The sequence below is a fragment of the Adiantum capillus-veneris genome, chromosome 30 (genome assembly GCF_014529385.1).
Source record: "Adiantum capillus-veneris isolate H3 chromosome 30, ASM1452938v2, whole genome shotgun sequence".
Taxonomy (NCBI): domain Eukaryota; kingdom Viridiplantae; phylum Streptophyta; class Polypodiopsida; order Polypodiales; family Pteridaceae; genus Adiantum; species Adiantum capillus-veneris.
In genome coordinates, this window is record NC_140960.1 from 55,467,049 (window position 1) to 55,539,137 (window position 72,089).

The 72,089-nt window shown below is 41.4% G+C and overlaps 2 protein-coding genes across 3 annotated transcripts; one reads left to right on the top strand and one right to left on the bottom strand.

Moving 5' to 3' along the window:
• Nucleotides 1–37,196: 37,196 nt before the first annotated feature.
• LOC147417988 (uncharacterized) lies at nucleotides 37,197–42,539 on the top strand. Its single transcript, XM_086506764.1, has 7 exons — nucleotides 37,197–37,351; nucleotides 39,701–39,763; nucleotides 39,856–40,085; nucleotides 40,161–40,418; nucleotides 40,956–41,141; nucleotides 41,222–41,281; nucleotides 42,188–42,539. Exons 1-7 carry the CDS (start codon nucleotides 37,255–37,257, stop codon nucleotides 42,359–42,361), a joined length of 1,068 nt encoding a protein of 355 aa, XP_086362890.1. The 5' UTR covers nucleotides 37,197–37,254; the 3' UTR covers nucleotides 42,362–42,539.
• A 3,207-nt stretch (nucleotides 42,540–45,746) lies between these two features.
• On the bottom strand, nucleotides 45,747–48,565 carry LOC147417989 (uncharacterized). 2 transcript variants are annotated; one of them, XM_086507324.1, is made up of 2 exons: nucleotides 48,388–48,565; nucleotides 45,747–47,560 (listed from the first exon to the last, which is right to left on the bottom strand). In XM_086507324.1, exon 2 carries the CDS (start codon nucleotides 47,346–47,348, stop codon nucleotides 46,143–46,145), a length of 1,206 nt encoding a protein of 401 aa, XP_086363450.1. In that variant the 5' UTR covers nucleotides 47,349–47,560; nucleotides 48,388–48,565; the 3' UTR covers nucleotides 45,747–46,142. The 2 variants fall into 2 exon arrangements, with proteins under 2 accessions (XP_086363450.1, XP_086363449.1); XM_086507323.1 differs by having other exon boundaries at nucleotides 45,747–48,080.
• Between the last annotated feature and the right edge of the window lie 23,524 nt (nucleotides 48,566–72,089).

Sequence of the window (72,089 nt, forward strand, 5' to 3'; positions counted from 1 at the left end):
TCTACGTACGTTTTTTGACCATATTATGGGCTGATTTATACTCTATGCGTTTGCTCTTTGATTGAGCAGCAGGTGTTGTCAGATTTGCAACACTACTTTGTTGTGGCAGTTTGTTGGTTGGTTACAGGTTTCTCATTGTTGCATTCTTGTTGTAATGGGCACTAAAGAGGACACAGTTTTCAATATTGAGAAGTTGGATGGTGCTAACTTCTCATATTGGAAAGATCAGATTTGGGATGTCTTGGTGCAGAAGAAACAGATTTGACCTCTAAAGTTGCAGGGAGTTAAGCCAGAGAACATGGAGAGGGATGATTGGGAGGAGTTGGATGAGATGTGCAGGTCTACCATTAGGCTTTCCCTTTCAAAGTCTGTTTATTACAATGTGAAAGATGCACAGGGTGGAGCTTATGAGCTATGGCAACGGATTTGCGATATGTATGATAAGCATTCGGCTGCTTCTATGGTTTATTGGATTAAAAAGCTTATTGATTTGCGAATGGAGGAAGGTGCTTCCATGAATGCGCATTTGAATGAGTTCAATACAATTTTCAGCCAACTTGCTACGCAGAAAATTACGTTTGAGGACAATGTAAAAGCTATGTTTTTACTTGTCACGTTGCCTGAGTCATGGGACACATTTAGGACAGCCATAAGTAACTCGGTTCCTGCGGATGAGTTGACAAGTACTAATGTGGAGTCTAGTCTTCTCACGGAAGAGATTAATCGAAAGAATAATGCAGGTAGTAAGTTTTCTAGTGCAATGGTTGTCAGAGGCAGGACTATGGACAAGTATAAGTCCAACAGGGGTAAATCTAGAAGCAAGTCCCGTGCAAGCACAAGTAAAAAGGATGTGGAATGTTTTCATTGTGGTAGAAAAGGCCATTTCAAAAAGGATTGCTACAAGTGGAAAAGGGAAAATGGAGATGGTAAGGAGAAAGACCATGATGCTAAGGACAAGCCTAAATCCAATGTCAAGATTGAGGAGTTAAATGCAACACAGGGAGAGTGTAGCTCTCAAGATGACCATGTATGTGCTCCGACTAGTGCTACTAGTGAAGAGCTTGGTGATGTGTTGATTGCATCCTATTTTGATGACGCTTTTCTTCTCACTCATGAGCGTAGTATGCCTATGGATTGGGTCATTGACAGTGGTGCTTCTTTTCACGTTACGCCTCATAGGTCGTGGTTTCATGACTATGATGCTTCGAGCACAGGTACTGTCAGGATTGCTGATGGGCATTCTATGCAGATTCATGGCATTGGGGATATTCATTTGGCTATGCCAAACTCTACTACGTTTGTCTTGCAGTGTGTGCGTCATGTGCCGGCTCTTGCAAAAAGCTTGATTAGTGTGGGTCAGTTGGATTCACTTGGTTTCAATGTATCTTTTGGTGATGGAGGTTGGAAGATCACTAAGGGCAGCCTTGTTTTGGTTAAAGGTGCTAAGAGGAATACGTTGTATTCCATTTGTGTAGCTAGTGTGGCTGATCACATTGTGGGGATCACTGAGCAACCTCCTGCTTCTTTATGGCATCAGCGTTTGGAGCATATGTCACTGAAAGGTTTGAAGTTGTTGGCACGTACGGATTACATTCACATTTCAGATTTTGGTGGTTTTGAGTTTTGTGAGCACTGCCTTTATGGTCGACATGCTCGGTCTTCTCATAAGAAAAGTGTTCCACACAGATCTTTGGAAAAGCTAGCTTTGGTGCATAGTGATGTATGTGGGCCGATGCCCAATGCTTCTCTTGGAGGTGCTATGTACTTTGTTACGTTCATTGATGATGCTAGCAGGAAGGTATGGGCATACCCCATTCGTAAGAAGGATATGGTGTTTGATATATTTAAGCAATGGTTGGCTCTTGTCGAGAACCAATCAGGTTGTAAGTTGAAGTGCTTACGTACGGACAATGGGGGTGAATTTATGTCTCATGCTTTCACAACATTATGTGTTGAGAAGGGTATACGGCGCGAGCTTAGTGCTCCCTATACACTTCCTCAAAATGGTGTGGCAGAGCGCATGAACAGGACTATACAGGAAAAAGTCCGTAGTATGCTTTCTATGGTGGTTTGTCAAATGGATTTTGGGCTGAAGCTGTTGCCACTTCTGTGCATTTGATAAATCGTTCACCTAGTGTTCCTTTGGGCTTCAAAGTGCCTGAAGAGGTATGGACAGGTTTGCCACCTTCGTATGGTCACCTTCGTGTTTTTGGCTGTGAAGCTTATGTACATGTACCTAAGGCAAAACGCAGCAAATTGGATCCAAAGAGCAAGAGATGTATCTTCTTGGGTTATGGTAGCTCTGGTGAGATGGGTTATCGATTGTGGGATCCTATTGACAGGAAGATTGTGCGCAGCCATGATGTTGTTTTTCATGAGGACTCTATGTATAGAGAATCACCGCGAACGGTTGAGGTTCGGCGTGTGATATTTGAGGAGGATGGTCATCGGTATGATGGTCCCATGGCTGCTCGTGGGCAACCCATTGACCCTCAAGTGGGAGATCAGCCCTTGTTGGGAGATCATGTAGATGTGGGACAGCCCTTGTTGGGAGATCATGTAGATGTGGGACAGCCAGATGCACCTCCTGCACAGTCTTTGAGGCGTTCAGAGCGGCGTGCAAGACAGCCTCAGCGTTTTGTGCCTTCTATGGATTATGTATTGTTGACTGATTGCGGGGAGCCATCATGTTATGATGAGGCCATGTCTAGTGTTGACAAGCTCAAGTGGGAGCAGGCTATGCAGTCAGAGATGGATTCGTTGATCCAAAATGAAACGTGGGAGCTTACTCCTTTGCCAAAGGGTAAGAAGGCACTACCATGCAAGTGGGTTTACAAGATAAAATTGTGTTCAATGGATGCAAATCCTAGGTACAAAGCAAGGCTTGTGGCTAAAGGATTCAAGCAACAGAAGGGCATTGATTTTGACGAGATCTTCTCCCCAGAGGTGAAGATGTCTACTTTGCGTATGTTGTTTGCTTTGGTAGCTACAGAAGACATGGAATTGAAGCAAATGGATGTAAAGACAGCTTTCTTACATCCGGACTTGCACGAGGATTTGTACATGGAGCAACCAAGTGGGTTTGTTATTCATGGCTCAAAGAAGATGGTATGCCGGCTTCTTAAGACCTTGTATGGGCTGAAGCAATCATCTCGTGAATGGTATCGTAAGTTTGATGCATTCATGAGTTCATTGGGCTATGTACGCAGTTATGAGGACCCATGCCTCTATACTCGCAAGGCTGCAGATGGTAGTCTTATTGTTTTGGTTTTGTATGTGGATGACATGCTGATCGCAGGGAAGTGTATTTCTGATGTGGATACCTTGAAACATAGGCTACATGAGACCTTTTCCATGAAGGATCTTGGGGATGCCAGTCATATTTTGGGTATGCGGATCACCCGTGATCGTTCTCGCAAGATGCTCTTTCTTAGTCAGAAAGAGTACATTGACAGGGTGCTTGAGCGTTTTCATATGGAAGGGGGGAAGGCCATTAGTACCCCGTTGCCTCCATATGTAAAACTCAGCCATGATGACTACCCTCAGACAGATTTGGAGACTACAGAGATGTCTCAGATTCCCTATGCGTCAGCTGTTGGTTCCTTGATGTATGCCATGGTGGCTACGCGTCCAGATCTTGCTCATGCAGTTGGTGTGGTTAGCAGGTACATGTCTAACCCGGGCAAGCGTCATTGGGATGCAGTGAGAGGTATTCTCAGAGACTTGAGAGGGACTTCAAAGTTGTCCCTATGTTATGGTGAGAAGGATATGTATGTTTGCGGATATACAGATTCAGACTATGCAGGGTCAGTGGACTCGAGGAAGTCTACTAGCGGCTATGTGTTCACAGTTGCAGGTGGACCTGTTTCGTGGGCATCACGTTTACAGCCATGCGTTGCTTTGAGCACTACAGAGGCTGAATATATGGCTTCCACTGAGGCTGCCAAGGAGGCCGTATGGCTCTCACGACTAGTGGGAGATCTTGGTATAGCTGGTGATGCTCCGATTCTACATTGTGATAGCCAGAGTGCCATAGCGTTGGCACGGAATCCTGTCTTCCATGCGAAGACAAAGCACATTGAGGTGAGGTATCACTTCATACGAGAGGTGCTAGAGGACAAGCGCATAGAGCTTGTCAAGGTACACACTGACGATAACCCTGCTGATCTACTCACGAAGTCATTACCCTCACAGCGGTTTGCACACTGTAGATCGATGATGGGTATGGCTTGACTTCTTTTGCTGTACTTTGGCCACTTTAAAGGCACACTGCCTTTAAGTGGGAGATTGTTGGGTTAAAGGCCCGTGTGCCCGGATGCCCGTTGTTCAGCCGCCCATGTACAGCCATTCATTTACTCATTCATAATAACTATACTCATAACTACACATTGTAGTGTGAGTACCGCCTCGCCACACACTGTGTCTATCTCCTTCTTCGTGTTGGCTCTCTGTGTGTGTGCTCTCCGATCCCAACAAAATCTGGTCCTCAATTGTTGTCAAGTTCTCTAATTCTCTCTCTTGCAAAGTATTGTTCATGCCAAGTTGATTAAGTATAATGGTTATGTTGCTACCGCTAATTAAGCTCACCCTCTATGTTCTCAAAGTAGTCTCATAAAAATGCTCACTATAGTTCTCTTAATTCCGCTATTCTCAAAGTTCATAGGCCATTTCCATTACATTGTTAGTTGTTTCTTAAGATGTCAAACTTGAGAAATATGTTACTAAAATAAGGAAATTTGGATCTTAAACATGGCATGCCATGGTCACCCAATCTTCCACTCAATGAGATTGATCAAATTGCACCCAAACGTATCAAAGATCTCCAGTTCCACTTCATTGCATTCGATTAACCAAATCCAATCCAGATGTAGGCCAACCGTAGACATCTTGAACAGAAAGCAATGCTCAACTTTCACTCCTTGCCCAAGAAACCTGCTTCTATGAAAAAAATCATATGTGGAATCCCTTTTTAGCCGCAGCAAAGAGTCCACACCAAAGCTCTCCTTTGTTGGCCCTTTTCTTATTGCTACCATGGACCTACAAAACCTGTACCACATAATTTAGTTACTATGAAATAATATGCACAAGCAAGAGAAACAAGTAATCATCTTACCAATCCTCAACTAAGGGGCCCATTGCTTCAACAATATTTAGAAGTTCTTGCTCGCCAAGTACATGGCTAGAGCCCCCCTCTTGCATCAAAGTTGTTGTCACAATTTCCTTTGCCACACACATTTGTACCTTTTGTGCACCGGCGTGTCTATCTACAATGAGGACTCGTGCAACCATTTCTTTAGTTTTATTGGTAAGTCCTTTGGACGTACCATCCCTCGTGTCATGTTGGTGAGTTCCTTGATGTAATATCAATTTGCTCATGCTTTCATCCCTTGGCATGACATAATATATGAAGCAATCACATGTACGTAAACAAATGGGTGGCTATCCATAATAGTGGCAAGTAAGCTTGCCTCCAAGTCCATCACAAAACTCACCCATATAAGGTAATTTCAACATACTACCATTGAAATGTGTCGTGTTTGACTTCCCAAAATTAACCAATTTGGGATAACTTTCATTGACACTTTAGGGCACCTACACAATGACTCTTGTGACACACTTTAGGAAATGCGATGTTTGAGGTTTGCGGTTTGGTCCAGTGGTGTGGATCATGCTTATGTCCATAACATCCATTGGATGAACCTTTCCTAAGGTCGATGGAAACTCAAACACCATGCTACCATTGTTTCCACCATCTTTGAAAGAAGCTTCATCAAGGTGTTGGGCTTTGTCATTATGTTAAAAAAAGGACAATATACTATTTTTTCTCCTTACCTCATTAGAGTTTTGCAATGCTTGCTCCCCACAAAGTTGTTTCTTGCTTGGGCTAGTAAGGTTTATGTAGGGAATGTCCACCAGAGGAGCAACCACACCACTCAAATTTGAAACTATTGTCATCTTTGACTAGCACCACAAACTTGTAGAGAGAGATTAGTCCATAACATAAAACTCCTCTCCTAAGTAATTGCTTGTTTCTTTTTGTGGCACTTTCAACTCTTCACTCACAACCATGACAATGGCATGTAGAGCACTAAATGTTTGCAGTGCAACATGCTCTTGCAAATATCTAACCCCAAAAAAATATTCCCATTGGTAAAGGAAAAATCTCATTCGAAAGAAGGGAAGACTATAGTGCACTACATGGTAGAAGAGTTGAAAAATGAGAGTGGAAGTGTCTAATTGTGTTTTGAAGAGTTAAAAGTAGTTTATATTAATCTTAATAGTTATTGGTATCATTTAATATTTTTTTGGAATCGAGATTAAACTAATTTTTTTAAAATTGTATTCCCTCTTTTCCTCCCAATACCCACCTCCTCCCTCCTCTCTCTCTGCCTCCCTCGACTGCCCTCTCTCTCTCTCTCTCTCTCTCTCTCTCTCTCTCCCCCCCCCCCCCCCCCCCCCCCCCCCCACACACACACACACACACACACACACCCCATCCTCCCGCTCTCATTTATCTCTCTCTCTTCATAATAGGGGGCACCCCTTCTAGATACTTTTTTGAGTTCTCCCACTCTCACTTTTCCCCTCAAAACCATAAACTTTCTCCTTCTATAATTTTCTCCCTCACCCAGTCAAATTCTCGCTCTTTTTTTTTGACACCCCTATTATAAAGAAAATGCCAATTCTAACGAGACGAATCGGTCTAAAGGAGTGAAATGCAAAGAAAAAATTCTAGTCCATGCCACTCAAGAGAGCTATTCCTCTCTTGCAATGACATTCGCGGTTGGTGCGTCCGTATGAATGGCTACACACGTATCGCTGTCGAAGGCTGCACTTACGTCAACGTCCATAAAAGCACAAAACATAGGTAATGGCCCTCTTACTGATCTCTTTGGATCTGTGGTTTGATAGCCACATTTATTCAGGCTGGATCGATGTGCATGTTGTGCCATACAATCACTTGTTGCCACGAATCCCTCTTTGTCATCATTTGGCCAATCCGACCATTAGAACGAATGATGATTGTGTGGCCAAAATCACAACCTCTATAACCAAAAGAGGTTACCAATCCAATGTGTGTGTGTGTGTGAGAGAGTGAGAGAGAGAGAGAGAGAGAGAGAGAGAGAGAGAAGAAGAAGAAGAAGAAGAAGAAGAAGAAGTAGAAGAATATAGAGGAGAATTTTAACATCGTAGGAACTATCACAAGAGACAATAAATATCTATCTGACAAGGAGAGTTGACACTAGACCGGTTATTCGAGAGGATAATGGCATAACCAACCTACCACACTTGGGTGATAGAAAGGTTATACCGTTTTCCTCTTTTTTTAAAAAGCACACATACACCCACCAAAATAGCACACACACACGAGAGAGAGAGAGAGAGAGAGAGAGAGAGAGAGAGAGAGAGAGAGAGAGAGAGAGAGAGTCATCCAATCTCCTACTTGCGTATGCTATGGCATGTCCTTCTTGAAGCAAAACTGCCCCAAGGCATTGTCCACAAGCATCACAATGGAATTCAAAAGGCTTTGAAAGGTCTAGTAATATTAGAACGGTTTGAGAGGTAAGCTTTGCCTTTAAATTTTCAAAATCTTAATTCTCTTTTACAATCCATAAAAAATTAACATTCTTCTTTGTCGGATCATACAATGGACATGCTATGAATAATAATTTTTCTATGAAACATCTATATTTTTCACACATTCCTATAAAGCTTCTTAATTCATTTAGATTTGTTGGTATAGTTCATTTTTTTATTAACACCAACTTTTCAAGGTTTATTTGGATCCTTGCTTGAGAGATAATATGACCTGAATAGTGAATCTCTTTTAAGAAAAACTCACTTTTGTTTTGATTAACGTAAAGCTTATTGTCTCTCAAAACTTGAAATATTACTTGAAGATGCTGCTTATGTTCCTCAATAGACTTCAAGTAGATGATAATGTCATCAAAGAACACTCTCCTAAAGCTTTGATGAGGTCTAAAGAGCCTCGCCATCATTAGTAGCCAGTGCATTGGTAAGTCCAAAAGGGAGTACCAAGAATTCATATAGGCCAAAAGTTGTTTGAAAGGTTGTCTTATGAATATCTTTAGGCACTATCCCTATCTGGTGCTAGCTACTTTTGAGCTCTATTCTACTACAATAGGTAGACCCTTGTAGCTTATCAAATAGACCTTCTATCTAGGGAACAAGAAATCTGTTCTTTATGGTTATCCAATTAAGCATCCAATAGTCCACACACATTCTATAAGTACCATCTTTCTTTTGTACTAGTAGAACATGCGAACAAAATGGAGATGAACCAGGCCGACCATCCCTTTTTTCACAAGCTTGTTCACTTGCCTCATAATTTCCTCTTGTTGAGCCAATGAGACTTGATAAAGTACTTATTAGGAGGTTAGCTATTAGGTACAAGTTCTAAGGAATGATCATCTTGTCCTGGGAGGTAGCTCCCTGGGAATGTCATCCGTAAACACATCTTGAAACTTATTTAGGAAACTAGAGGATTCTAACTCCTCTTTAGTTTCATTTTTAGCTTCGTTAGGAACACATGCATCTTTCTTGGACTCCTTGACATAATCCATGTAGCAAGAAAGAGACATTTTGACTACTTTGTCTAAAGTTTGAGTCTGTATAAGTGGTATAGTGTTGCCCACACTATTAACATCAAGTGTAGAATTGTTGCCTTGATAGAAAAAGATGACTTTTCTCTTAAGGAACTTCGTAGTGGCAGTCATGCGATCAAACCATGGTGCCCCTAGGATAACATATTCATGCTTGAGTGGAGAGATGAAAAAATCTTCTTTATCAACATAACTTTGCACATGGAGACTTAGCTTCCCAGTCAATGGAGTGACTGAGGTCTCTTGCCCTTTGATAGCTCCATCTGCTTGAACTACATCTCCTATCTCGAAGTCATGAATTCCTAGCTTGATAGCTAGCTCAATAAAAATGAAGTTGTGGGTAGAGCCATGTTCAAACAAAATGAAAGCATAATGCTCTCTTACTCTCTTACTTTTCCCCAAGCATAAGAGAGTGGTGCTCCTTTGCAATGGCCTTCCTCCTTTTGAGCTTCCACCAAGGTGGCTATAAGAGGGTCATTAAATTCACTTCTCTTGGGACATGCACAAGAAATGTGACCTTGCTCTCCACACTTGCAACGTTTGTTATCTTTACAATAACGTTCAACCTCTTCAGGAGAAAGTTTATTTTTTAACCTTTGTAGCCTTTTTTTCTTTGCCTTTCCTTTGTTGTTATTGTTGTTAGCCTTGGGAGAATTCTATGTCATATTGTTCTTTCCCTTTGGCTCAATTGATTCCTTGGATTCTGTTGGCTTGGAGCCCTTCTTAGTCCTTTGTCGGAAATGAATCCTCAAAGCGAACATAGTATGATGTATGACCTCCAAAATAGTTTTAGGTCTCTGTGAGTCAACATATTCACTCAGCTCCTTAGATAGGCCAACACAAAATTATTGCTTTTGTTCCGCAAAGTCTATCTTTTTGTAAATAGTGCCTTTGAAATGTAACTTCCAAAACTTATCCATATGCTGTTGGATAGACTCATATGGGTCCATCTTCAAACCTCACCATTCCATTAGGACTTTGTCTTTGGCATCACTTGCAACAAATTACAAGCGATGCCAAAGACTCGTATGGGGCCATCTTCAAACTTCACCATTTCGTTAGAACTTTTTCTTTGGCATCACTTCCAAGGAATTGCTTTGTAATAGCAATCCTCAAAGCTTTCTAGGTATTTGGAGCTTCATCTTGGCTATGTAAGCTTGCCCACCATTGATGGCAGACTTTTGGAAATGCATAGAAACATGTCGAAGCTTTGAAGATTCCAAAAAATCTTCATTGCCAAAAGCCGCATCAAATTGTTGGATAAAGGCCAACACTTTATTAGTTGCTCTAAAGGTTCCATCATAGGTAAGGAAGCCGATGTTCTTTCCTCCCTCTTTGAATTTTTTTCAACTTATGTGACCTCTTCCATGCCACATAGCTCCTCTGTTTACCCCTTCTCTTTTCTCTCTTGGGTGGAAAATCATTGTCCTCTATATCAGAAGATGGTGATGACGAGGAAGAGAAAGAGAAGGAAGAATGTGAAGATGGTGATTGATTTCTTCGCTTCCTCTTGTTTGGATTTCTTTCTCCCTCCAATGGATTGGCAATGAAGGGAGTACTTGACGATTTCCTCTTCTTTTTGGGAGGACTAGGTGACCGGTGTGCTCGCCGTCTTCTTGGGGCATCATCACTTTCAGAGGTAGGAGGGGTATCACTTTCATACCTCTCCCTTGAAAGTTTAGGACACACTTCTTCTTCTCAGACAAATTGCCTTGGAGGTACTTTCAATATCTCTTGTTCATTACCCAAAGATTCCTCTTTTGAAGGTTTCACTAGGAGGCCTCGCATAAATTCACTCTTCTTGTGCACTTGGGGGAACTTGGGCTTGAAGGGCTTGAATTTGACTTTGAACCTTCACTTGCAAAATAGGGTTTCCCATTGCTTCTTGTAACTTGTCAACAAGCTAGTTGATGACTCTGTAACCATCATCAAATGTTGTACCATGAGCCAAATCTAAGTTGTCAATATTAATTACATTCTCTTGATTATGTTGGTCCATGATTGAATTTGTAAGGGTTTTAGGCCAAGTGGCAGCCTAAAGCCAATGACCAGCCGCACCCATCTATTATTGGTTATAATGAGGAATAAGGAGTGAGAGGTATTCACCATCTCATAGCTCCACTAAAACAGGTCTACCTCTTCATCTCCTTCCCCTTATCTCCTTCCCTTTCTTGCACGGATCACCGGATCCATCAAGTGGTATAAGAGCTCACGTAGCCCCGGCACATCCACCCCTACTCGCGTGTGCATCGACCCTAAGCAAGGGAGCATGGTAAGCTCTGCAAGAATCAAGCATGGTGTGTGCAAGGTCTGAAGCTTGAGCATTTTCAAGGCATAATCGGGTTACAAGTCGAGCAGAGAGGCCAAGTCGGCAACCAAGGAGAATCAAGCATAGCCAAGGCTTGTAGGGCGAGCTGAAGCACAAAATTGAGAGCAAAGAACAACGAGCTCGAGCATTCAATAGAGCAAGTTGAAATCTACAGGTTCCTCGGGCCGTGAGCAGGAAATTGGGGGGAATTGCAAGTAGCAAGGAAAATTTTGAATTGAGAGAGCAGAGCCGAGAGCACTCAGAAGTGCTGGATGGTTTAGGACATAATCAAGCCCATGAGCAAGGAGGTAGAAGCGAGCAGTTATGGACCAAGGCATCCACACACACACACACACACACACACACACACACACACACCCGACGACCGTTAATTTTTTTGCATGTCGTCAGACTTGGCAGGCAAAGTTTTTGACAGTCTGCATAAATCAATTATTTATTTATTTCAAGATTAAAGCCTTGCATGCAAGGGGCTACTCCCACCACAGGCCCCTGCTCACCCGACTCTTTGACCACCGACATCACACACTAAAGAGGCAGAGAAAGAGAGCGAGAGAGAGCACAGCTTGAGAGCTGTGTGTGTGTGTGTGTGTGTGTGTGTGTGTGTGTGTGTGTGAGAGAGAGAGAGAGAGAGAGAGAGAGAGAGAGAGAGAGAGAGAGAGAGAAAGAGGGAGAGAGAGATTTTCTCAAAAGAGAGCGAGCAAGAGAGCTTGATTGAGAGTGAGCGTGTGAGAGATTGAGAGAGCCGAGTTGCTAGAAAGAAAGCGAGCATGAGAGAGAGAGATAGTAGAGTTTTCATCTCGACATCAGGAGACTCCCATCCGACAATGAGAGGCGGCCTCGACAATAGTGTTTTGTTGTTTGACACCGATCTCGACACCGTGTTTGCACCCTGGCACCGACTTCCTCATAGGTGGATTTCGACATCCGACTCAACATGGATCTTTTCATAGACGACCGTTTTTTCGCAGATGACTATGCTTGCGATGTGCGCGGGTGAGGTAACTCTATCATAGAAGAGTGACACCCGACATCGACACCAAGCGCACCATTTGGACTTTACAACATGGTTTTTAGGTACGACACTCTTGGTGTATACTTGACTAGAGAATTTTCGTCAGATGGAAAAAATCGGCACATATCTACACCGACACGCATGCTGCAGGGGCCTTTTGAGCCCGTTTACAAACAGATTCTCTAGGTTTCTAGACACTTACAGACATCGATTTTCAAGCGACTTTGACAGTCATTTTGACAACAGTTTCTCTGCGGACAGATGCGTTGGCAGATGCATGTTTACTTTAGCATACTATAGTGCTATTGAGCTTTTTTGAGAGTAGATATCCCCGTAGGGATCACTTTTATTGTATGCAATAGTTCTTGGCACCTTCTTGAGCACGGTCACTCATGTACATTGAGTTGTGCACATTGCCCATGTACTTTGTGTTGAGCCATTTTTTTGCTATTTTGGCAGTTTTCCTGATCGTTTTTGAGACTGGACCGGAAGAGCCATTTTTGAGCCCGTGTCTAGTCCTTTTGTGTCTGCATTAGCCTTTGGAGGGTCGATAGCATGAAGTTTTCTTTGAGTTGGGGTATTCTCAAATGTTGAGATACCTTCGCTCATATATAGGTAGCTGGAGTTCCCCACTTACGGTACCATCGCCATAGGATATGTATCTGGGCGGTTTTTTGTGCTTTTGACACTGAGTTGGCAGTCACACAGTAGTGGTTTTAAGTTGTTGATGCCCAATGGTTCTTTTGAGCAGTTTATGCGTTTTTGAGCTGAGTTTTGACTCCTCATACAAAGGAGACCTGTTGGCGGATACGCCGCGACGGACGTCAGTACAGCGAGAACTCACCTAACAAGATTTTTCAGCTAAGGACGAAGCTCGACCCGCAGGTGCGTGGAAGCAAGCATATGGTGTCAATCTACACTCGACCGACTCTCGACTAATTCCTACAGAGATCTCTACCCAATGTCTAAGCTACAGCCTTCAGGAGTGCATAAGAAGAGGTTTCCTACAACGCTTCCAAGAGCCAAATACCCATCAAACGTTCTCGAAACGCCACAGAACTTGAAGGAGACCCTACTAACACCAATAGGTCGCTCTCCCTAAGGTCCATGAACCAAAATCCCAACCCTAAACACCCGGTGCAAAATCACGTAGGATGTCTGGTCAAAATTTGCAGGTCGTCGTTTTCGAAAACTAAAGTGCCTAATGTGTAGCTCTACTCAATGCGAACGCGTGGATATGCTGAAATGCGAAAACGGATAACGTATGCTCACCAAATCACCAAATGAAGCTTGTAAGTCGAGCTCGCAAAACCATACCATACACCCGCAATGTAGGTATCGATGCGTAGCTCTCGTCGGGGGTAACGCGCTGCACTTCTCCGCACTCGATTTCGACCACCGGTGCACGCGTAGCATCAAGATGAAACTCTCACTCTCTCTCGTACACAGTACGCTCACTCACAGTCATCACTTTTTTAAAATGACAAAGGTTTCTTTCATTAAGGTCAAAAGTGGTATAAATATCTTACAATCTCAAACCCTAATGTTCCAATTTAACCATCTACTCAATCTAAATGTCAAAAATGGGATACAATCTGGAAACTTCTATAAGCCCTAATATTTACAAAGGTGAAATGTCGGTTTTTCTCAAAGAATAGTTACAAAAAATAATATTCTGCCGAGCAATCATTTTCCGTAGGGTGTGTCCAGATGCTAACACTCCCCCCCTCCTTGTTCATGTCATCCCTGACATGGCTGTTGAGCTCCTTCTTCAGTGTAGGCTTTCTCTCATCTTGAGAAGGGACTCATATCTTGCATGCTGAGCCAGTAGCCTCGGGCCGAATATATATGTGTTGATTGTAAAGAAGCCGGTGTAGAAGGCTTCTTCAAAGGCCTGGAGGTGATAAGAAGGAAAAAACATAATTCTTTGGTATAGTGCATGTATCACCTCGTGAGAAGGCTGAGCAGACAGATTGTATGCACATCTGTATGTATCTTCAAAGAAAAAGATACTGTCTGTCGCCTGGCTTGGTTTGAAGGTTTCAAAGATTGCCAAAAGGGTTTTACATATTTTTCTCATCATGATGCAAGATAGGTCAGGTGAGCCAGTGAACAATTTGATGGCGCCCGTTAGGGTTTTCACCATGAATTGCTCACTTATTCTCTTGCCTGCCTTCAAGCCTGGCAGCTTCGGGTAATTTAGCCAAGTGGGTTGGCTTCTCTACAAAGCTCGTGGGCTTTCCATGTCCTCATCCTTGGTAGAGGGTAGAAACTGAGGTTATCTCTGATCACTTTAGGTGCCTCTACCAGATGGATTAAATATTGTGGATATTTTGTGAGCCATGCCTTTCTCCACCTGGGCTGAGAATCTACTATCAGCTTGACCCCTTCAAGTTTGGAGATATCTGCTTTGTACATTGGCATGTTGGCTCCTCTTTTATCCGTTTGTTGATAGTAACAGCTTCGTACTTTAGCAGAGGATATGGGAGAGAGGGATGTAGCCATTCACGCCGAAGGTTACTGGCATCTATCTTCTGAATAGTCATCGACTTAAACACTCTCTGCTCCCATTCCAATGCTCTTTGGCTGTGTCTCTGACTGCCGCTTCTATGGCGTTTTGCAGCTTCTCTTCTTCTTCTTGTGTTAGATCTTGGGGCTCTTGTGAGGGTCCTACCAGGATTTCCTCTTGCACATTGGTGTCCACTAGGGATCTGACACATTCTCTATGTTGATTCCCTCCATGGCTGCTGGCCCGGTGCTAAACTGCTACTCTTCCGTTTGCTGCTGACCTCTCAGCTCTTCTATCTGCTTCTAAAGTGTCTTCTTTTCCTCTTCCGCTTGCTCTCCCATGTTTACAAGGAGGTCGTTTAGATCTGCATTTATTTTTTCCACCTCCTCTAGCTTTCTCTTGATGGCTTTGTTTTCTGCTTGCCATCTTTGAAAATCCTCATCCATCTTTCTTTTTACGGCTTCTAGCTCATTTTGCATGGCTTTGTTCTCTTCTTCCAGGTGGTTCTGCATTACCATAGACCCCTCAGTCAGCATCAGCCTTTGCCTCTTCTCCAGTGTTAACTCCTTTTGGAGCTCCTTCATTTGTTCTTCATATAGCTCAGTCTCTGAAGTCGTGCCAGTTGAGCTAGCAGATTGGACTCTGGCCGGAGATGCTCTTAGCCTTTGGATGGTTTGATCTTTTACTTTCATATGGTCTCTCAGCTCGATGACTTCATCCTGGCTCGCTTCATGCTCTATCTCAGCCTTTTCCTTGGAATTTCTCAAGCTTTCCACCTCTTTAGATTCTTCAGCAAGTTGTAGAGTTAGGTTATCCCTTTCTCTCTCTGCATCTGTCAATGACTTGCTGATTTTCTTGTATTCCTCTTCAGCTCTTTGAAGCTTGTTTTCGGCTGCTTGATTTTGTTGTTCCATCTCCTGGCATCTGTGTTGTTAGGAAATAAGACGTAGCTAAATAGATAATTGAGTAGATTACTTAATGGAGAGAGACAGATTTATATACACGAGATTATAGAGTAGAGGTAGAGAGAGAGAGAGAGAGAGAGAGAGAGAGAGAGAGAGAGAGTACACACGATATACGTGGTTCACCCAATGTGGGCTACGTCCACGGGAAAGCAGCCACTCAATGGCTTTAGTACTTCAAAATAAGAAGTAGTTTACAAAGGGATTATACCCTTAATGGAGCTCCCGCCTTGCTTCACTCTCACCACCTCACACTCACCTTGTTTCATCAACTTCACACTATGAAATGTGTGTAGAAATGGCCTCCTTTTATAGGCCAAAAGGGCTGCCCTCTCTTATGAGAGACAGCCATGTGTAGCCGCCCTTGTGCGAATAAGTCCAAATCGGACCCTCCAATCCGCCCATGTGTGGCCGCCCTTGAGAAGACAAGTCCGCTTTTGAATTTGGCCACCGGCCACCGGCCATTGACTTCCGACCACCGGCCACCAGCCATTGACTTTCGACCACCGGCCAACCGACTGGTTGTTTTCCGACCACTTTCCGGCCGCCGTCCGGCCATAATATTCCGGCGAAAAAAAGACTCGGGGGCCTCCGCCCCCGAGGCCTTTAAAGTTGCCCTTGATTCTTGTCCGTGAAAATTTTGGTTTCCGGTGAGTGATTTTCCTTCATGCACGATGGCTTCTCCTCATAATGGGGGCCTTACAAATGTGCGCTTTTACCACAAATAATTAGAAGGGGTAATCAGGCTCCATACTTGACATGTGTAATGCCGCGTCCAAACTAGTGTCCGCTCCTTGCTGCACTGTCAAAGCAAGGTACTTGCCTAACACTGTGTGTGAGCCACAGACGGCTCCAAGCACACAACTAGCTTAACTAGTAAGCTCAAAAGAGGGCAATGGTGTGTCACTCACCGCTCTATGCTCCTGCCGTGGAGGATTCCTCGCCGCGAAGAAGAAGGAGACGCCACTACGCCGCGCTCAACCGCCTCACCGCCGTCGTGCCACCGCAATGCTCGATCGCACACACTCTCTCTCTCTCTCTCTCTCTCTCTCTCACATACACACACACACAAGGAGGTGAAGAAGAAGAAGAAGAAGAAGAAGATGGAGATGGAGATGGAGCAAGAGCACTCTTCTATTGCACAAATGAGAGAATGAGTGAATTTTAGGTTTAGTTGGCTTTTATATGACCTCACCCCATTCACATTTGGGCGCCCATGCTTAGCCAACTAGTCCCTTGAATGTCCCAGTTAGAGTGCACCTCTCATCGGCGATCACTCTTACCCTTTTCCTATTGGACCGACAAGCCCGGTACCTGACTCTACCAAATAAATAATACAATGTCCACCGTAGGTTACAATGTCCGTCTCGTAGGTGATAGGGTGTCCGTGAGCCGTGAGGGTTAACATGCCCCCCTTCCTGATGTAGATTCCGTCCTCGGAAGCTATTGAGTTGAAGCTCGTTGGTCGAGGTGGAAGAGCATTTGAGATGAATGTCCTTAGCCTTCTTTAGTCACTGCAAAATCAAACAACATTGCACAGTGATTGCATTCTCATAAGCGATTAAAAAGCATATGCAATTTTAGGCAGACAATTGATTGGTAACATAATTTTAAACAATTTGTCAGCAATAAGCATTAAATTGCAATGTAATCAAATGCATAAATAGATGTAAAGGTAAAAATTAAACAAGTCTGGGGTCGCTAATTTAACGATCGAAAGGCACTAGAGATCGACTATTATTACCATGGGTAAGCTTCTTAATTTTCTCTGGTTAATTAAGTTGTTTAATCGCGAGAGCCAAGTATTTCATGTTCGAGGGCTGACTAGAGGCTATACCTAGAGGACCTTGTAGTTAAGCTACGATAAAAGGAATTTCTCATGAAATCATCGCCTGACTGATTACCTTTGCTTTGACCCCCCAAAGTCTTTTCACAGTGATTCAATTTTGATGTGTGTGCTTATTTTGTATGCCTTGGGTTTTTTGCTTTTCAAGGAAAAGCGCCCACACAGGGAACCTCTAGGGCTCTAGTACCATAGGCGATACATGTGAGTGGAGTACCAATTTAAGCAGGGATTTCTCTTCCAGCTTAAAATTTTACATTGTGGCACTTTGATATTTTTTTGTGTTGTTTGTTTTCATCATTTTAATTTTGTAGCTTTGGGGGGTCATATAACTCTGATACACCTCCCCAGGCTCATCACACTAGTAAACTCCCTTTATAATACTTAAGCTAAAGGTCAATAGGGTCAAGCCCACTAGAAAGCCCTAGTACATTTCACACAATGCTGCCTAAATCGGATTAAGAACCTAATTAACCATTGCTTATTAGGAAGGCATTCCCCATGGTATTAGGAGAAGATTTCTAACACCTAGCTTGGTCAAACTTGCTTAGTCGGACTGCTTGATTTTTAAACCTAGACAAGTGATTATGACAAAAAATTACATTGAATTAAATGTTTGATACTAAGAAAATGAGGTGAATATTAGGCTACCAATCACAATTAAAGCAGACAAACATGGATGCAAAATAGATAGGGGCAATGCTAATGGACAAAAAACACCTGTTTGTGTTGATGGTCGCGCTTGATCTGAAGTGTGAACGAGAGAAAGGTTCCATGAAGGTCCAAATCCTATCAATAGCAACACGCTCCTGTACACACTAGGAAACAAAAGGAATACCTCCAGGAGGCACATTAGTGGGAAAAGGTACCAACACTTATTGAACACAACAAAAAACATAAGGAACCCTAACTTAATTATTTGCACTCCCACTAGAGAGTCAAGGGAATAGGATATTGTAGAGGTTGAGGGGAAACCCTAAGGCTAAACCCCTATCCTCGTCGTCGAGATAAACAAAGTCATCATCCATGACACCATATGTGCCATCCGTGTAGTCCTGTAAATTTTCTTCTTCATCATAGGTGCCCATGTTTACTAAGAAGGTCACTAGACGCCTATAGTCATCTTGGTCAAAAGGGTAGGCTTGTGCACTGGGAGAAACGCTCTCTACTAAATATAGATCAGACGTGGTCAAGAGACGTATCAGCCATTCTAACTCTTCAAAATTCCTCTCACATGCTAGCGTACCTATCAAATCCCATTCACATCCAAGCACTGGAAAGACCATGTGAAATATTTGTGAAAAGTAACGAGGGTACCTCTCACCCAAGGCAGGAGTGGATGACTCTAGCGTACTAGCCATATCTGTACACGCAAATAGATGATGGTTAGAGTGCAAATATTACAAGGGTCGTGTTCTTGTGCATAATTTGTTTTTATGATTTTGTGTTATGGCTCTTGCTCTTCTACTTTTTTATCTTGTTTTTGTGAGTATAAGGCTTTATATATACATTCCGTAAGATTGGAGATTAAGAGGTCAGGGAGAAAGGTTGAGAGGGAAGCAAGTGAATAATGGATGTCCACAAACACTCCCCCCTTCCTTGGGTAGATCATACCGTTTGAAATGATGTCGTCACCCTTTGAAACCAGTTGTTCCAAGTTGTTATAGGTGAAGATTTTTGCCAGTAGTTTTCTATTACCTTAGGTGCCTCGTTGAGTTGCAAGGGTGGTAAGGTACTCTCCCAAGATCGAACTTGAAATGGTTCATCAGGTGATTCTTGAACACTGGAAGGTGTGGATTCCTTTGTAGCTTCATGGAGGTCCACTATTGTAGGTGGAGGCTGTGTAGAAGCTTTTACCTCTATGGATGTATTACATGAGGAACTAGAAGCTTCATGGAACTCCCCCCTTCCTGAGCTAGGTGGAATAAATTGGTTTTGCCTTGGAGCCCAAACTAGCTCTGGACTAGGTGTGTAGCATTCTGTGATCTTTCCCTTCCCACGGTCTGCCATTGGCTTTAGCGTTACACTGTTTGACTCATATGGATTTGTTGTCGATAGGGAAGGACACATTTTACGTTTAGGTACCCAAATTTGCTCATTTCCATCATAGTAGCCTTGGGCGTCTAATAGTCGTTTTGGAATCCATCGTGATTTGGTCTTGACTCTCCTAGAGCACGCTCTTGGTTTTCCAGGGAAATTTTTTCTTGGAATGGATGGGAGGGTTGAGGTAGTTGGAAGTAAGGCCTTGGGGACCCATTGATATGTACTCTTAGGTCGTGCAGGTTGAGTACTTGTAATATTACTGCTTGCTGCAACTACAAGTGTTGAAGTGCTAGGTTCATGGGTAGCCGGCAAAGAGGAGTTAACCACCTTGGCTTGTGAATGTTGGCTATCCTTCAACTTTGCTAGAGTTTGCAACGTAGGTGACTTTACTTGAATGATAGGGGTAAGAGTCGGTGGTCGCGTTGTGACACTACCAGTATAGTATCCCAATCAATAGTGCATTTGGTTGCCAACATCCACGTGCATCCCAGGTTTACGCTGCCTTCCATAGCTCCCGTGGGCATGACTAGAAACCTCTGCACTATGCTTCCATTGTCATAGACAACAGGGGTCTGAAGGACTCCAAGAATAGCAGTTTTCTTTTTATTAATGCCCTTGACTTGCATCGTACTCGGGGATAGGGTCGGTTTCCCTAATTGACGCCAAACTCCATAGGATAACAAATTGTGTTTAGCTCCCGTATCTAATAAGGCATTGTACAGTACTTTCCCATAGGGGCTATTTAGCTCAATTGGGTATCGTAGGGGTGGCTCAGATTCTAATGAGTCGTCATCTGTGTCCTCGAAAAATGCTTGCGTGATTCCCAGATTAGCCTCTTGTTGGCGTCTAAGACGTTGTTGTCATTCTCGAGCCTCAACTCTTGCTTGGATTTTTCTAAGCTCTTCTTGTTCCTTGGCAGTCTTCTTTTGATGGATGGCTTGCAACTCTTCCTGGCTTAGAGGATCATAATATCTTTTGAATTTACTCCCATTAAGGAATCCAATGGTTTCAACTCCATCTAGAGTCTTCACACGAATGGTACCTTGCGGGGTAATTTCACACACTCGATATGGTCCCTTACCAGCGTATTTCAATTTCTTCTTTTCATTACGTACCTCGTACATAAGAACTTTATCACCAACCTTGATGTCTTTATCCTTTAAATGGCTATCAAACCACTTCTTTCTCCTATCCTTCTCCACTAGAGCATTTCGCACAGGTAATTGCCTCTCTTCATCTAGCCTTTCCAGGATATATAATCGCTCCACTAAGGGGTTACCATCCCAACCTTCTTGAGAAGCTACTCGAAGACTAGGAATGACAAACTCCCATGGCATAACTGCTTCTTGGCCATACACCATCTTAAACGGTGTGCAATTAATAGCAACTTTATACGCAGTACGATAAGCCCATAAAGCTAATGTAAGCTTTAGGTCCCAATCAGTGCGATGAGCCTCAACTGTCTTTGTCAAAATGGAGATGAGAGTTTTGTTGGTACTCTCAGCTTGGCCATTTGCTTGGGGATAATAGGATGTAGACTTGTGGTGAGATATCATGAAGTTTGATGTGAGTTCTTTTATTACTTCATTTATAAAATGAGTTCCATTGTCACTCACAAGTTCAAAGGGGCATCCAAAACGTGTGATAATGTTCTCAAAGAGGAACTTAGCTGTTGTTTTTGCATCCGCCTTTCGTGTTGCTTTTGCTTCAGCCCATTTGGCTACATAGTCGGTAGCCACAATGATATATCGTGATTGCGTGTTACGTGTAGCCGGACTAATCGGTCCTACAAAGTCTAAGCCCCACTTTTCAAATGGTTGGGTTACCTTGATGGGATGTAGAGGCACCCTATCCCTTCTTTGTGGCTTGTTGAAGCGTTGGCATTCATCACATCCCTTTGCAAAAAGTGATGCATCCTTAAACAGAGTGGGCCACCAATAGCTTGACTGTAAGATCTTTTGGGCACCAATATGCACATCCAAGTCAAACATATTATCAAAAAGATGTCATCTTGATCTTTATGGTATAAAAGTAGCCCCACTTTTTGAATTAACCACAAAGGCAACAAAAGGCCATTACCCCTTTTGATGTAAGTGGCATAAACAAATATTTTTTTCAAGTACCCAAGTTAAGCTCTCAATTATCCAATTTGGTTCATTCTATCCAAATTGTTAAGCCCACCAGGTTGCTAAGCCCATGAAATGGCTACCACCAGATTTTGAAATAAAATTTAGGGTAAATTTTACAAACAATGCCCAGTATTTTGAAGGAAAAAATGACCTAATAGTTAAGTAGGAAACCTCCTTTTTGTAATTAAGTCCATGATCTTAGTAGGCAAAGAGGAAGGGCCAAGAATCCTCTTCAACGGCCATACCAACATATTGAATACAACTAATATCACCACCAATGCCAAAGAAGTAGTACAAGCTGAAGACCGGTGATAATACAATATTTTGAAAATGTTCAAAACATCTAAGTAAAGAAACATCTACAAATCATACAGTATTAAGTTGAAGACACATTAATTTACATGAGATGTTGTTGGCCAATTTTTCAGTAATCTACAGACCATCGCTTGGAAAGCCAAAGCATATGTACTTTATTAACCATAATTGAGCCAATTTTAGGACCATTGGTAAAGTAGAAAGCGCGTTTATAACCACCTTTGATTATCCACTGCAAAGTAGTATATATTATTCATGGTTAGGAGAGGTAGGTAGGCAAGTCAAGCAGCCAAACTACAGCCTATACGAGTCATTTTGATCAAACCACATTGCCACGGGAGGTCAGTTAAAATTTAATCATTCAACCATTCATGCAAATCGAGCAGTAAGGCATCAATAAAGCTTAGTAGAAATCCTACAGCGGGTTAGTTTTGGTAAGTAATGTTTTTAACAAAATACGAAAAGGTAAAAATTAACATTGATAAGTATGTATTACATCCAACAACTTTGAATTCTCAAGCTTAGGGTACCTCAATGGAATTTATACATATCAGTTTGATTAATTTCGACAAAAATATCAACTTATTTAGGCGAAACTCATTTAGAACAACCTGAACCAGTATCAACAAGAATTATGTGTTCTCAAGAAATAAATGCACAAGAGCAGATTAGCCAGTAGCATGATGCAAAATAATCCTAGACATAAAGAGTTTCTTTTTATTTAAAAAAATCTCAAATACGACTGCATCATCAATTTTGGCAGGAACCCAAAACATGCAGCAGAGAGAATCCAATCAGAGTAGTGTATTTGAACTAGAGTTTAGAACCGTATTGTATAATTTAGGATATCCTCCATAGAAATTCATTAAATCCAAGCACCATCAGCCAACAAGGATAGTTAAGACAACCTTCATCTTCTTTTTTTAAAAATTAACCAATAATCCAACTTAATGCTCAGTGTTTTATCCAAGCTATTAAAGTAACTAAAACCCATAGCAGATCATCCTTAATAGGTGATGAATAGTGCAAATAAAAAGGGGAAACTTAAGAAGCAACATATATTTCCACAGAGACCATGGTAACAAGAGACAAGGTAGAGTTTTTCAACAGGTTCCATAACAATAGCAATCCGCAGTAAAACATACAAAATCACTTATGTACACTTTTTTTAGTAGTACCCACTTTCATCACTATCATGATGTACACCCACATTCACCTTCAAAGTACTACAAAGCATTAACAAATATTGCAAGGCTAAGTGAGGGCAACAAAGAACCCTCACTTTCTTAAATAGTTTGTGTGGTGTACTCGATATTCATAAAGAGATAGCCCAAGCTAGGTACAGAATCCCTGCACAAGCTTAGGAGCCACAAGAATGATGCTAAAAAAATATGGCCTTTTATCTGTACCGAGGGGAGAGAGAAGAATAGGTCTAAAATTTGGGCAACAAATGCAGAGGGGAATCACCCATTTCAACATTGGGCGGGGAGGGGGAGGGGGGGGGGGGGGGGGGGGGGGGGATGGAGAGAGCTATGGCATCAAATGGTGAGCAGAAGACATTACTACACAGTATGATAACTAGCTGGGGCTATGCTCAAGTACAAGGAGTGAAGTTTACACAACAAAAGCAGAGGAGCTCGGCCTCGACGCAACACATACGCATTAACCCATTACAGCCAGGGGTTGGTAAAAAATAATCTTGATGTGCACACCGCCTTAACCAAGGCAAGTTTCCCGCCCAAGGGTATTATGAAATCAGCAATACACACCGCCATATGAGAGAGAGAGAGAGAGAGAGAGAGAGAGAGAGAGAGAGAGAGAGAGAGAGAGAGAGAGAGAGAGAGAGAGAGAGAGAGAGAGAGAGAGAGAGAGAGAGAGAGAGAGAGAGAGAGAGAGAGAGAGAGAGAGTATAGGTTGCAAAAGGTACAAAAGGTGTCTTTTTCCATGAAAAAAGCACAAAGGACTAGAGCAACAAAATTTAAGTAAATAAAATATTGGTTTGAAATACAAAGTAGGGTAAGAGAGAGGATTTCCATCTTTACTCGAGTACATCTTTGTGGTGTGTGTGTTTGCGTGCGTGTTAGGAGGTTGAGTATAAAGAAATTCCCAGTAGCACAAACCTTCCCAAGCTTATGTTCCAAAATAGTTTATTCAACCACTTCATCATGCCCAAATAGAGCCACATTTTCCCATTGAGACCAAAGCAGGGAAAATACTCCAAATAATTACCACATGACAATAAAACCATTAGCTCTGTTGAAGATTTTAAAAAGCAATTATAATAGCTACATGATAGCAGGCGGAAACATCTTCTTAATAAAAGTGTAATAATGAGCTAAGGAAACTTAGCAGATTATAGCCAAATGTGGTCCTGAAAGCTAAGTAAACTGATCAAGTGACTTGCCAAGGAGGAAAAAGCCATCAAATCAAACTTAAAGTGACAATATAATCATTAGCACCAACAAGCCTAGTATAAGCCTAGCATAAGTCAGATAGACTCTCCTATAGAGGAGAGTACAAAATAACAATGCATGGTGTTTTTCAAAGCACAAATAAGCATTCTTTTCAAGCCATATATGAAGTCGTGTCTAGGCAAGTCATTAGGTCAGGTTAAGTATAGTGACAAAGTGTGTGTGTGTGTGTGTGTAGCTGTTTTACCATCATCATGGGGAAGGTAGTAAGGAGAAACTTTATAAATATCCATGTATTTATAGCTACACATTGATGTACATTACACCCTCGATGGGGCAACCGCAAGAATAATTTTCCTAGTGGGGAAGGGGATACACCGATTGGGAATGTAGCCCTTGAGCCTCGAAGCCTCAACCTTGCGGTTACATCACTTAGACCTCACCAAATGAGTGACGCTTCTTGGGTATATGTGTGTGTTTTTATATCATAGCTAGATAATTTTTTTACGATACCTTGAATTTAAGGATCGATCGAACAACACTTGAAAATGATCACAACAAATTTCAAGAGAATTTTCTAATGGCCACTTTAATTTAAGAGTTTTTATGTAGTGTGTGACACTCGTAGAGGTTTCCAAAATTTTGATGTATTAACAAAAGTTATTAAAAGAAATTCAACCACTTACTACAATCACTTTCAAAGAGTTTGCAATAGTGCAAGAAAAAAACAATTTTTGACAATTTTACTACTATTCCGAAAAGGATCGTGAGTGGAAGATTATGGATCATGCATGCCTGGTGTGCAATGAAGGAGATAGCACACAAAGAATGGGTAGAGCCAACCTCACAATAAGAGGAGCCCCTTATTCATATTTATATACATGAATAAAGTATGTATAAGTGGGTGGTGAGACACTGTGTCCGGCCCCAGGGTGAGACACACTGTCTTTACTCCAAAAACCTCCCACGTAAAGGTGAGTGTGTCGATAAGTGGATCTACTATAGGACCTAGTAGAGATACATATAGATAAGGAGACTTCGGTCTCAACCTATTCCCACTGGCTCTCTTAAAATACATGCATGTCATCATGCAAGCTTTAGCAATGTGCAAAAGCGCATATCTCTGATAGAATGTGCATGCATATACCATAGGTATACCGTAATGACTTGCATAGATCCATGATGCATCATGCTAGTGTTTGTCATCACACTTGACAATGCCAACTGCAAAAGCTCCCACTGCAACTATTATCTCAGGTCTCTACACTAAAAGGTTGTACATGAGACTTTCAAAGGCTAATGATAATCCCACGATATCCCCTACCCTATCTGTGACATCAATATCAATGCTCAATAAAAGTCTATCAATCTATCCATGGCAGGTATCTCAATTCGAACTCTATCAACTCCACTATAGAACAAGTCACGTATGGATGAGTAAATCCTGACTCCTAGGTTGTTCTCGCTCCCACATCATCTATAGGACGGGATCTACATGTCTTGGCATAACCATATTAGCCTCTAGCATGACCATATCAAACAACTCCATGTCATCCATCTCCATAGTAGGTGGAATATTTGTTCTAAGAGGACAAACTTAATCTATCTCACCAGAGAAGGATTGGTCCAACTCTTCACCTAGAGACACTGTGCAAAGAAATCTGGAGATCTGCAAAAGAGACTCATTTTGTCTTTCATTGATACGTCTACAACCAAATTGAGGTCAAATTGTTTTGAACCTCAAATACATGCCTGGGGACCAAGCCACTCTAGACTCTTTCAAAATCACTAATGATTAGCAATGCATCTAGAAAGAGTGCAATATATGACATCCATTATCTACTAATTATGCATCTAAACTCAAACTTTGTCTCAGTGGAAGAACATAACACATATGTTGTGTGGGAAGGGTGTCTATCCTCACTCCTATCTTATTGCAGATGTAGCGAGAACCACGAATAAATTGTCAATCCATGGGACGAAGTTGACTTGACTAGTGCATAGAGTCTACAAGAGGTTGTTAGTCTCTTGGAAAACAACAAACAACTCGCATCTAACTCAGGCTACACTCAAGTGACTGAAATCACCAAAAGCCAATCGCTCATCGGCAAATAAATCACATCCGTTACAGCATCAAATGACATCCAAACGTAACGAAACTTCTAGGACATGTTTATAAGAATTAAGCACACATGTTTATGGTCTCAAATCCCACTTTAGGTCAAGTGCAAAAGTCACAATTATTAATAGTAGTGGATTTTTGACCTAGTCGTTTTCAACCTGGAATGCATCTAAATGCTTAGCAATGATGCCCCAATACCCCGCCTATACTTAGTTTTTGATTTTGAAGTGTAAATTCCTACTTATGAGAAATTAGGCCGCAAATTTGGTGACGCCAAAAGCTACAAAATACCATGAAATGCTTACATCAATGCGTAGAGATCTTACCTGCGATTGCAATGCAACAAACGTAACTGCAATGTGACAACTGGGGAGGGAGTAAAGAGCGTGAGAAGGAGTGAAGTGAGTGCCGTTAGCTCACGCTGTGTATTTCATTACCCAAAACTTGATAATAACTTACAAAAATTGGCTTTTATACCTTAGCCAAGGTTTTTGGTGGTCAAAACTAATAATCTGGGAGCTCTAGCTAACAACAAGTTGATACAATATGGAAGCTTGTAGCCCCGGCTCATCAATTACAAAGTTTATCTGGAAAATAGGAGTTACAATATTCTCGATTCATCAAAATAATAAATGTCTTTACAATGAGAGCTCCAAAAAATGGTATACGCGTTAGCTTGCTGCTAACATGTTGTAGCTTATATGATGCACCACTGAGCAATGACAAGCATACATCTCCTGTCCCTACAATATTATATGTTGACCCATGAGCTAAGTGCACACTACCAACACTCTCACTACAGAAGGTGCTAAACCACTCACGGCAGAATGTGATGTCAATTTTTTTTGAATCATGCCATGCCATTTGTGACATGATGGAAAGCGAAAAACTTATCACAAGCAAAGTCATCACCCAAGTGTACACATCCATGTCTGCTATTATCAAAAGTAGATAGACAATCTCTATGAGGAGTACCATGAAAGAATGCACTAGAATTCAAGATCCCAATCTTGGATAATAGAACCATCTTTTTTTGCCAAAAAAGACATAAGCAGCAAAGAGACAAACAAGAAATCCCCATGACCATTGGTGGCTACACTAACCTCTTCAATACTTCTTCCTCTCGATCTATCCTCATTCCCTGCTAGCTCTCACCATTTTTGAAGGTGTGTGAGGTCTTGGGACTGAGGCTAGGGACACTAGGTATGTTTTTCAAGCATAATTTGGTGCATGAAGCTTCCATCTTCATTGCACCAACTAGTACTGTTAAGGAACACAAAGATTGTATTGTACAAAAGTCTCCTTTGATGGGAGAAGCTATAATACAAAGCCTTTATGGAGGGGGGACCGGCTCCATGTAAATACGGTCCTCAAGTGTTGTCAATTGTTCTATTTCTCTCTCTTTTCAAGTATTGTCAATGCCAAATTAGATAGGTGAAAATTGCTAAGTTTCTTTCTCAAATTAAGTACTCTCTCTATGCTCATTGGGAACTTGTTCTTGATGAATGCTCACTATGTTATCAATTTCCGCTACACACAAGTTACTAGTGCATTAAATGTAACATTGGTATCAGAGCTATTGGTTTCTCTTTTCTTGCTCAAGAAGAGAGGTCCTCAAGTTTGCTACAAATGGTTGGTGTTATTAATTGCAAAAGAGTAAGTAGAATAGGGATTTTTCATCCTTGAAGCACGCCTGCTTTATGCAGTTAAAGGGGATACCATTGAGAGCTATGGTCTTAATAATGGAGTCCTACAGGGCTTGCCTATTGCTTAACCATTATTGAGCTATTAGAAGCTTGACAGGAACCGTTGTTGTCTTGGCTCTATTGAACCCTCTCCTCTATTCCTTGCAATTAATAATATTCGAGCCACGGGTATAGATGCTTGAGTGCTTATCTTTGAAGGTAGAGGAGTAGCAACTAGGGCTTGAAGTGCCAAACTACAAGTAAAAATTTATACCTAAAATTTGCTAGTATGGCTGACAAAGGAAAAAAGATTGAAATGAATGTTGATAGCTTTGATTTTGCTAATGAAAGAGAAACTAATGATGCCCCTATGCTTGTAAACTATCTTGTTTCTAGGCTTCAACAAGCCTTGGGCAACCCATCCCTCCAAGGTGAAGTGCTACAACAATTGTGCACCCATGGTATTCTCCAAACTTCCCATCAAGAAGAGAGAGTACCTAGGAAAGCTCCTGGTGAGACTTCCAAAAGAGGACTCTCTCCGGTAAGGGAAGAAGAGGAGGATTCGTACGAAGGGCTCAAAAACTTACTACTTGATGAGGCATCTCCCTCTCAAAGGAGAACCCCCGGGGCGGTCACTTTTTAGAATGTGTATGATATCACATGAGTTAACCGGAGAGGATTATTAAAAGGCCAAAATGTATAAAAATGTATACATACAGAGGGGGGTGGGGGTTTTTTAAATAGGCTCACAGTGTAAGTATAGTATGTATATTGGGGTATTATTAATTACCTCTTGAACGCACGTGATATAGGGGTCTTTTGATAAGTGACTGCCCCGGGGGAGAACCCAAGTTTCAACAATAGAGCCCCCATCCTAAGAACGAGAAAGAAATGAGTCTTCTACCACCTCGATGGAGATGGCTCCATGAAGACGGCGGGCAAAACGCTCCAATACCCCCTAAACGGAGAAGACCATCGCATACTTCTCTACACCATAATTCAAAGAGGGAAGAGAGAAAATAAGAGAAGAAAAAGGCGAGAAAGAGGTCACCCTCTTCTCCATCTTCTTCATCCTCTTCTTCTTCTAAAGAAAGTGATGGTGCAAACAAGGAGGAACAAGGGATGAAAAAGGCAAGAAAGAGGTCACCCTCTTCCCCATCATCCTCATACTCTTCCTCTTTTGAAGAAAGTGATGGTGCAGCTCTTGAACCACCTAAAAAAAAGAGGCCATAGGAAATCCTATGCCGCCTAGAAAAGGTCATTCAAGCTCAAAAAGTTCAAAGAGGGAGGAAAGAACATCTCTTCCCTTACCTACAATGGCACTTTTGGTGCTACGGACAAAGTCTTGGCCTTTATCCAACAATTTGATGCGGCGTTTGAAGATGAGGGCTTCACGGAGTCCTCTAGGCTACGTCATGTAGCCATGCATTTTCAAAAGTCCGACAGGAAATGGTGGTCTAGCCTACGAACAAACGGTGAAGCTCCATGAACTTGGAAAGCTTTAAGAACTTCCATCACGAAGCAGTTTTTGGCTACCGATGCCAAAGACAAAGTACTCACCGAACGGCGAAGCTTGAAGCTCCACTGTCTTCAAAAAGATGGATTTTGGAGAGCAAAAACAACAATTTTGTGCGGGTTTAATCGAGAATATGACGGAGTATGTAACTCCCAAAGGCCACACACCATATCTGCGGTCATACACCATACCATGGTGGCTTCAGGAATCAACTTCCAACAAGGGGCTAAGAGAAATCTTAAGCCTACGGAAAACAAGGACCGTAACGAGCCTAAGGGGAAGGACAACGTCCAAAGGTCTCCCAAAGGCAACGCCAACAACAACAAAACTAAGGAGAAGGGAGTTTATAAAGTCAAAAATAAACTCTCTCCTGAAGAGTTAGAGCGTTATCAAAAAGATAACCGTTGTTTTAAGTGCGGGGAGCGAGGGCATGCCTATCGTGCTTGTCCCCACAAGAATACACATAGTGAGCCTCTTAGAGCTACCTTGGTTGAAATTCAAGAAGAGGGTGCTCATCACAAAGGATCTTCTCTATGCCATGCTTGGAAAAAGGTAAGAGAACATGATGCTTTCATTCGCTTTGACCCTGGTTCTACTCACAATTTCATTCCACAGAGTTGGCCACCAAGCTAGGCATCCAAGCCTATGAGATGGGAGATATCCTACCTGCCGATGGTGCTTTCAAGGGACAAGAAGCCTTGATCACTCCCTTAATTGGGAAATTGAGGCTCCATGTCCAAAGCTATGTGGACAAGGAGGATTTCTTTATCTCTCCTCTCAAGGATGAGGATGTAATCCTAGGGGCACCATGGTTTGATTGCATGGATGCCAATTGTTAAATTCTCTAAAAGGCAAATCTACTTTAGGTTTAGGGAAAAAGATATGTACATAGATGCTAAGGAGTTGGGTAGTACCATACCCATTGTACATAAGCAAGCTTTCAATAAGTCAATAAAGAGCTCTATTTCCGTGTACATGATTTTTGTTAAAGATTCTAAAAATGAACCTAATGCTTTAGCAAAAGAAAATATAAACAATCAATAGGAATTAGAGTTATCCAATTTCCTCAAGGGGTTCCAAGATGTTTTTATTGACGACGTCCCTTGTGAACTACCTCCCAAATGAGGGAATGACGACCATGTAATTGAACTTCTTCCAGGAAGCTCGCCGCCTATTAAACCTCCTTATCAAGTTTCCCAAGCTCAACAAGAGGAGATTATGTTGCAAGTGCATGAGTTGGTTGAGAAAGGCATGGTTAGGCCTAGCTCATCTCCATTTTGTTCACCAATGTTATTAGTGCAAAAGAAAGATGACCCATATCGTATGTGTGTCGACTATAGAGCACTAAATAGGATCACTACCAAGAATAGGTTTCCCGTTCCACGGGTAGAAGACCTATTTGATAAGCTACAGGGGTCGACCTACTTCAGTAGGATTGACCTAAAAAGTGGCTATCATCAAATAAGGATAGTTGATCAAGACATTGTAAAGACCACATTTCGCACTACGTTTGGTCTTTACGAGTACATTGTCATCACTTTTGGCTTGACCAATGCACCAGCCACATTTAACTGCTTGATGGAGAAGCTATTTAGGCCTCACCGAACCTTTACTGGAGTGTTCTTTGATGATATAATCATCTACTCTAATTCATTAGACGAACACAAGCAACACCTCCAGGTAATACTTCAAGTTTTACGAGAGAATAAACTTTATATTAATGGAAAGAAAAGTGATTTTTTCTTACAAGAGATTCAATATTTAGGTCACATTATCTCTCAAGATGGCATCCAAATGGATTCATCAAAGCTAGAGGTAATAAAAAGATGGCCTGATCCAAGGAATCTGCATGAACTAAGAAGCTTTATAGGTATGTGTGCATACTATAGACGCTTCATAGAAAAGTTCTCACAAATCACAGGACCGTTACATGACCTAACAAAAAAAAATGTTAGGTATATATGGTCCACCAAGGAGAACATTGCTTTTGAAAAGCTCAAAGAGAAGCTTACTCGCAACTTGTGCTTACACTGTCGGATCTCTCAAAGCCATTTGAGGTCCAATGCGACGCCTGTGGTGATTGCCTTGGAGTTGTTTGCTCCAAGAAGGGTATGCCATAGCCTATGAAAGTCAAAGGCTCGATCCTGTTGAGCAAGCTCTAGGCATATATGAGAAGGAACTCTTAGCAGTTCTATATGCTCTAGACTCGTGGAAGCACTATTTATTGGGGACTCCTTTCATTCTGTGAATGGATCACCAATACCTTAAGTACGTCATGACGCAGACCAAGCTCCCCGACAAACAAATGAGGTGGGCAAATTTCCCTTCGCAATTTCATTTTCAAATTGCTCACATTGCTTACAAGCATAATCAAGTGGCCGATACACTCTCAAGACGGCCGAGAGTGAATGCGGTATCCATAGCAACTCACAATGATCTATCTTCTATGATAGATGAGTACGCTACCGATCCCAATTTTAGAGATGTGATTTCAGCCCTTGCACTGGGAAGAAGGAAGAACCATTTACCCTACAAGATAGTTATCTTCTCTATGCGTTACTAACTCACTACGTGAGAAATTAATGTATGAATCTCATGCTCCTCCTTGTACGGGGCATAGATTCAGTCTACCCTAAAACGGATAAAAACATATTTCTATTGGCCTACCATGAAAGCAAACATACAAGAGTATGTTTCAAAATGTGTGGTATGCCAAAAGACAAAGTTTGATAGAGGGAAGCAACCTCGATTGCTTCAACCTTTGCCAATCCCTAATTCAATATGGGAGCACATATCCATGGATTTTATCTTTGGATTGTCCAAGACTATCCATGGGAATACAGGAATATGGACGATAGTAGACAGGTTTAGCAAATAAGCACATTTCATACCTGTCAAAAAGACTATCAAGGCCAATCAACTGGCAACCCTCTTTATATCACAAATCTTCAAATACCATGGCTTGCCAATGTCTATAGTGTCAGATAAAGATCCTAGAATGACCAGTAATTTCTGGAATGATCTCTTTGAGAGTTTAGGTACAAGGCTAAACTTCTCTTCGGCCTATCATCCCCAAACGGATGGCCAAACTGAAATAGCTAACCTAACAATTCTTGATCTATTGAAAGCTTATGTCACAGAAGTAGATCAAAAGTCCCAATTGGAGAAGTACTTACCTTTAGTGGAGTATGCTTAGAACAACACTATACATACTTCCAAGGGAAAAGCACCCTTTGAGGTGATAGAGGGAAGATAAAAAAGTCCTCTGCTACTTAAGGTACATGGGAAGATCTTCGTTGCAGATGAATATAGCCGAGACTTACAAGAATCTTTTCAAAAGATTAAGGATGCTATATCCATGTCTCAGCAAAGGCGAAAGGTTGCTTATGGATAAGCACAAAAGAGCCCTAGCCTTTAAACAAAACGATTGGGTCTTGCTTAAGTTTCCCAAGGCTCGATTAAGGCACACAACGTGCAAGAATCCTACGGGACACCAAAAGTACTATGCTAAGTTAGCAAAAAGGTACTATGGTCCCTTTCAGATTCTTAGGCCAATCAATGAGATGGTCTATCAACTCAAGTTTCCCAACCATCGGCTCATACAAAATGCTTTCCACGTGAGCCTACTAAAGACTTACAAAGGAGAGTCACCTCAAGAAGCGATCATTGAAGACCCACCGGAGATCGAGGACCAAGAAGAGGTGCTGCAGTCCGAGTCCATTCTTCAACACAAACACAAGGTATTACGAGGCGGTAAGACTATGCGGAAAATATCTTATCAAGTTTAAAAATTATCCTTTTGAAGATGCTAGATGGATGCAAGGCATACAATTAAAGGATAACCTAAACCTTGTCAATGCTTGCAATGATTCCCTAGAGTAAGCAAACGTAATTATGTATAAAATGAACAAAGTTTTTGTCTTATAAGACTCTGTTTTTCTTTATTGTACACACATGTTAATAAGTATGTATGCTTAGGATCATGTTTGTGGGGACGACGTCTCCCGAACATCGAGTAGAGTTTGTCACTCTACTATGGAAGATTGATACAGACTAATGTGCAGACATGCTTGCGGCAGCTAAGGTTCTCAAGCACCAAATGGACAAGTTATCCATTCTGGAATGGTGCTGTAGGGTAAAATATGGATCCTCTACCCGCTACCAAACAGACTAATGACTAGGCTTTATACTCTCTACCTCATAGTCGAGGACGAATATGATTTCAACAGAGAGGTAATGTCATAAAAACTTATATCTAATTCTCCCAAATGATTTTCTCATGTTAAACTGATCATTTAATATGGGGAAGTACCAGGGGAGTAAAAGCTAGAATATTGGTAAGGTTGCCATACCGGTCTCTGCAGGGATCCAAAGGGGGAAAGTCTGCAAAAGAGCAATGTGCTTCAATGGGGCTTAAAAGACCTAAGGTTCAGCTCCATTAAGACTTCCATAGGCTAAAGTTCCTAAAAATAACTCAATTGTCCAATGGCCAAAGTAGGAGGAAAAATTGGATGGTCATGGGAAGACTAAAAAGTCTTTCCACATCCCTAGGAAGGAGGGGGCGAGCCCTAATAGTAGGGGATGAGAGAGAAAAAAAAAAAAAAAACACACACACACACACACCCAAAGCTCCCCCTTTACACAAAGGGAATATTGGACACATGTTAGGCTCCTAGGCCAGTTGCCCCCAATTTCCCCTCAAATCCTATTGGATGGCCATAGAGGTGGACCAATGAGAATTAGGCTAGAGTAAAATTATTCTAATCAATTTAAAAATGCTTGATAAAAGAACCAATAGAAATTAAGCTCCCTAGAAGACTATTGGTGGACAGTCTACCAAGGGGTCCATTGAGCATCCAACAGCCCAATGGCTTGCCTGCTTCCTATTGGCCAGAAGACTAAGAGGTCCAATGAGAGTTTAATTGATATATTTAATTATCTAAAGCTCTCACAAAAGGGGAAAGGAGGACACATGTCACAAGGCTATCAATTATGCTTCTAATTTGTGATTGGCTAAGCTTTACAGGAGCCAATGGGAGGCCAACATGAGCATTTAGCAAGAGGGGTCGACCAAGAAGAGAGAGAGGGTTGCATTTTAGTCTAAGACATTGCTACACACACACACAGCTCATGTGTGCAAGAAGAACTCCATCTCCTTCTCCAAGCATTGAGAAGTAGAGACCTACACCAACAACTATAGAGTGATTATGTGAGGAGAATACTTCTTTCTCGTAAGATACATCTTCTTCCTCTTGATCTATCCTCATTCCCTGCTAGCTCTCACCATTTTTGAAGGTGCGTGAGGTCTTGGGACTGAGGCTAGGGACACTAGGTGTGTTTTTCAAGCATAATTTGGTAAATGAAGCTTCCATCTTCATTGTGCCAACTAGTTGTTAAGGAACACAAAGATTGTATTGTACAAAAGTCTCCTTTGATGGGAGAAGCTATAATACAAAGCCTTTATGGAGGGGGGACCGGCTCCATGTAAATCCGGTCGTCAAGTGTTGTCAATTGTTCTATTTCTCTCTCTTTTCAAGTATTGTCAATGCCAAATTAGATAGGTGAAAATTGCTAAGTTTCTTTCTCAAATTAAGTACTCTCTCTATGCTCATTGGGAACTTGTTCTTGATGAATGCTCACTATGTTATCAATTTCCGCTACACACAAGTTACTAGTGCATTAAATGTAACATTGTTATCAAAGCTATTGGTTTCTCAAAGCTATTGTCAATTTGGTATCAGAGCTATTGGTTTCTCATAGGGTTTTCAACCAACTCTTAGTTGTTGCAGGTGATCTCGTTTAGGGTGTGGAGTATTGGGAGGCTATTGTAAAGAGACTGCAAATATATAAAGCAAAGGCTTGGCTTAAAGAGATACATGTAGATTTGCTATGGCATTTGAATAGTTTTGAAGAAATGGAGGAAGAGAAATCACAATCTCCATATGCAGCCAATGTGGCTAATCGTGAGGTGGATCGAGTTTCGGATCAAGACTGAAGAATTGCCTCCACAAGAAGTTGTTGTTGTGGAATTAGATGGCAAGGAGGATTTGGAGGACGAGCCTGGTCCTTCTCTCCAGATCTGGTACATACTTTTGAAGGAGATAAGTCGTTGAACCAGAGGCTGATAAAGCAAACTTGGATCACAAGCGAGCAGAGGTACTAGAAGAGCAACGACATAGGTTGCAAGACGCTGCAGCGGGTTCTGTTGTTGGGGCGGATGATGATACTGCAGAGCTAACAATGCAGGAAAGATGATGCTATCCTTGACTCGGGTGTAGAAGTTAATCTTAATCTGGAGTTGCAGGTTTACTGGTGGCATGACAAATATTGACCCAGGAAATCCAAGTATTTACTTGGTGAGCCTAATATGTTGTTCGGTTTTCTTGACAATACATGCAGCTCCTTGGCATGATCTAAGCCATTGCTTTTCACTCAAGTTGGATGGCCTTCGGTATTATGAACAACATCATAAAAATAGCGTTGCTGCTGGAAAAAAAAAAAAGCAATCAGCACAGCCCTGAAAAGAGCCCTAAGCATGGCGAGCTAAGCACTGTTGCATAACCGTTTCATCCTCACTGCGTGCTCTACTGCACCTCGGCTCCGACTTCTCAACAAGCACTGGATGATAGCCTCTCTCTCTCTCTCTCTCTCTCTCTCTCTCTCTCTCTCTCTCTCTCTCTCTCTTTGAGTTCAACTCCTTGTCGGCTAGATCTTTAAGGTCTCTTGGGATAGTTTCCTACGACGTTTAAACTCTCTTCTTCTCGTGTGTGTGGGTGTGTGGGTGTGTGTGTGCGCTAATAAAAAGAGGAAAATGGTATAGCCTTTCTCTCTCTCTCTCTCTCTCTCTCTCTCTCTCTCTCTCTCTCTTTGAGTTCAACTCCTTGTCGGCTAGATCTTTAAGGTCTCTTGGGATAGTTTCCTACGACGTTAAAACTCTCTTCTTCTCGTGTGTGTGGGTGTGTGGGTGTGTGTGCGCGCGCTAATAAAAAGAGGAAAATGGTATAGCCTTTCTATCACCCAAGTGTGGTAGATTGGTTATGCCATTTCCCTCTTGAATAACAGGTCTTGAGTTCAACTCCTCGGCGGCTAGATCTTTAAGGTCTCTTGGGATAGTTTCCTACGATGTTAAAACTCTCTTCTTCTCGTGTGGGTGTGTGTGTGCGCTAATAAAAAGAGGAAAATGGTATAACCTTTCTATCACCCAAGTGTGGTAGATTGGTTATGCCATTTCCCTCTTGAATAACAGGTCTTGAGTTCAACTCCTCGTTGGCTAGATCTTTAATGTCTCTTGGGATAGTTTCCTACGACATTAAAACTCTTTTCTTTTCGTGTGTGTGTGTGTGTGGGTGTGTGTGTGTGCGCTAATAAAAAAAGGAAAATGGTGTAACCTTTCTATCACCCAAGTGTGGTAGATTGGTTATGCCATTTCCCTTTTGAATAACAGGTTTTGAGTAGGTCTCTTGGGATAGTATCCTATGACGTTAAAACTCTCTTCTTCTTCTTCTTCTTCTCTCTCTCAAGCAGTGCGGTCGGTGACAACTTGGTCTTGTTTACTTTAGTGCTTGATTTGCGTATGTCCTGTTATGTTCTATAGCTACGCCATCGTGGAAGTCTTGAGTTCGAAACTTGCGGGATAAACTTCGTTGAGGCTGGTAATATTCTCCTCGAGTCCTCGATACTGTTGTGCACGCCTTCCTTCTCTCCCCCCCCCCCCCCCCCCCCCCCCGCCCATTGCGACTTGTTGACAGAGAAAAATGCAGCGATGGAGATTTCTGCTTGCGTTGGTGACGATATTGGCCCTTGGATTTCCTGCTGCGGATGCCCGCAAGATGCTGATAATTCGCCGTGGCGGTATGTTTCTGCCGTTTTGCTCCATCTTTCTAAGGACAGATCTGACTGTAGCGTTAACCCCGTGAGTTGTTGTAGGCAATCTAGGGTTGCTATATTGTGGGTGCAGTCTAGCGAATTCAGGGTCTGTTTAACTCGCTTGAGTGCCGCATTTGAGAGACCCGAGGAGAGACTCTGATAGTCACATAGCTAGTTATATATGAACGATTGTGCTGTGATGGATCTTGCTTTTGAACGAAAAGTGTGACGGAGAGACCGGAGGACAGATTCTCGTTTTAAATTTCAATTCTTTGGGTCTGATTGATCCATAGAGGCTGCAATCACCAGCATGGGTTGCAGTCACTTAAAATCCCTTTTATTAGGATCTAGTTACAGTTCGGTTGTTTCCTTGAAAGCGTACCTAGAGCTGCTTTTGGTAAGGTGTTAGCTGGGACAATTCTAGCCCCCCATGTCCATTTGTATCTTTCATTTAACAGACTGGTATGTCACTTTGAGAAGTGGCAGAACTTTTTAGTTTGCTTCCACAGAGATTATTTCAGAGAAAAATTTTCAAATGGACAGGGCAGTCTTGAAGGAGATTGGCCTAGTTATAGTATAGGTACTCTGAATACTGCTCGATTATCTGTGTTTATCGTTCTATCATGCAAAATCTGTTGGTTTCGTAAAGAGGTGAAATACTCTTTTTGAGTTACAGTTGAGCGTACAATTTGACTGTATTTGTTATGTTATTTGTGTCAAGATGTTTTACATAGATGTTTACCAGTTGCACGCTTCAATGTAAAGATTATCCTTTTCTCTTACTGCAGTATTTTCTTTTCTTATTGGCTATCTCATAGAGGTGTGATATATTTAATATGGCTCTTTTCAATTTCAAGTTTATTGTCGTTTGGTTACTATTTATGGAAGAAGAATAATCTCCTTTTTGCCAGTTTTTATGTGTCTCATTGTTGTGTTTATTCACTCAATGGTGCTTTCGTACTTGTGTTCTGGCCTTTCTCGCAGTTAGTAATATTTTCTAAAGCTAGTAATGTCACTTTTTAGGTTGTTTCGGTTGAAAATCTGCTTGTTGGAATCCTACAACACTAATATGTCCTTGTTGAAGCTTAGAAGGTCAGATATGTTTGTTCGTCCGTTGGTGCTATCTTTGATCACATCTGAGTGTTCTTTTACCTCGAAAAAGTACGATAAATTCAGAGTAGAAATATTGTGTGTAATTTTAGCTAACTTCAAATTTGCAGATGCATAGATAGTGTTGGTCTTAGTACTTTTCAATCTGCTGCTGACTACTCTTGGGCACTGATTATGTGAGGTGAGGTTGTGATCTAGCTACCAAGCTAGGGTAATGATCTAGAACTTTGTAAAGGCTTTTTGACTATGTATATAAGGTTAATGAATTGCAGTTCACTGCTTTATTTATTGAGCCTTGCATTGGTGGATTAACATTGAGTGTTTAGTAAATTAGTTGCTCTCATATTTTGCTGCTTGGCTTTAATAATAATTGTAGAATAAGCTCTACCACTTATCGCGTTCTTTGACCTGTGAAGCTGCTTTTTTTTTAAAGGTGCTCAATGCACTAGGTCTGTTTTCCTTGTTTAAGTATTTCTGCTCATTATGTCTTGAGTCTTGCCTTAAACTTTTTCAATTTAAGGAATGCGGTGGTTTTGAGAAATGTAGAAAGGACATGCACACATAGAAGAGCATAATGTACTATTTTGTGGTTTCTTTCTGAGGCTGTGCATGGGAGGTTGAGGAGGGGTTCAACAGTCATGAATGAATGGCAAGGTTATTTTATTTGTTCTATATGCATAGTAGTTAGCTGTTTAAATCGTGGATCGCAAGTGCTACTAGTATTTGGGGTTGGTGCCTTGGCGTGGATGTCAAGTTGATGGGCATTACATTGAACTAAGTCTAAAGTACTTCATGAAACCTGTAATGAGCTCAAGCATCCCTCACGGTACTCTTTTGATTATATGTTTTCTCTCTGCAAATATCATGAGACAAAGTTTTTGTTGAGAATTGTCTTGAATTGAGTTTTAAGTGTTTTATTTCACCCTAAAAACTTATATCTTGTTTCTCAACTTTCCTTGGTGTCACTCCCAACTTACTTCGTTTCCTCTTTACCAACTATTTGTGTCTTCCCTACCCAATTTTTTCTTTCCCCAATATTTAACCCCCCCCCCCCCCCTTCCCTCTCCTTCCTTGTGATATGCCCACATGCTTCTAGTTATTATTGTAGACTCTTTGTTCTGAATACCTATCAGTGTGATAATATGAGATCACTTTATATTTTTCAAACTTGTGGAAAAGCCTTCAGGGAATGGTTGATTTATGATATGGGTTGTGATGGTGCAGGTGATGCCCTGCAAGGTTGGCTTACTTTGAAAGTTATCGATATTCACAAGGAGCATGGGCAAAGTAAGTTGCTAAGGCGGTCAAGGCCAAATGACAATGGAGCTATCTGTTTTGACCTGTAACTTAAGCAATTTCTATAAACCCTGTTCGTACAGGTCTTGCCTTTTCAAAGAGCAAAGCAGTCCCCTTTTTTGGAAGAATACCTGGACTTCAACACCTCGATGGTCCTCAAGTGCAAGGCTTTCCTCAGAGCTTTGTATGCGATACATGTATGGATATTTCTACATTTGCCGAGCAAGTTTTGACAGATCCTGACACAACGAGCAACGTTCTTGAGTATGTCAATGGGTCTCTCTGTCAAGTTCTTCCTGCGTTTCAATCAGAGGTAAAGTTGAAGGTGTTGTGGGTTCTTTCTGAATGAGCTCCTACAAGCAGTGCTTGATTACTTGTGCTGTTGCAGTGTGTTAACTTGGCCGAGATGTATGTTCCAAGCTTGGTTGAGACAATGCAGATTTATGCTGCACCGAACAAACTTTGTGGAGAAACTAAACTTTGCCCAAGTTCCGCCATGCTGCTACTTAATGATGCTCGGGCATGTAAAATGTGCACAAAGTTTGCCACGGAAGCACTTGCCTATGCACAAGATAGCAAAACAGAGACTGAAGTTCTGGAAGCTTTGCATGCTCAATGTGCAAAGCTTGGGGACTTCAGTTCAAGGGTAAGTTACTATGGAAGTTCGATGAGTATTTCCTTGTTTTGAGGTGTGTACTTTATTTGGGGTATCGGTTGCTAGACAGATGTATGTATTGAATAACAACTTGTGTCCATTATGTAAGGTATGTTGAATCCTATTCTTTCTGGCCTACATAAGGCCTTAGTAAAGCACCAAACTCTTGGGAGCAACTGCTAACCGTGGGATAAAGCTTGTTGATTAGTGCAACATGGCAAGTTAATGGACGGTTTTTGCCCAGAGAGGGGTGACATTTGTTTTCCTATTTCTATAAAGAGGGGCATTGAGTAGTGGGTCACACACACACTTTTGGGTGCTCTAGTGTAGGCCGTTGTGACTTTTCACCTTTTCTTTCTTCCTTTCCATCTGCTTGATATGCAGGCAGTTGAGTCACGGGAACAGAGTTATTACTGAACTTATTACCATGATTCATAAAGTTGGTTTTGGTATAGGCCTGTGGTGGAAATAGTGATGGGTTCAAGGGGTTTAGTAGGTCTAACGTGGTTCTTTTGTTTAATTATGTAGTGCAACATGCTTGTAGACACCTATGCTCCTCTTTATATTAGCAAGCTTGATTCGACAACACCAGAGCAGATTTGCGAGAAGGTGGGGATTTGCAGTAGCGAGTCCATCAGGGATCCTAGTAGCTGTGCTACTTGTGAGTTTGCTGTCTACCAGCTAAAAGCCAAGCTGAGAAATCCGTTAGTGCAGGTAACAAATTTTGTATTGGATGTGGTGTTGGAGACATCCAATTCTTCTTGGTAATTAATTGCTTGTTTCTATTCAAGCAGGAGAAGATGATGGAAACCCTTATTAACGAGTGCAGTAAGGTGCCAGCTCATGTGGAACAGGTAGCCTTCTTATTCTCTTTCTAACGGCATGCAAGTGAAGTTATAAAAAGGATTATTGAGTCGGACAAATTATTGCAAAGAAGGAAAAAAGGGATTATCGAGATAAAGAAGTCTGATAAGCCAGTGTCACTGCTTGTTATTGCTGTGCCCTTTGGAGCTTGATAATGTCAAAGTGCAGTGGAAGGCATGGCGACAAGGAACACGCGGGGTAGAGAGAGGAGAAGAGAGAAATGCTAGAGAGAGAAGATGGGGAGTGTGGACTGCTAACAAGAGAATACAAGGCTTTGCTCATGACAATGCCGGAATTCCCCCCCCCCCCCCCCCCCAACCACCCCCAAACTGAAGACCTGATGTGTGCGTGTGCGTGCGTGTGTTACAATACAATGTGGATAGGTATGAGAAGTACGTTATGAACAAAACGTTGTGCAGTACTGGTAATCACTACAGGTATGAAAAATGTGTTAGTTATTGAATATAAATAGACGGACATGTCTACGTATGCATGCTTGCATACATGTAAATGCATGTATACATAAATACATGCATGAATACATCATATGTATACAACCCTAGATATGCATGAATACAAGCATGTATGTGTATTTGTGTGTGTGTATTTCAGGATTGAATATCGATACAGTATTTATCGTACGGTATGGGAAGATTGATAAACATTCGTTTGGAATGCGTGTTTTGGGGGGGGGGGGGGGGGGGGGTTTCTCATTATGCGGACAATGTCAAATGGTCCTGATAAGTCGCATTCCAATTTGTTTTAGGAAGAGATTCTAAAAAGATATTCTCTCAAGTATATGTATACACTGTAATATATGTGTGTGTGTGTATTTGGAGAGAGAGAGAGAGAGAGAGAGAGAGAGAGAGGATTCGCTGAGATGTTTTCTCTGGCAGTGCAAGGAGATTGTGACCCAGTATGGACCTTACATGCTAGCCAACCTTGACAAGTACATGGATGCTGAGACCATATGTACAGAGATCCATGCTTGTGAGAGCAAGACAAAGTTGGCCAGCAATGATATGCTGATTCGGCTTCCTGGCGCTCGTGACAGCATTGCACATCAGTGATTCCCCTTTTATTCTGCTGAAACAAGTTCGGCTACTAATGATAAGCTTTGATTGGTGTACTTTATCATAAGATTTGGCTATGGCTTTTCTAAGGTTTGTATTGTACATGTATACATTTTATCCTCCCAAGTACTCGTCAATATATTGGTAACATGTAAATAATCAGTCATTTTGTTTCTCTCTTTTCAACATCGCTAGAAGTGGCTTTGAGCATTGCCTTTGGTTTTGAACTACACAGGTCGTGGCCCACATTCCCACACCTACCAATTAGCCTCTCTTGTTTCTATGGAAATCTTGAACATGTTAGTGTGTGTTCAGTAAAATTGTTGTCGTATGGGTGCATAAGTCTACCTTATACTTGCATGCGATGTACGTGGACTATCATGACATTCAAAAAAAAATTAGCTCCATATTTTTTTGTCCGTCAATCCACATGCTCTCCCCTCATAGACACCCATCTTTGATGGAGTCTTCCATCAACTCAGCTCTATGCTTGTGATTAAAGTACGGTACGCCAAGGAACTTGAAGCGCTCTAAAGATGGGCTCTATCTTTTTGTTGTATAAATTTGGCTCACAATCCATCTATTAAGATCTGAAAGTTATGAGCTTTGGTTGCATGGAGTTGGTCATGTTTTTATTCCTTTTGGAAATTTTCGTAGAGCTTCTATCCTACTAAACCCACATTCTTGTAGATATGCGGAGTAACTAATGTTGGGCTGCATTTTTATTAAGAGAAAAAGTGAATATATGTTCTGTCTACAAAGTACATCTAAAAGAACTATAGAATTATAGGTCAAGTAAACAAGGTGAAAGGCTCACATTAGCATTCTAAAACAATAAAATGAAAAGTAAAGGTAAGCTTTTAAACAGAGGGATAGATTTTAAAGGTCCCATATGGAAAAGTTATCTAATGCACCCATCTTAAGTGAAATAATTCTTTTCCAAACTAAAATATCAAGGAAAATTTGATCAGTCAAACACTTCACATCAAATGTATGTCTTAACTTCCTTCTTCACTGCGGGTTGCACAAATAGGTCATTTTGTTGTGCTCGACACGCGACCCAGTCTTACTCCAAAGGGAAGACCGAAGCAAGTCCCGCAGTACCTGTGCCTCTGAACAGAGGTACTTGGTCGTCACGCCCAAATCAAGTTGGTGAAATGGGTCTCTCAAGGGATAAATCATGGCCCTAAGAGTAGATAATTCTGGACTCTGGTAGTCTAGAGGAAACTAGTGACAAAAGCGTCTGCCTTCGGTTTCTGGGTGCATAGTCTTGGTCGTTCTTCTTGTATACGTCTTCATGACTCCTTGTGTAGCACATTCTTAAAACCCATACATCATGTTTCATTTAGCTTACTAGGTTGAAAGGATTTATTTCAGAATGGACTTTGTGGGAATTCTCAAATATTCTAAACTAGCCATTGTGTTGTCATTGTTAGTAATTTTCAGAACACACTTAAACTTTACCAAAATTTTCAAAATACCTCTTGTTAATCTTGTGAACATCTCTCAAGCTATTATATTCGTAGCCTTTCATAGGAAGATTGGTTACACTAGGGCATTGGGTCCTTTTAACCCCTTCACGAGAAAGTGAGAACCATATTTGGGAAGGAAAATTTTACACAAATTTGAACTTTTCAACTAAACATCTTGAAATTTGGGCCCTCCTGAGATGCTGGTAAAAATTTGAGGTGGCCATTTTTTAATTCAAGGTGCTTTTCTCAAGCCCTGAGTGCTCCTATTAGGGCTAATTGGTGAAATTTTTAGTAAAAGGCACTTAAAGAGATTTGCTAATTGGAGAGCTTTTTTGTCCAAGGCACATAAGGGAAGATTTGTGCTATTAAACGAATAAACATGAGAGGAATCCATTCAAAATTGGTAAAGGGCATTTTTTGAATTTTTAAAATTTCAAGGATATATCCCTTCAGATTTAAAGTTGGCTTTCATGCCATAGACAAGCCTTGAGAGAATCTTCGTGTGCTTTTCTTCCCTGCAAGTGAAGAACTTTGTGTGGGTATGCATGTTGTGTTTGAGTAAGGCTAGTATGCTGTAGACCAGTCGATTGAGCTTTGGACGCCCAAAGGTTAAAATGTAATTAGCCTCTTCTTTGAAAGCAAAGGTTCATCCTCATAATATTGGTAATCACAAGTGCAATTTGACTGAGGGAATGTCGTAGCTAGATAATGTCGAGAGAATGTGTGCATCAAAGAATTGGTAAAACCTCTCCCTCCCTCCCTCTCTCTCTCACACACACAGGTACATGAGTGCATTTGATTGTTATGCAAGTGCTAAAAAATCTTTGGTTTAGTGTAATCTCACCTACAAATTTGAGGTTTACCTCAACATTTTAGGCTTGGTGAGAAAACCTAAAAATTTTAGAGAGATTAAGTGAAAAATCCTTCCCCCTCATAATCTCACAAACATCTCTAAAAACATTATTTTTGCAACTCTGTATAGAAAATTTGTTTCTCCCTCAATAGAAGATGATAGAACTCAGATTTTGGCCGATATTGTGGGCTTTCAAGAAAAATTATTATTTGTAAGACACAAATGCCACTATTTCTGAACTCATCAGTGAAAAGTTCTCTAAGACACTTGAAGATGTATCTCCGTTATCAAAATCAATAAACAATATGAAAATTGGAGCAATCCATCAAAAAGTGGCACAAAAGGGTATTTTGGAAATTTCCACGTTCAGAAGTATTCTGGTGATTTTCCCATTCAAAAAAATTCGATTTGCACGTTCATATCTCAAGTTTCTACTTGAGATGTAGCGAGCATTCGCGATGTAATCCCAAGGCTCAGGGTTCGAGGCTCATGGGCTGCATCCGAAGGGTGCTACCCACTTCCCCGTTGGGGAAGCCGTTCCCACGATATGGGCCCCTTGTGAGTTTGATATGCATACCAAGTCCATTCACAAATACACAGATATGTATAAAGTTCTCCCTACTACCTTCCCGTGCTGAATGCGGGTTTTGGGGGGGGGGGGGGGGGGGGTTTCTATTTGACCATGCATAAGAAGCTCTCTTGGCTGGCACTCTTTCATGTGTTTCTAGCAACCCATGGCCATGCTCCATGGCAAAAAACTGGCCATGGTTCGTAAGGACCTCCTCTGAACAATTTATACAAGGGATTGATTTGTAAGTAGAAATAGCACCAAGTGACCAATCAAACATGTCACAACGTCATATAAAGTAGGTTAATAGGTGGGTTTGAAAATACTTGTTGAAACTAAAGTCCAGGCCAACGGGGTTGTAACATAGTGGTTAAGGTGGGATGTGTGGGTGCCTAAAGACCCAGGTTTGACACCCGGCAGCATCTTTCAAATTACAATTGTACCTCAAAATAAACTGAACTCCCAAAGAAAAACAGACAGACAAACGGCTTGCCAAATCTGAAACCCTTGAACTTGCCCATCATCATGAACAATCTAAAATCTCATAGAAGAAAATTTACAAAAATTCTGCCAATATGGCAAGAATTTCCGGCTCCTCATCAATACAATTGTGAGGATCAAGTAAAGCCGCTTGTTGCAGAATACATCAGCTTACATCTCATGTGGCTGTCAAAGAACGACATGGTTCCAATAACAGCATCTGGCTGTCAAAGAACGACATGATTCCGACAGCAGCATTTAGCTGTCAAAGAACGGCATGATTCTGATAACAGCAAGCATGGCAACATACAAGATCACCTCATATTACTCAACAATTGCTCAACCGTGCCCTGCTCCCCGGTTTCTGTTGATCTACATCACCACCTGTGGAGAATGTGCGTTTGACTAATCAAGAGAGTAAAGCTGAAGCCTCTCCAGCTGCAATGGCCAAATGGGTCCAAGCTGCTGAGGGTGAGATTCCATTGCTGATTTGAAATCGACAAATGAGATGGTTGGTTGAGACAGATCCTTTTGAGCTCCGCCATGACTATAAGGCTCGGCAGCACAGTGATTGCCCTGCCTTTCCCATTGTGACCCTTGTTGATGTAAACACCTTGACTTCACAAGATCAATGCATGACCGTATTAATCCTTTAAGAAAAACGTCGATCCCCTGATTAAGAATCTCGACACACTTTTCACTCACACCCCCCAGGCCTTCTGATTCCGCAATGTGTTCCATGTGTCTTTGCACTAGCTCTGCACTTGGCAAGTCGCATGAATATCCTACGTCCTGCTCTGCATCTTTTAGTTGCAAATAGGAAGCCCCTGCCAAGCGGAATAATGGAAACTTCGGAGCAGAGCACGTACTACTGAAGGGTGTTCCTAGGGGCGTCTTGACAAGCCCATTCTCCCATTGACAGGCCTCTCCATACCTTGAATCTGCTGCCCCTGATGATGGAAGCGGATCACCCCCAGATTTGCTTAGGCTCATATCTGGTGAAGAAGGTATTATAATTCGAGGGCGTTTGTGAAGATGCACCAGCCCATCATTGAAATTGGCCTCTGCCTGCTCAGCAGCATCCTGAATACGCTCAGAAGGTCGATGCACGTCAACTACACAGTTTACTCCATCAATGTGGGCACTTAGTAACTTTCCCTTATCTTTGCTGATAGTCTGATCTACAGAAAGACCCCTCTCCTTTTTAGGGGATTCACCGCATATGGTTCCATTTGACCAAACAGGGGTGGCACCCGCCGCTACAGGCGATTTTCTAGAAGCATCATTAGAAATTGCGAACTGTAGCAAAGGTTTTCTACGAACCCCTTTCACAGGCTTGGACATATCTTGCACAAGCGAAGGAGGCGGAGGGGTATCGCTTTTGATTGCGTTGGTCAGTATTGCTTTGATGATTTCATTATGAAGCCCAATGTTCTCTTTGCCAATGGTCAACACCACTAGCTTGTCCAGCTCTTTCTTGGTGAACCTTAGGCTAATGTAGCCCTTGAAATGGTTAAAATACTGATTGGCCCGCTCGGGCCCTACCCTCTTCACCATTTGCGCTTTCAAATCCTGTACATTGATTCTAGAATGTTGCTGAAAAGGTGGCATTTCAGACCGTGTCTTCCATGCAATTGACAGATTTAATGCTCGACACCTCGTCGGCTGCCCTACAACCAACAGTCAATGAGCTTCTGCATCTCAGTGCAAGTCAGCCATAGCATGCGTCACCATGTTAAGATCGTACACAGTGGCATGTTGGTGAAAGTCGAACCAAATACCAGGAAGCTGATTAGAATATCCGAAAAAGGCCAACCTTGCCTCTGTTCGCAGCAATATACATTCCAACAAGAATTTGTGAGCTGAAATGATCGACGTGCGAACCTGCCCTTTGTGTAGAAAGGCAATTTAATTGCAGTAGATTACACCAAGCAAACATGATAACATTCAGATGGAAAAAAATCCATTGCAGGTCGGTCAGATCACAATGACCAGTTAAAGCTCAAAAGGAAAACTAGCTGTTAGACACCATCATGCGATCCCTTTCATGCCATGTTTTAACGCAAGTAAAATCTGTGTGATTTTGCAGTGAGATTCCTTCACATTTTCTCCGATTCACTCTAACCTTTTGACTAGCTGTCAGCTAAACTGAGGATGGGCCCAAAAGCACCTTTGACATATTCTGCAAGTACCCAAATCCAAATGCTGGCGAAACACCACAAAGCAGTTTTTCCACCCCTCACTCTCATAATTCACCAATGTCACATCCTTTACAAAAAATTATGAAGCTTCAGCTTGCCAGCATCTGCTGTTTAAAACCGATCAGAATTCGACATGGAAACCCTGCAATCACATGAAGGGCATGCAGGATTTTCAATGCTGCTTAAGCGCTGTCACATGTACATAACTAAACAAGAATGCACAGCGTCTCCTTTCACCATGGCCTCTACCAATACCATAGTCTGCAAGAGCAGAAAGGAAAAAAAACCCCAAGATTTTTCTATCTGCTGGCAGCCTTGTTTGCGAGCACGCAGTTGCTGGGGAGCGAAATGGACATGGGTACTTTCAAGAGCAAAGAAAACCCTAACCCTAATCGGCGAGCTGGAGAGCAGAGCTCGAAAGAACGAAAGGCTGCGAGAATTGAGCATACCTGGAGTGAGCTAGTGATGGAGCTACTACGAGCAGGAGGATCCACAGTCTGCAGCTAAATTTGGCCCAATTCTGATCGATCGCGGGTTTGAGAATTCCCCCCCTTTTTTTTTGCGCGCACCCAACACACACACACACACTGCTCTCTCTCTCTCTCTCTCTCTCTCTCTCTCCCTCCAGTAGATAGTAGAAACTGTGATCGTGCACATATCCAAACGGAAAAGGACTTTTTAGTTGGCCCGATAGTCCTTACCTAAATACACCCGATACAAGTCCCCCACCACAATCCCCTCCTTCCCTCCGCGACAAATCGGGACGCCTCGCTCTTGGAGGGTTTCGGCCTTGTTTATTGCCCATATTGTCACAACATCATCACTATTTGTCGAAGGCTAGGTTTAAAAGGGGTGTGCAGCTCAGGGGCGTTCCGATCAGACCCCACATGAGACTATGGCGAGCCCCCTCCCCTCGAAAATCGTTTTCTACCGCCTCTTTTGCAGTATGAAACCCGGACAGCAGGGACACAGCCAATAACTTTACAAGCAGGTGTTACACGATTGGTTGGTGTTAAATTTGTTGTGTAAAGAGCTAGAGTCAAAGATTATGCATGAGGAAGATGAGATGGACACTTGCCTTGCTGGTGTCAAGGATACTAATGAGCAAATTATTTCTACAGGCGAAGTCATTTCTGATAGTTCCCTTGTGCAGATTGTTCTTGATACTTTGCCAGATTCTTACCAGACTTTCGCTAGTACTTGGAGACTTATGACCCAAGGAAATCCAGAAGTTGTCAAGTTTGATGCATTATGCACATTTTTGTTGCAAGAATCACTTTCCAGAAAAAACAGGGCTAAACAGCGTGGAGTTGAACATGCCTTTATTGTTGCTCAAAGAAAAGGTGGTAACAACAATGTGCCACTTCTCATGGTTCTTTTGCGAGTGGTAATCACATGTTCCTAATGCTTCTGTTGGTAGCAATTCGTCTGGGAACTCTGGTGAAAAGGGCAAAAAGAAGGTGCGTTGCTATTATTGTAAATCTAATGATCACTTGATCAAGTAGTGTCTCGAGTTGAAGGCAAAAGAGGCTAAGAAGAAAGAGGTTAAATCCACTACAAATGCAGCTATTGTTGAGTCTTCTATGAAAGGAGATTGTGATGTTGATGTTGATGCAGAATGGGCTTTTAGTGCAGAGTGCAGTTATAATCCTTTTATCCATGATGCATGTATGTCAGTTGCTGTAGATGATCATGTGTGGTACTTCGAGAGTAGTGCTACAAAGCACATTACCTCTCATCGTGACTTGTTTACCTCTCCTGAGGGACATCCTCTCCCGAGGGAGAGGATGTCCCTCATGGGAATTCAATCACTTGTCAGGAAAATCTAATATCTAGACAACCCAAATGATTTTCTCATATTAAATTGATCATTTAATGTGGGAGAATAGACGGGAACAAGGGTTAGAATATAGACATGTGCTTACGGGTCTATCTTGACACGCGGCCAATGGTAAAGGGGTCCAAATGAGAGATGGTCTGTCAAAGAGCAAGGCTAGCCAATGGAGCTTAACGCCCTTAGAGTTAGCTTCACTGAAGACCTCCAATGGTTAGTGTTAAAAGTCCTTTGACCTTAGACAAGCTAGGGTTGTGCTTGAGGTGGGACCCCGACCCAAGCTTGAGGTGCTTTGTCAGGACAAGGGTTCTGTACCCTCAGAACTAGGATAGTCATGGACTACGGCCAAGGGTCGGGCTAGGCAGTGTGGACAGGGGATCCGTCTAGGGCAAGGGGCTAGGAGCCCGCCTATATAAAGGGAGGTTGGGAGGAGGATCTCAGAGTCTAGTTCCATAGTTCTTACACTAGTATTAGAGCTTAGGCGTTTCTCTTCCACTCTCTCTCTAGGCGTGGTCTCTTTAGGTCCCTAAAAGCAAGCTCTTTGAGTGAGAACTGTGCCTTTTTGGGGGCTTTTCCAAAAATAGAATGTTTTTTTTCCAAATCGGGCCACCTTTCCCGTTGAGGAAAGGTGTGTGTGGTAGATGATTTTGCGAGGTCTTTGGCTTGCTTGCAGCGCCAGGGGGAGGTAGAGTTTTGCACCACCATCTTGCGGCCGTAGCCGGCTTGAGCAACCCACACCATCTCCATCTCCTTGCTCGCAGAGAACGGCGCGCTACCTGCGTTTTTTTCCTTCAAAATTTCGCCTATTTTCACATTGTGAGGCCTTTTGGCCATTAGCCTTAGGCCTTGGCCACTACTAGTAAGCCTTCCCATAGGCAATTCAGCGAAGCAAGGCGGTCAAGCAAGCCAGAGCAACACAAGCAAGGCAAAGCAAACACTCGGCTTCCCATCGAATCTCACGAAGTCCGACTACGCTCAGTACCTGTAGAAATTTACAAAACCTGCATATTTTTTTGGCGACAACTTCAAGAGGCGTTCAAGCAACATAATAGTCGACGCTTCCAACAATTAAGCTTCGACTCAAAGGTGAAGCTTCAACCATACACGGTGCGGAGTTCGATTTGTACCCCGCCGGTGCAAATTATTGTTTATTCGACGATTAAGTGCTACGACGCGCAAAGGGGATTTCGCTATACTTTGCAAGTGCTACCAAAATTAGGTATTTTTTTTCTGAGTACTTCTTTCACTGCACTATGTAGCCATGGATTCGGATATCAACATGACATTCGATTTTGAGCAAAGTACTCCCGATCTTGCCAATGATGGCTCGCGGCCGGATCCTCTCAAGGAGAGTACCCGCGACGCTACGATAGGAGAAGATACTTATGAATTGCTCGATATTCAAGAATTTCGTGCACTTCAGACACGCATGATAGTCATGGATGAAAATTTTAAGGCTTTAAATGAAAATTTTACTAAACTTTCCACATTAGTCATTCAATTGATGCAACAGCAGACTAAGAGTCCGGCTGACACCCACATGCATGAGCACATTGGAACACAAGGGCAAGGCCCAATTAATGAAACACTGCATACTCTCACTGCCAAAGAGGTAGATGATTTGTTGAAGAATTTTAAACCACTAGTTTTCAAGGGTGAAGACCGGGACCGCAATAAGGATGCAGTGAACATCTTTCTCAGTAAATGGGATGGAATTCACGCCTTACGACGAACTCCGGATGCAGTAAGAGCTCTGCAAACGAGCTTAACTCTGGAAGGCAAGGCCTACAAATGGTGGATGTCTCTCAAGGAGAAGAACATCATACCACAGAGTTGGGCAGCCTTTGAATCAATGTTTAGCAAGGAAATTTTGTCTACAAACGAGGCCGATCGGAATTGGACCGCTTGGGACACGTGTTCCATGCGCCAATATCAGTCACTCCTTGAATATATCTCTCAGTATAGGGATGTCATCCTCAAGTTGGAAGGCTTTGATACCTTTCAACAAGTACGAGGGTTCATACGAGGTCTGACTCCAGAACTTAAGAAGTATGTCAAATCCGAGGACCCTAAAACATTGGAGGAAGCCATAGTGAAAGCACATATTCATGATGACCCCGATGATAAGAAAACACATAACAGTAACGTGCCTGCTAGTACACATAGTAACACACGCACTCAGTACGGGCACAATAAAAGAAAATTTATAGTTGCTAATTCAGATGCATCTAAAAAACCCAAGGGGTCTAGGGGTCCTCTCTCCCCTGAGGATTTTGATAAGGCCAAGAAAGAGAAGCTATGTTTTCAATGCTTAGGAAGAGGCCATGGAAAAAAGGATTGTCCCAAGGAGAATCTGCTGCCCAGGGGAAGGAGAAAGCAGTGCACACGGTGCAACTATTGCCTCTCGAGTCTTCCTCCAAGTTCTCTACAGTGGAAGTAACACACACTGAGGTGGTCATGAATGTGTCTCACAACTTCCATGTGGCAACAAACCTTTGGACCACATGAGTTAGTACGTATGTACGAATATCTGCAAGGGCACAAGGTGCGCATCTTGGTAGATGATGGTGCTACGCACAATTTCATCAATTACGGATTGGTGAAAAAGCTCAAACTGCCTCAAACTTCGAGTACCCACCGCTACAAGGTAGCAATGATGAATGGACATGATAGTGAAATATGGGATACTCAATGCCGAGCTGTTCCATTGGAAGTACAAGGGTACTCTACTTGTTTGGATTTTCAAGTTATGAACATGGAAAGGACTGATGTGGTTCTTGGTAGGGAGTGGTTGCATAGCCTAGGGCCATCACTGATGCGTAGCTATGAGCAGAACAGTTTGATGTTTGATTCCCATGGCACACATGTGTTGTTGTTAGGAGAAAAAGATATACCATCATCACCACTGATTTGTAGTGCCGAGCTTATGCAGCTCGTTTCTGATAATGAAATAGAATAGGTTTTTTTGTGTTACTCACTGTCTCATTTTCTTTCTAACATTGAATCTATTGAACATTCCTCAACGCCGCATGCTTCTCTCTCCTCTATTCCGCCAATTTCTAATTCTACACAAGCAAACGTTGCTAATCAGTTACAAAAATTGTTAAAGGAATTTCAAGACTTCTTTCCTAATGATTTGCCATCAGGTTTACCGCCGACACGCTCAGTGCAACATGGCATTGACATGGCAGCAGGCTGTAAACCTGTTAGTAAACCACCTTACCGTATGAGTTACTCAGAGGCTGCTGAGGTGGAATGTCAGCTTACTGACTACCTTAGCAGAGGGTTTATACAATCCAGTTCTTCACCATGGGCTTCGCCTATCCTTTTGGTGAAGAAAAAGGATAGCAGTATGCGCATGTGCGTAGACTACCGGGGTTTAAATGCGGTTACAGTTAAGAACAAATACCCATTGCCAAGGGTAGATGAGTTATTTGATAAGCTAACTCATGCTCGCATTTTCACGAAAATTGACTTACGCTCAGGATATCACCAAGTCCGTATTCGGCTTGCCGATATACCTAAGACTGCATTCCGAACACGGTTTGGACATTACGAGTTTTTGGTGATGCCCTTTGGGTTAACCAATGCGCCCACAACATTCATGACACTTATGGATAGTGTCTTGAAACCATATTTGGGCAAATTTGTCATTGTGTTCCTCGATGACATTCTAGTTTATAGTGCTTCTGAAGAAGAGCACTTACAACATCTCAGGTAGGTGTTTGAGTTGTTACGTGCACACAAGTTATATGCCAAGGAATCTAAATGTGATTTTCTCAAGGAAGAAATTCATTATTTAGGGCATGTTATTTCAGATAATGGCCTATACATGGATAAATCCAAAGTGGATACCATCTGGAAATGGCCACCTCCTAAAAATATGGAAGAGTTACAGATCTTTTTAGGCTTTGCAGGTTTTTACTGAAGGTTCGTTAAAAACTATGCTTACCTTGATGTACCTATGACGGACCACTAAAAGGCAAAGGTAAGGCTTTTCAATGGGGTTCCGCTCAACAGCAAAGTTTTGAAACACTCAAAGATGCATTAGCTACAGCTCCTATACTGGCTATTGTAGATCCTTTGAAACCATTCGTTTTGGAAACGGATGCCAGTGACTGTGCCATTGGAGCAGTCCTGTTACAAGACGGACGGTCAATTGCATTTGAAAGTAAGAAGCTGGATGCAGCTCAAGAGAATTATTCTGCTTATGAACGTGAACTCTATGCAATAGTGTCTGCCTTAAAGACATGGCATCACTATCTGTATGGTGCTCAGTTCGACATTGTGTTTGACCATGAAAGCATCAAATGGTTTACACAACAAACAGATTTAAAGGGTCGAAAAGCCAGGTGGGCCGAGATCCTTTAGGAATATGACGGCAAGTTAAGGTATCGCAAAGGCCGATACAATGTAGTGGTAGACGCTCTCAGTCGAATGCCAGAGATCAATTCGCTCTTGTTCAGGGAACTTCGTAGTGAATTTTTAGAATCTCTCAAGGGAAAATATGAGCAAGATGAAACATATTCCAAAGTATGGAGCCATGTTCAAAAGAGGGATCCTTCTCACTGCAATGCAGGTAGTGTACAGTTAACCTCTACACCTAGTTCTCCTTTATCAAGTAATGAACTAAAGCGATGGAAGCGTTTCACCATCGACAATGGGTACCTACTCCACAAGGGGAGAGTTTGTGTACCGACGGACACAAACATTCGGTGCCAATTCTTTATGAATGTCATGATAGTCCAAGTGCAGGGCACCAGGGGATTAGAAAAACTTATTCTCTCGTACGATGACAGTTTTACTGGCCAGGTCTACATGGCTTTGTTCAAGCTTATGTCTTGCATTGCCAAAAATGTCAAGTTAAGAAAGCAGAGCGCCTGAAAGCAGGAGGACTCTTACATCCTTTGGAAATTCCCAATGGAAAATGGGAAAGTATCTCCATGGATTTCATTGTAGGTTTACCAACCACTATACGAGGTCGTGACTCAGTATGGGTGGTCGTAGACATGTTGATTAAACTATGTAAGTTTATTCCGACCAAATCAACGGTTAAGACACAGAAACTAGCAAGGTTATTTGTGGACAATCTATACAAATTGTATGGGTTGCCAAGTAATATTGTTAGTGATCGTGACCCCAAGTTTAACAGCCACTTCTGGAGCGCTGTATTTAAACGATTGGGTACACAACTCAACCTCAGTACAACTGATCATCCAGAAACAGATGGTCAAACGGAACGAGTTAACCAGGTGCTAGAGGATATGCTAAGAACATACGTCAGCAAAAAACAGACAGACTGGGAAGAATACTTACCTATTCTCGAGTTTGCCTACAACAGTTCTAAGCATGTCACAACAGGCTTCAATCCATTCATGCTCATGTACGGGTTTCAACCTAGGTCACCAGTTACGGTGGGGTTGGCAACCGAAAAACTCCAATAGGTTAAGGATTTTCTCCAAGACCACATGGATACACTGAAACTTGCTCGTCTGAATGTCCAACAAGCACAGGATCGGTATAAGACGCTGATGAGAAACGTCGGCAAGTTATCTTCGAAGAAGGGAGGAAGTATTTTTACGTGTGCCAGAACATTCAGAAATTTTGAAAACTGGACCGACACCTAAAGTATCTCCCCAATATTGTGGGCCTTTCAAAATACTCAAGTGAGTTGGTGATCGTGCCTACAAACTACTGCTACCATCACATTCTCGCATTCATCCGGTGTTTCATGTAAGCCGTCTACGAAAGCGGTTACATGGGAACCACAACGTCATTGACCAACAGGTTTTGGTTGATTACATTGAGCCTCCTACTTTATCGCATGAACCTGAACGTGTTATGGACTATCATGAGTTGCGTACACGGCATCATGTACGACAACAAGCCTTAATCAAGTGGAAAGACCGACCTGAAGAAGGTGCCACTTGGAAAAACATTAGTCTTCTTAAGAAGAAGTTTCCCACTTTTGTTTTCGAGGACGAAAACTCTTCTTTAAGGGGGGAGTAATGTCAGGACAAGGGTCCTGTACCCTAAGAACTAGGATAGTCATGGACTACGGCCAAGGGTCGGGCTAGGCAGTGTGGACAGGGGATCTGTCTAGGGCAAGGGGCTAGGAGCCCACCTATATAAAGGGAGGTTGGGAGGAGGATCTCAGACTCTAGTTCCCTAGTTCTTACATGCTTGTCGTGTCGGATGACTGAGATGCTTGAGGTGCTTGTCATGCTTGAGATGCTAGGGTGGGGTTGTACTTGAGGTGGGGTACCCAAGCTTGAGGGGTTTAAGGCCTGAGCTTGTGGTGAGAATTGGGCCCAAGATTGAGGGGCTTGAGGTGTCAAAAAAGTTAAACAAATATCCCTACAAGGAGGGGGCGAGCCATGCAGGTAGGGGGGGTGGTGCTCTCTCTCTCTCTCTCTCTCTCTCTCTCTCTCTCTCTCTCTCTCTCTCTCTCTCCCCCCCCAAAGGGCACCCCTTGCTCAAGAGGCAAGTAGGACACATGTCAAGCCCCTAGCTAGGTTTCCCTCAAGGAGTGTTCAAAGCAATGATAATTTAGTTAATTTAATTAATTATTTTTGCATTTATCAAGTCATCTCTCTCAAAGGGAAAGGGGGACACTTGTCCCAGGGCTACCCTTGTTTCTTGATATGCATTGTGCATGTGATTGGCCAGGCTTGCAGGGATCCAATGAGCTTCCATGTTGAGCTAGAAGAGGGGGTCGACCAAAGCAAGAAGGGGGGTTGCTTGGGGGGTATTCTCCAAGCTAGTAGAGAAGTTGAGAGCCTACACCAACACTCTTGGCTATGGAATGCAAATCCAATCAAGAGCCATGCTTCAATGATTAATCTTGCCATCTTTTCCATCTTCATTACTATGCTATTATGTATGCTAGCAAGAAGAGTGATGATAAGTGAAGAACTATTTCTTTCTCCTATGGATGTTTCTTCTTCCTCTTCCCTACCCTCATTCCCCGCTAGCTCTCTCCACCTTTGAAGGTGTTTGAGACCTTGGGACTGAGGCTTGGGATAGTTAAAGCTTTTTGCAAAGTCTATGTTATGCTCGTGATGCATGAAGCTTTACATCTTCATTGCATCACCTAGGTCACAAGGAACACAAAGATTGTATTGTACCAAGTCGCTCTTGATGGGAGAATCTATAATACAAATGCCTATTGGAGGGGGGACCGGCTCCACATAAATCCGGTCCTCAATTGTTGTCAAGTTCTCTAATTCTCTCTCTCTTGCTAAAGTATTGTTCATGCCAAGTTAATTAAGTACTATGATTATGTTGCTACCATCAATTAAGTTCACTCTCTATGTTCTCAAAGTAGTCTCACAAAAATGCCCTCTTTAATTCTCCCAATTCTACTATTCTCAAAGTTCATAGGCCATTTCCATTACAATGGTATCAGAGCTATTGGTTTCTCTTTTCTTGCTTAAGAAGAGAGGTCCTTAAGTTGCCCATGAAAGGTTGGGCATGTTAATTGCAATAGGGTAAGTGGGACAGGGATATATTATCTTGGTTGAGAAGGACTTAGTTCGAGGTAAACAATTGGGAACTATAATAGTCTTAATAATGGAGCCTCTCGGGGCTTGCCTTTGGCTTTACCATTATCGAGCTGCGAGCAAGCTCAACAGGAACCATAATCAACCGAGCAATGTTAGACCCTTTACACTAGTCTTTGCAATCAACAGTGTCTAAACCACGGGTGTGGAGGCTTGAGAGCTGATTTTCAAAGTAAAGAGGGGTAGCGACTAAGGTGTTTGAGGGTACCAAAGCACAAAGTAATCTGTACATAAGTATAATTAGCAAGGCTGACAATAACCAAGAGAGTAGAATGAACATTGATAACTTTGATTTTGCACATGAAGGTGCTAATGATGATGCCCCCATGTTTGTCAATTATCTTGTTACTAGGTTTGCGCAAGCTATGGGCAACCCTGCTTTGCAAGCCGAAGTTACCCAACAACTTCGTGCTTATGGAATTCCCTTCCTCTCCAAGAGGAGAGAGAGCTTAGGAGGCCTCTTGATGAGACCCCCAAAAGAAGACTCTCTCCCATACGAGAGGAGGAATCCAAAGAATGAGAAAATAATGAATCCCTAAGTTCCTCTGAAGATGTGGCTCCACGAAGACGGTGGTCTAGATGATGGCCAACTCCTCCCAAGAGGAAACGGTCAACCCACAGTCCTTCTTCTCGTCACTTCGAAAGGCAAGAGAGGAAACAAAGAAAGAAAAGGGCAAGAAAGAGGCCACCCTCTTCTCCTTCTTCTTCACCTTCCTCCTCTTCCAATGAAAGCTATGGGTATTCTCCTAGAGAATACAAGAGGGGAGGACATTGCAAATCATAGCATGCATGGAGAAGGTCACAAAAGCTCAAGAAGTTCAAAGAGGGAGGAAAGAATATCTCTTTTCTCACCTATGATGGAACCTTTGGTGCTACCGACAAAGTATTGGCCTTCATCCAGCAATTTGATGCCGCCTTTGGAGATGAGGGCTTCACAAAGTCCTCCAAGCTATGCCATGTAGCTATGCACTTCTAGAAATCGGCTCGTCATCAATGGTGGGCTAGCATTCGTGGCAACAACGATGAAGCCCCAAAGACATGGAAAAATCTACGAGTTTCCATCATGAAGCAATTCCTTGCAACCAATGCAAAGGACAAAGTGCTTACCGAATGGCGCAGGTTGAAGCTTCTCTCCCATGAGTCTATCCACAAATATGTAGACAAGTTTTGGGATTTACATCTCAAGGCTACTGTCTTTCAAAAGATAGACTTGGCCGAGCGAAAGCAACAATTTTGTGCGAGATTACCTGAAGAGATGGCCGAGCACGTCAACTCCCAACGGCTTGGTTCTATCACCGAAGTAATCCACCACACTACGGTTGCTTCGCGCATTAATTTTCAACAAGGGGCTAGACAAAATGTCACGCCCATGGAAAGAAAAGACAAAATGATGCAAAGGGGGAAACCAATGCCCAAAATTGTTAGGAAATAGGATGTAGCTAAGTAGATAATTGAGTAGTTTACTTAATGGAGAGAGATAATTTTCACACATGAGAGATTATAGAGTAGAGAGAGAGAGAGCACACACGATATACGTGGTTCACCCAATGTCGGCTACGTCCATGGGAAAGCAACCACTCAATGGTTTTAGTACTTCAAAACAAGAAGTGGATTACAAACGGATTATACCCTTTTGGAGATCCCGCCTTACTTTACTCTCACCACCTCACATCAACTTCACAATGCACCACAATGCTTCACAATCCATTTTTGTGTGTAGAGGAGGCCTCCTTTTATAGGCCAAAAGGGCTGCCATCTCTCATGAGAGGCAACCATTTGTAGCCGCCCTTGTGTTGACAATCCAAATTGAACCCTCCAATCCTCCCATGTGTGGCCGCCCTTGAGAAGACAAGTCCGCCTTTGAAATTGGCCACCGGCCATTGACTACCGGCCAAATGGCCAACTACTTTTTGACCACTTTCCGGTTGATGTCCGGCCATAATATTCCGACGAAGCCATTTTGGTTTGAAGCAAGTGATTTTTTCTTAACATATGATGGCTTCTCCTCATAATGGGGGGCCTTACAAATTTGCGTTTTTAATACAAAAAATTACAAGGGGTAAATCAGGCTCCATACTTAACAAAAATTCTTCCCAAGGCAATTCCAACAACAACAATCGGTCCAAGGAGAAGGAAGTCTACAAAGTTCAAAACAAACTCTCTCCTAAAGAGCTTGAAACTTTTTACAAAGACCATAAATGTTTTAAGTGTGGGGAGCAAGGACATGGCTACCGTTCTTGCCCTAAGAGAAATTCCCGTAATGAGACTCCTAGAGCTTCCACTATCGAAGCTCCAAAAGAGGATGCTCATTGCAAAGGATCACCTCTCTCGTATGCTTGGGGAAAGGTAAGGGAGCATGATGCTTTCATCTTGTTTGACTCTAGATGTACTCACAACTTCATATCAACAGAGTTGGCCACCAAGTTGGCCATTCAAGCTTTTGAGATGGGAGATATTGTTACTGCCGATACAGCTTTCAAGGGACAACAAAACCTCTGTTACTCCCTTGATTGGGAAGTTGAGGCTTCATGTCCAAAGCTACGTCGACAAAGAAGACTTTTTCATCTCTCCTCTCCAACATGAGGATGATATCCTAGGGACACCATGGTTCAACCACATGGCTGCCAACATGAAGTTCCCTGAAAGGAGAATCTACTTCACCTACAGGGAAACGAGCATGTTTATAGATGCTAGTGAGTCTAGTCATACTAGTCGTACTAGTGAGATGTTTATAGATGCTAGTGAGTCTAGTCGTACTACACCTCTTGTGAATCCTCCTGCTTTTGATAAATCAATGAAGAGCTTAGTTTTTGTGTACATGATTTTTGTCAAAGAGTCCCTAAAGGGTCCTAATGTTTCATCAATGTAAATGTTAGGAATCAAGAAGAGTTAGACTTGTCTAATTGTCTAAAAGGATTCCAAGATGTGTTCATCGATGATATCCCTATGGACTTACCTTCAAAACGAGGGGATGATGACGATCAAATTGAGCTCCTACCAGGAAGCTCACCACCTAACAAGCCTCCTTATCGAGTTTCCCAAGCTCAACAAGAGGAGATCAGAGGCAAGTACAAGAATTGGTAGACAAAGGGGTGGTGAGGCCTAGCTCCTCTCCCTTTTGTTCTCCAATTCTTTTACTGCAAAAGAAAGATGGTACATACGGTATGTGTGTGGACTATCAAGCACTAAACCATATCACTATCAAAAACAAATTTCTTGTGCCTCGAGTAGAAGACCTGTTTGATAAGCTACAAGGTTCTACCTACTTTAGTAGGATTGACCTTAAAAGTGGCTATCATCAAATATGGATAGTGGATGAAGGTATCTTAAAGACCGCGTTTCGTACAACATTTGGTCTTTATGAATATCTAGTCATGGTCACCCTCACCCTTGAATAGTGGGCATACATGCCGCTACACTCTAATGGATGGGATCAATGCTTGATCAAGCCTCTTAGCAGCAACATCAGCTACAAACTCTCAAGACTGCATGAGGGATGAAGTTCAAGCTCTCCACCCAACCGCAGAGGGAATGATGAGAAAGCTCTCATCATCAAGCTATATGTAGTGGCTGGCTTGCCCACACTATCTTAAAAGGGTCGTGGTCAAGAGCGTGTACAATGTGTGCATGGTGTGGGGTGAAGGAGATAGCACGCAGAGATGGGTGGAGCCAACCTCATAAAAGTGATGAGAGAGCTCCTTATTTTTTCCATATAAAGAATAAGCAGAAGCCATGTACAATGAGTGGTCGAACAATAGTGGCATGTTTGACCCTGGTTAGTAGGCACACCACCTTCACCCCAACAACCTCCCACTTAAAGACAAGTGTGCCACTAAGGGGATCAACTATAGGAGACCTAGTAGAATATACAATGATAGATGACGTGATGTGGAAAACTACATCCTCATCTAGTAACCAACGGGAAGAATGCTGCATGTACCAAACACGTAAGCAAGAGGATAGCTAAAGGAAAATGTGACATCAATGTCACTAGCATACTTAGCCACCTCTCTAGCATGTGTCATCAAAACCATCTTTGCATCTCGCATACATCATTATCGCTATCTCATACATCACAAGAAATGACACCTAATGTGCCCTATGTGACTCATGAGTCATCACTATTGACTTGTCACACATGATGTCAAATCGGTGAATAGTGTAGTGTATATGCAGTAAAGTGGGAGATCACTTGACCACTAGACAATCGTAAACCAGATCAATGTCAACATATAGCTCAATTTAGCTCTACCAAAAAATTTATAAAGTTAGTGTCCAAAACCCTTTGCTAAACCAAGAAAACATGTACATAAGCAAGTGCAAAAATACAATGCAAACACAAACGAGTGTCGCAATATCAAAGGTAACTAAAACCAGGGATATCAACTCTCAAAAGAGCATAAACTGCATAACCATATGAAGAATTAAAGAGCATATGTGCTTTATACACATTCCATAAAATAATGTGCAAAATCCAACAAATGCGTACAAGTTGTACATGTAACCTTTAGAACCAAAACTTGTGACTATCAGTGTACATGTAGCCACAAACAACATACTGATAATCTCACTCCTATGAGAGTGGAAACAAGAACACAATTCCATGTCCAAAGGTGACAAAACCTGTCAAAGTGAGAGAAAACTCAATCAGTATCAAAGTGGGAGTAGTGCTCATCCACTATACCATCAAAGAGTAGAGAATAGATACATGCAATTATGGTGAGTATTTGGGAAAAATTCGACAAAGCTTCCTCTACAGTTTGAGAAAAATATCAAATAAATTCACCAAATAAGCTATCATACACAAAACCTATACTTAAATCCAATTAGGTTATGTGCAAAAAAAATGACTCAGCCTCTCATCCATAGACAACATACACCTATCCAAAATTTGACCGTATGGCTCTTTTTGGTAATCTAAAATGCATAAACCATAATCAGACACTCAACCTCTCGACAACAAATCCACATATGGTATACATAAACTGCAAAGACCATGGCAATATGGCTCACCATCTTTTATGGTGTATGTACACTTTGAAATTGTGGTTTTAAAAAATTATATTGGTGAAGGGGGAATCTCTTTTCCTCATGTGCATTGGTTGGCATGTGCTATAATTCCATGCCAAGGTAGCATCTTCCTAGTTTCCATCGTGATCTTTTGGGTGGGTGTGTACTTGTAAAATTTGAAGGGATCAGTTGTATTTGAGTTGTGGTTTTGTGGAAGTTCATTTTTTATGGTTTGTGGTGCTGAATTTGTGTCTTGAATGCTATTGGGAGATGTCCCTTGCCCTTGTTTTCCCAATAGCTTTTTAGTGCCTGTCATTGAGTAATTGCTTCAAGCTACCTTCAATTTATAGGTTTTGGGAGCCATTACATTTAGTTTTGCAAAGTTTAATGAAAAATCCAATGATATTGCCAAAGGTTTCATTGAGTAAATGGAGTTTGCATGTGTGCTTATCGACAAATAGGACCTAGCATTAGTGCTACAACTTTTCTATTTCTATTTAAAGAGAGATGTTACAGAATGTTTGGAAGGCTACAAAAAGGAGAAACAATCAATCTAACCTCCTCAAGTTATGACTTATGAAATGGTAAGACATGCTTTTCTTGTAGATTTTCCTATTGAAGACCCACACAAGGTATGGTAGACTATTCAAAGCTTGATATAGGATGAAGGCCATACCATAGAATACTTTGTGAAGGCATTCAATGCAATATAGACAAAGTGGTGTACATAATTGGGGGCACTAAAATTCCTCCATCCATATTGAATAAGGATAGGTTTCTTACAAGCTTGAGAAGAGGCCTATGCTTGAAGGTGGAGCTCAAGCAACCAAAGACCTTTGAAGAGATAGGTGAAATTGCAAAGAATAAAGAGTGGAAAGCAGAAAGCCTTAGTCAAAGTTGGAATCAATGTGGAGACAAAGGTTGAAGTGAAAGTTGTCAATCAACCAAAGGTCCTCATCAATGAGCCAAGTTATGATCAACAAGCTTCTCATTATGTGATTTTTTTTTGCAAGGAGATGCAAGAGGTAGTAGCTCTTATGAAGAATCTTAGTGTACATATGATGGAAAGTGTAAGCATTAAAAGCTATGGATATGGTCATGGCTATGGAAGCAATGAGGGGTACAAGTGGTAGAGGAAGAGGCATGGCTGAAGACGGGATATGTTCCAATGCTATGATTGTGGTGAATGGAGTCATAAAATCCCCCAATGTGACAAGCCAAAGAGAATGGTCGGTGATATGTTTCTCTTCCTTCACATATTTTTTCTCTAGCTCAAGATTATAGTATTGAGATGAAAGGGGAAGTAGAAGCAAGTGATTTAATAGCTAAAGATAAGTGCAAGACAAAGGTGTTAAGCATACTCTGTTTGGAGAAAAAAAATGAAGATTCATGAGCTATGGTCATGTGGATACTACATGCATCCACAAAGGTGGCTACTCGAGCTATTGAAAATTTCTTTAGAGAAGGCAATCATAAAGGAGTATCAAAGGGACAATGAGATGAAGTGAGAGACAGCCTTAGAGTGCTTTTTGGCATAGTAGATATGGATGACATGGTGCCAATATTTGATGCAAAGAGTGAGTCTTAAGTTGGGACTCTAGATGGGGATGATTTTTGGAAGCTTTGTGGTAGAGGTGTTCGAGCTTTACATTCACATTCCAAATGCTTTTACTCATGCTTATAGCTTTTCTCACATGCACTAGAGCCCTTAGTTATGGGTTGGCCACCCTTTCACCCTTCTTGTAGGAATTATAGGCATATAGGGGTTGCACCACAGACATCTTACCCCTTTTATTATTTATTCCCCATTTTGTGGATTTTCTTTGTTGGGATGTTTTAAACATTTATTCTCGACCTAGAGTTGGCTCACTATACTGGTATAGACCCAATCCACATTGGTCATCTTGTATCATTCTGCTTCTAGAATTATTGAGTTGTTGACTTCTCTCTCTCTCTCTCTCTCATGTTCTTGTGGTTGTGTTTCTTCTTTCATTGCACACTCTAACATGGTATCAGAACATGAAGAGTTCATCACATGATTTGCCATCACGCGTGTGTCTCTCTTGGCCTAAGTGCTCTCTTCATCCATGCACTACCTTATGTTATTGTTTCCTTTCAGATTGCATTGTTCTTTTCCCTATGAAATTTCAATTTCCTAGCGTTAAAAATAATTGTCAGTGCTCTAGTGTTTTAAAACATCTCAACAATATCAACAATTTACTTTTGGGATGCATGACACACATTTTTTTAAACGAAACATCAAACATGTAACGGTTTTTCGTCTTGACATCCTCAGGTTTATACGTGTGGATGTTCACTCCACTTCTTGAAATGCTTCTAATGGCATATCCCCTATATCTTTGAGCACCTTGCTCCACTCCTCACCTCCTCACCTCCTCAAGTTTGGAAAATCCTCCTCTTTTGGCTCCTTCTTAATCAAAATTTGAGTAATTGGTTGCTACTGCCACTTGAAAAAAATCTAAGTAAGAGATTCATAAGATCATTTTCATAATACAATAAATTTCAAAACATGAAGACAATTACATAAGCATAAGAAGAGAGAGAGAGAGAGAGAGAGAGAGAGAGAGAGAGAGAGAGAGAGAGAGAGAGAGAGAGAGAGAGAGAGAGAGAGAGATAGATGACACAATTTGTGGGTCAAAATGGATGACACCCCGCCTACGACTTTTGTAACACAAAAGCTTACAATGACTCTAAATACAATCATGATACATTATCTTGCCAAGAAGGTGGCCTTTTCATCATGCAAATGTAATGGCCTTCTCTAATCTAGCTAGCAATTCTAGCCTTCTCAGATCAAAAGCATAAATTCATAGAGTCATCTCACTAAAGAAGCATCATTTTGTACCTTCATTATCTCTTCTCCTCCTATAGAAGCATCATCAAACACACAAATCTCTTAAAAACTTGTGTGTATCTCTATTCAAGAGTTTTACTTACAGAGGTCCATGGCACATTTCACACATGGCATATAAATTCTTCATTGTCTTCTTCTAGGACTGGTGAGAATTATTGGTGAGACAAAGATGGTGCTACAAATAATAGTAGACATTAGTAAAACATAAAAGTGATATCATAGATGCATGATTTCAGTGAGAGCTTTTGTTTAAGTTTTGGTTCCACAATTCTAACAACCAAAGCTCAAGTTATGGTCGTTTTCTTGAAGAGCTATTTTGGAAGTGTGACAATCTGCTTCTTTGATCCGTAGAGTCCTTCATATCCTCTTTTGGCATCTTTTAATAGCCTCCTTTCATCTTTTTCAACCACATGCTATACTTGGCTAAAGGAAACACTGAACCTTCACAAAATTCACATTCGTCGATGATAGATTCTTGATCATGAAGTTCTCTTCTTCAAGAAATTGTCAAAAACCACACATTATTTTTTAAAATCATTTTTGCTTCTATGGGAAAAATGACTTTTAAAGTACATTCTAAACATAATTCTCATAAAAAACATAGTTGTTGACATTACCTCTCTCTTGAAATCATAGTCGCCCTTGACTATAAGTTACTTACCACTTGGAGGACTTTGAGTCCCTAGTGAATGCTCCAAAGTTTTCATGCCCCCAAATTTTGGCATTACCATTCTCACTGATTTCGTACATTGAAATAAAAATTTGATGGATATTGTCTCCTTAAATTAAACAGAGAAAATGAAATTTGAATTAGCTTTGAATCACATAGATATATTCTTAATGGCTTTTGAATGTTCCAAAAACATGTAGCTCATCTAGAGTCTGGCATCACCATTTCCCTTACATTTGCATCTTCGATTTAGGCATTACAGAGCACTTTTTCCTTCTAGCCTAAAACGATAAAATCATGTTTTGAAGATTTAAACTTTATCTTAACTTCCTTAAAACATGGTAGTATGTAGAAAATAAATTCCAATAATCAAGCTTTGATGGGGCTCTTATCAAAATACAACTTTAGTGGCATTACTTGCCCTTACATCATAGTCATCCTTGACTATGAGTCATCTCAAGGAAAATAGAGACGTGGTTGGATCCTCATTTTAGTAATGTTGGGGTTAAAGCTGGATGTGCCTTTGCCCCGGGCCAGACGTCCGGTGTCTAGTGCCCACATAATACACTAACATACCTTATTTTTAATATACACAAAGAACAAGGAGATAGATCTTGTTGCTCTATTCTCCAGCCACACAATGTGCTTCCTGCTTCTCCCCCTTCCTTGCATGCACGCACACATTTGTAAACTCAGAACTGGTATCAAAATGCACAATGATGGCTAGAAGCATGGCGACGTCAAGAGCTCTGAGGTGATAGCTTGCTTGATCTTGGAAATGAAGAGATCAAGAAAGACTAGAAGGTTTATGAAGATACAATGGAAGCTTTTGAGCGCAATTGAGACTGATGTATGCTTTTGTGGAAGCTCAAAAGAGTGTGTGGAAGATAGTGTGTAGATATAGGTCCCTTAAAAACTGTTTGTTTTAAAATGGTCTACAACTTTGTAGTTCCCAAATTCTTCACCAATTTTGTTGTAGACTGGTTTGAAAGTCTACAAGTTGTGGGTACACAACCTACAATAGATCTATTTTCACCCACTTAGAAGTAGCTTTTCATGCTCATTTCCTTGCCATAGCCAATTTTTTGTGCTCTACAACTTTGCAGAAGAAAGTTTCTACAATTTTTGAACATATTTGGGAGTTTTTTGCATGAGAATGTAGGGTGGTATTGCTTTGTAGGTTCTTCTATACATTATGCTTACATGTAGTTCACTTCTATGCGAGTTTTGATTATGGCCGACGAAGAGATTTTATGGCTGAAGTTTTCCGTTCAAAGGTTGTGTTTTCTTCAGTGTAGTTTATATAGTACGGCTAGTGTGCTTATGTATGATAGTGTGGGTTACTTTAGAGAGTATTTCGACACGATTTTGTGCCATTTTTTATTATGTATGCATATGCAGATATCAAGTGAGCTAGCTACAACTTATAGGTGATAGATTCATAGGATTATAAGGATTTTGGTTAAGTGTAGTTGTCCATAGAACCACTTGTTCACGAGTGAGCTAGATTTCCAATATTTTGGCAGTTTCCATATACCATATGTGGTCTTGCTACTAAGACATTGAGTGTATGTTTATGGTCTATGCATTTGTGGTGATATTTTTTGAGATTTTACTTAAATTTCATGGTTGCTTTGTCCATTTCCCCCAGATTCTTGCCATGCTTTTCTACGTATCTGTAGCTTACTCTCTAATGATTTTGTGGTCAAGATTTATTCCCACTTTGACACTGATCAAGTTTAGACTCTCATTTTGATAGATTTTGTCAGTTTCAAACACAAATCGGTGTTCTTGCCCCCACTCTCACAGGAGTGGGATTTGTGTATGCTCATAGTGGATATAGGCTACATGTTATGCACTATGTTTTATTGATGGATATTTTAATCATGAGTCTATTGTTGGGTTGGTAAAGCCCAATGTGCCACGCCTGAGTGTTGGGAGGCTGGATACTAACCAACAACTAACACTGACCATTCATTCTGCAAAAAACAATAAGTGACTCATAACCCTAGCACTATTGTGTTTGGAGTCCACCCAAACCTGTGTCTCCTCTCTTCTTCTCTCGTCTCCATTGTTGATCTCTCTCTCTCTCTCTCTCTCTCTCTCTCTCTCTCTCTCTCTCTCTCTCTCTCTCTCTCTCTCTCTCTCTCTCGCACGCACGCACGTGCGCTTCAACACACTCTCTCGCACACGCACTTCATCTATCGCTTATAGATTACAAGTAGTAACTAGTTACAGGTTCTATTGCTTAAAGGTTATAGGTAGTCATTGGTTACATGCTTTACTACTTACCGGTTATGGGTAGTCACTTGTTACAGGTTTACATGCTTACAAGTGCAAATTTATGCAACTCTCAATTCACTCTTTTTGATCAATGGATATTTTGATCGTGAGTCTACTGCTTACAGGTTATAGGTAGTCACTAGTTATAGGTTCTACTTCTTACAATTTATAGGTAGTCACTAGTTATAGGTTCTACATTCTTACAAGTGTAGCTTTACATAGCTATTAATTTACAGGTAGATTTGTGGGATTTTGAGCATCATGTTTGCTCACTACTTGCGTATATGGTTATGCACTTTATGCTCTGTTGAGAGCTGTTTATCCAACGTCTTGAGTTCACTTTGCTATAGTAATACTTGTCATGCTTACATTATCTCTTGGCCCTAGTTTGTGCATAGTTTTTTCTTGATTTTTACTTTGTCCATATATGTTTGAGTTTTGGACACTACTTATGGACATCTTTTGGTAGAGCCATATTGTTTGGTTTTGTTGAGCTACATTATGCATATGCAAGCATTGAATTGATGGAGTTTCATACTTGATTAGCATAGTGGTTGAGTGATCTTCCACTTTGATCATATGCATTTTTCTTCATTGATATGGCATCCATTATGTGCGACAAATTAGTGACGATTCATGAGAGACAACAATCTTGCTCTTGCCGATACATGCATTGTTGGCATTGTGGTCACACAAGGCACATTAGACGTCATTGTTTCAAATGTATGAGGTATTGGTGGATATGTATGCATGATGCAGAGAAAATTTTGACATAGGCTAGAGAGGTGGCTTTGCATGCTAGTGATGGTGATGTCACGTTTATCTCCAGTGTTCCTCTTTGCTTTTATATATGGTATAGATGACACTTTCTCCTGATGGCTACTATATGAGTATACATCATTCCACATCATGTCATGTCATGAGTGGTTCAACACTTTTTCTAGTGGGAACCTTGGTTGTTTGTGTCTAGCTGACAAATTAGCATATGACATAGAGGGTGCGGAAGATGTATGCTTGTCATTACCCAGTGGTGCATCTTATATGCTATGACATGTGCATTGTGTTCTTGAAATTATGTAGAGCCTGATATCAATGAGATGCTTGAGAGATAGTGGTTGTGTCAAATATTACTTCAAGAGTAGTCTTTCCAGATGTAATTGGGTTGCATAGTCATTGCGTGTGGAGCTAGGTCTTACATCATCTACCCACTACATGTTTTTCAAGTATGAGATGGCATAGTCTCAGTGATGAAACTGACATGTGAACAATGAGATACAAGGTGTCCATAATTTGCATGTGAGCTCTAGTATGCTCGGGAGATAGAGCATGCAATTATGCACCACATGTCACTTTGCAGAGACAGAGGTGGAGTGGGATTGCTCCAATGAGACACAATAGGTTTTGTCAAAGTCTGTGCAAACAGAGGTAGAGTAGGTCAGCTCGCTAGAGGCACACATAGAGATGATAGACATGGATCTTTTTTTACGTGCTCATGCTAGAGGATGATCAGTTGATGCCAAGACACGCGGTTTGGCCTATCAATGAGAGGGGCATAGCCATCCAAGTGTTTACAATGACACATCCATATGTGATAAGTAGTTTTGATGATACCAGGGCATGCACATAGCACTAAAAAGGCTAGCACAACTAGGTTTATGCAGATTTTGTTAACATTCGGACATCTCATGTTCGACTTGTTAGTGCCAAGGCCTCGATCTGTTAGTGTCAAGACCCAACTTAGTAGCTGCAGTAGTGGGAGCATTTGCAAAAATTCTTATAAGTTCTATGATGACTGACACTAGCATGATGTATATTGGAGCCATGTAGGCCATAGAGAGATGTCTACAAGATTTTTGAGCAACATGTTGGCACGTTAGGAATGAGCTAGTTATTCAAAAATCAACTCACATTCCTTATGCACAAGATAGCCTTCCTTGCAAAATGACTTAGATATGGAAGTATAAATGTAGGAGACTAATTGAAAGCCAAAAACTCTGGGTAAGACACCTCTTAAAATCATTTACTCATTTTTGGTGAACTAGGTCAAGGCATAGAGGGGATACCTCTAGTGCAATGGTGGTAGCTTGTGCAAAACTTGGATTACTCAGAATGGCAAGAACACACCGAGCGCATTCAGATTGGCAAAGTTGGAATGCATAATACTTGTCGAATGCTGATTGCTATGAATGGTCAGTTAGATCAAGCATGTTCATTTTGATAAGGTGGATATATGAATCTTTTTGTTTATATGGAATGGATTTGACTTGGTTTTTGAGTTGGTACAATTGGTTTGTAAAGGTTTTTAAGATAGGCTCAACATCGAGAGTTTCTTGGATAAATTGGATAGTGATTAGTACTAGTTATGGAGTATCAAACCAGATGGTATTCTTGAAGAGAGATAAAGAATTATTGGAAAGAAACTAATTAAGGAGTAGCCAGTCATATGGAAAGATGACCCCATTGAAGATGCTACATGGAAAGCTAAAGTTTCTATTGTAAATGATTCCCTAACTTCGGTTGAGTTGAGGATATCTCAAATGCTTAAGTTGTGGTGATTGTAAGGTTTCCACCTTTCTGGAAGTAGGAAAATGAATCCTAAACTTTATTTGAGAGTATTGGACATCCAATCTAGTAAACCATTATCACGAACATAGTCAAAATTGGTATTTTTAGAATCTTAAGCACACTTTACTTCGGCCAAAAAAATTCAGAATCAAATTTGGATCAAAACTGACCCCCAAATCTTTGCCAAAATTTTTCATGGATACTTTAATTAAATAAATTTTTTGGAACATTAGATGACAATTCTTTCACATGGCCTAGAAGATATTTAGTCACATGGCCTAACAATGATTACCAAATATTTACAGATAAAGCAAGAAATTGACTTGAAGATAGCAAATTTGAAAATTTAGGTGGGGTAGGTGCTAGGGATGAGATAATGAACCTGCTAGAGACAAAAAAAAAGTAGTAGGGACCGCTAGAAGAAGCTGGGGGGCTACCTTGGAGGGCGAGGAACTGCTAATTTCCACCCTGCTTGCCAAAAACCTATAAATAGACCCCTAGTCTTCACAATTTGACACAGTCTCGAAGACCCTGACAAATTCTCTCTAGCATAGAGAGACTCTACACAAAAATCACCAAAGAGAAAAAGCTAGAGTTGATTAATCGAGATAATTAATACTAATCTCGTTAGATTAGTAAAAGACATATTAATTTATGTCTATTTTTCTAAATATCTTATTAATTAGGAAATATTAAGTCTCTCTCTCTACTAATAATTACATTCTTATATGTTATTAATCTATTGAATTTTGAATCTTTTTTTTAAAATAATCTAATTAATTATCAACCTATATTAAGTTTGAAATTGTCAAATTTTGACCTTAATTAAGGGAAAATATACCCAATAAGCTTAGATAATTATGAATTAAATTTTAGAGCTTTTACAAACTTTTGGAAAGCTGTGAAAATTTAATCAAAATTTTCTAATAAATTTTGATATTTATTGAAGCAAGAATCATATATTTTCAATCTAAAATTATTAAAGAGTTTAGAAATTTAGCTTAAAAAATTATGAAATAATTTTTTAGAGAAATATTATAGTATTAGAAACCTATGATAATTATTTTATAATTAGTTCGTTAGTTTTACTAAATACCGTTTCTCAAATTCTCTAATTTTTTGTTGAAAATTAAGCAACATAATTAGTAACTTAGCTTAGAAATTAGTAAGATAATTTTAAGAGAAAGATTAACGTTAGAAACTCGTGATAATTATCTCATAATTAATTAATTATTTTTTCTAATTACTATTGCTTATAGCCACACTGAAAGATAAGTTAGCCCTAGAATGATGGGCGCATATACAATGCACAGGGGGGGAAATCCTAGTGAGGAAAAAAATGTCCCGACTGT

Excerpts from the sequence above, each read along its gene's own strand:
- LOC147417988 (XM_086506764.1), top strand. The coding sequence starts at position 37,255 with ATGCAGCGATGGAGATTTCTGCTTGCGTTGGTGACGATATTGGCCCTT. Across the intron at positions 40,086-40,160 it reads TTCCTGCGTTTCAATCAGAG|TGTGTTAACTTGGCCGAGAT; the intron begins GTAAAGTTGAAG and ends GTGCTGTTGCAG. Across the intron at positions 41,142-41,221 it reads TGAGAAATCCGTTAGTGCAG|GAGAAGATGATGGAAACCCT; the intron begins GTAACAAATTTT and ends CTATTCAAGCAG.
- LOC147417989 (XM_086507324.1), bottom strand. The coding sequence starts at position 47,348 with ATGCCACCTTTTCAGCAACATTCTAGAATCAATGTACAGGATTTGAAA.